The 60,948-nt window shown below is 34.8% G+C and overlaps 3 protein-coding genes across 18 annotated transcripts; all 3 read right to left on the bottom strand.

The window, feature by feature from the left end:
* Nucleotides 1-8,685: 8,685 nt before the first annotated feature.
* LOC18428999 (putative indole-3-pyruvate monooxygenase YUCCA11) lies at nt 8,686-18,332 on the bottom strand. Of its 3 annotated transcripts, XM_088852314.1 has the most exons (5): nt 17,523-18,211; nt 15,726-15,789; nt 9,730-9,963; nt 9,309-9,431; nt 8,686-9,013 (listed from the first exon to the last, which is right to left on the bottom strand). In XM_088852314.1, exons 1-5 carry the CDS (start codon nt 17,597-17,599, stop codon nt 8,819-8,821), a joined length of 693 nt encoding a protein of 230 aa, XP_088708440.1. In that variant the 5' UTR covers nt 17,600-18,211; the 3' UTR covers nt 8,686-8,818. The 3 variants fall into 3 exon arrangements, with proteins under 3 accessions (XP_088708440.1, XP_088708441.1, XP_006838355.2); XM_088852315.1 differs by lacking the exon at nt 15,726-15,789 and having other exon boundaries at nt 17,523-18,332; XM_006838292.2 differs by lacking the exons at nt 15,726-15,789; nt 17,523-18,211 and adding an exon at nt 12,626-13,413.
* A 5,793-nt stretch (nt 18,333-24,125) lies between these two features.
* LOC18432219 (putative indole-3-pyruvate monooxygenase YUCCA10) lies at nt 24,126-26,346 on the bottom strand. The gene is made up of 4 exons (XM_006842333.2): nt 25,646-26,346; nt 25,043-25,276; nt 24,622-24,744; nt 24,126-24,422 (listed from the first exon to the last, which is right to left on the bottom strand). Exons 1-4 carry the CDS (start codon nt 26,267-26,269, stop codon nt 24,228-24,230), a joined length of 1,176 nt encoding a protein of 391 aa, XP_006842396.1. The 5' UTR covers nt 26,270-26,346; the 3' UTR covers nt 24,126-24,227.
* Nucleotides 26,347-38,190: 11,844 nt separating this feature from the next.
* LOC18432221 (S-adenosyl-L-methionine-dependent methyltransferases superfamily protein) lies at nt 38,191-55,017 on the bottom strand. Of its 14 annotated transcripts, none has more exons than XR_016044793.1 (10): nt 54,578-55,017; nt 51,191-51,258; nt 50,489-50,636; nt 50,324-50,404; nt 41,494-41,580; nt 40,432-40,517; nt 39,769-39,889; nt 38,748-38,826; nt 38,549-38,666; nt 38,191-38,428 (listed from the first exon to the last, which is right to left on the bottom strand). XR_016044793.1 is itself a non-coding variant. In XM_011624328.3 (9 exons), exons 1-8 carry the CDS (start codon nt 54,839-54,841, stop codon nt 38,752-38,754), a joined length of 930 nt encoding a protein of 309 aa, XP_011622630.1. In that variant the 5' UTR covers nt 54,842-55,017; the 3' UTR covers nt 38,191-38,428; nt 38,748-38,751. The 14 variants fall into 14 exon arrangements, 9 of the variants coding, with proteins under 9 accessions (XP_011622630.1, XP_011622629.1, XP_020521655.1 ...); XR_016044796.1 differs by having other exon boundaries at nt 41,481-41,580; XR_016044797.1 differs by lacking the exon at nt 38,549-38,666 and having other exon boundaries at nt 41,481-41,580.
* Between the last annotated feature and the right edge of the window lie 5,931 nt (nt 55,018-60,948).

Genomic DNA, 60,948 nt, shown 5'->3' on the forward strand with positions numbered 1-60,948 from the left:
TATCCATACTAAGAAAATCCTTTTTAGGCTGTAAAGGTCTAATATAATTCTCAGTCTCACCATAGGATTCCCATATAGACTGCCCTGATAACCAGGGATCTACAAAAAAACTTACGAGTTGGCCATCCCAAATAACCCATTGAACATTATCCTTTAGATGAGATAAACCCAATAGAATACCCTTCCAAGCATAAGAATACCATTGTTTCTCATTGACCTCCTATATAGAATTGTTCTTGAAATACCTATGCTTGAAGAACAGAACTAAGGGTTATAAGGAATCTGCCAAGATTCTCCACGCCACCTTCATCATCCCGGCAATATTAAAATCTGCAATAATACGTATCCCTAGCGCCCCCTCCTCCTAAGGCATGCAAACTGTCTTCTATTAACAAGGTGAACCCCCTTTTTTTCTGCCACACCTGCCCATAGAAAATTGCTTTGCAATCTCTCCATCATATTGCAAGTTCATTTTGGTAGAATAAAAGATAAAATCCATAAGATAGAAGATGCACCCAGTACTGATTTTAGCAACTATAATTGACCTGCATAGGATAAAGTAAGAGCTTTCCATAAGAGCTTTCCATGTACCAATCTTGCCAATAACCTTGGCAACCAAACTATGGCAATGTATGTGCTTTAGATGATCATGGAATAAAGGCAAACCCAAGTATCTTACTGGCAAAAAACCTTCGCCAAAGTCCAACTCCTTCAAAATTATGGATCGAGTACTCAGTGTTGCCCCAAAGAAAAACACTTTACTTTTTATAGTATTAAGCTTCTAATCAGTAGCAAGTTCAAAGATAGATAGAATATGTTTCATACCAATGGTAGAGGAGATGCATGATTTGTAAAATATTAAGGTGTCATCAGCATAAAATAAATGTGAGACCCCATAGTCACACCCTGACCGAAAAGCCCTATGAATCATCCCTTGCCCTATAGCATAATCAATATGTCTACTTTGAAAATCCATAACTAATAAGAACAAATACAGAGATAGGGGTTCCCCTTGCCTTAATCCTCTTTTTCCTCTAAAAAAGCCCTTTGGAGAACCATTTCTTAGCACAGAAAAAGAAGTAGCAGAAACACAAAGTCGATAATAAAAGTTTCAGGGGCCTGCATTCTAGCTAGAATAAAACTCCAAGAAACCCTATCATACGCACTGTTCAAATCAAACTGGAAACACATCTTAGGCCTAACTGTATTTTTATAGCAAAGAGAAATGAGCTCATCTGCCATAAAAATATTATCTGTAATAAGACGACCTTTCAAAAAGGCACTCTGTCTAAGATCAACTAGATCTCCCTGCACCACCCATAAACGATTAGAAATAAGTTTATTAATGACTTCATGAAGAACATTACATAGGCCAATGGGGCATAAATCCTTCATAACTTTCGGTGAATCCACTTTAGCAATTAAACATATAAAAGTAGGATTGATTTGTTTAAGAAATTTACCTTTCCTGAAGAAGCCCCTTAAAGCCAGAAAAATATCCTTCTTGATAATCTCCCATCCATATTTATAGAACTCCATAGGAAAACCATCAAGGCCCGGAGCACTGTCACACTTCATGCCCCAAATACAATCCTTTATCTCCTCCAGAGTGATATCTGCAACTAATTTCTCCTTCTGATTAGAACTGAGTAAAGAAGATGGTAAAAACTGGTTAGAGAATTCCCATTTTGATCCTTAAGAGAAATAATATGATCGCCCCTTCTCCTTGTCACAGTAGATAAATGAAAGAACTTAGTATTAGAATCCCCTTCCTTTAGCCACTTCTGCCTTGACATTTGCCTCCACATACTCGCTTCATGTCTGTTGTTTGAAAAACTGCCCCATCTAACCGGTAACCGCCTGGTTAGATCGGAACCGAGCGCTTGCCAGTTCCAGTTTCAGATGGTCTTGGTGATCAGCCGGTATCTTAAAAATAAAAATTCAAAAAAATGTTTATAAAATCCCAAAAATAATGAATTTGATTTGTTAAAAATATTAAAAAAAAATTTGATCATTAATATTCACTTTTAAATCCATTTTCATTAATTTTCAATATTATTTGAATGTGTTTGTTTTAATCATTCTTTATATGCTTTTCATATTTAAGTACATTTTTTTTTGCATCTTTGTTATTTCTTTCAACAATTTTTTGGCTACCTGGGACTTGTCCGGTTAGAACGATTGAATTGATCGGTTACCGATTAGGCTGGTTAAACTATTTCTGGCCCCATGGCTGATTAACCGTTCCGATTTGATTTTGCGAACACTATTCATGTCCCAAGAGAGTCTATAATTTCTTAATACAAACCTTCTCTTCTATCATCAAGGTATCATTAGAAGGATCATGAAAAAGACTATCATGTATAGAAGACAATTGTTGCCAAACCATTATAATAGCTTCACCCTCATGACCAAACACCTCCTTGTTCCATGTGCGTAGGTCCCCCCTCAATGTTTTTAACTTTGTAACAAGACAAAACATAGGAGTCCCCCCAACTCGGCCTTGCCAAGAAGCTGAAATTATATCAAGAAAGCCCAGAACACTTTCCCAGGTTGAAAAGTACTTAAAAGGTTTTGGCTCGATGAGCCCCAAATTTGACATTGATACTAACAAAAGACAATGATCAGAATTCCCCTGGGAAGAAGCTCAACCTTGGATTCCGGATAATCCAGTACCCAATCTATAGTTACCATGGCACGATCCAATCTCCTTCTTGTACACCTCCTACTAAGCTGGCTATTAGACCAAGAAAACCATCCTCTCGCAACCCCAAGGTCAATTAGTGTGCAATCAAACATAACATGTGCAAAATCACTTAAGTCCGGGGGTAATGAGCCACTGCCTCTCATACTCTCTGAACTAACCAAAATAGAATTAAATTCCCCCCGTACCAACTAAAGTGTTGTTGTGCCAGCCCCTATACATCTCATATGATCCCAAAGTAAAGCTCTCTGAGACGCATAATTGAAAGCACATGCCCCAGATATTTTACCAGTACATAACCGGATGGCCTCAATAGTAATCATCTGATCACTAACATGAATCACATTAATTAAATATATTGACGAATTCCAAAGGAGTATTATTCTAGATCTACCATTGACATCATTAGCAACAAAATTATTGTAAACCTCAATTTCTGTGACCAAGCACTAGTTAAGTCCACTGATAATTTTGTCTTTAAAAGAAATATTATCCCTACATTATTCTGGTTTTTTAGAACACTAATATCTGCTACCCTATCAAGGCCCTATAGGCCACAGACATTCCATGCAAGTACTGACATTAATAACAAACTAAGAATTGAAAGGCTTGCCTGAAGTAGGCTTACCTTTGGTAATCGATAGGGTACCTAGGGCGGTTTATGAGACTTGCGAGGGCCCATTTTCTTTCCCACAGTAGAAACCAAAGATACTGTCATTTTTAACGTAACTTAGACTTATACTTATCAACAACATTGTCCTGCACCGTACCACCATCAACTTCCTCACTTTCTTAGATAGATCGACCCATAATGTAACTTCACCATAAGGCTCGGCCTAATCTTTGGTATGAATATGAGGATCAACTAATGCTGAATGTTCAACCTTAGTATGGCCGATAGGATCAACTTGCTGCTCTCAAACAATAGCTGCATGGATATCTAAATTACCACAGGTGTCGGCATGAACATCATCACCATCAAACTCCTTAGTCTCATCCAATTGCTCATGACCAGCATTCTCAATATTATCACCATGTACTAACTATTTTTTAATATTACCAACAGCAACTGCAATAAGATTTAGACCTTCGTCATGATCAATAAGATCACGAAACTACTCTTGTGCATTAATCAAAACATCCTCCAACTATTTTTGAACAGTACTGGCCTCACAAGCCGAGTTGTGCTCTGAATCAGTATCAGAGAGTACATCAATAAGGTCTCTCCCTAACTGCTGGCCTGCACCAGTTATCTCCGCAGAAGTAACTGTAACGTCTAATTGTTTGCTACCATTAACAATAGCATCAACAATTGTATCACCCTTGTAGGTATCAAGGCTGACCTCATCAACTGTTTGAAGATCCGGTATGCCATGGGACGACTTGCTAGTGAGACGGTTACCATCCTCATTAATGTTCGCTAAAGAACTGAAAGCATTAGAGGTTTCCTTTTTCTTGTACACCAACTATTGCCTTCCTTTTACCACCTTCCACCCCTCTTCTCCGGATAGAATGAACCACTCTTCTGAACTGCTACATTATTGGATTTAATTAGGGTTTTTGACACTGCATTTGTTTGGCATAATTCGGCCTTATGCCCCACCTGTCGACAGTGAGAGCAGGTCAATGGAATGAACTCATATAGATTTTCTTGTTTGTATTCCTGCCCTTTGATATCAAATCATACCTTTGTTGGACACGTATTATCTAAATCCATAGCCACACATATTTTAGGTTCTGTCCTTGATCTCATTTTGGTAGGTTTGTCCATGAAATTGGATTGCCCACACTAGATGAGATCCCAAATAGAATTTATGGTTCCCAAAATACCACTACCAAACCAGGGAGTTTAATCCATACTGGCACGGTTTGGCGAGTATGTTTCGAAGGCTGGACAGATGGATCCCATTCTTGAATGATTAAACATTTTTTGTTAGCTAACCATGGCCCCTCAGTGTGAGCAATTACCATCTCTTGCTTAGACTGGAACCTAAATAGTTGGAAACACCCATTGATAGAGAGGACCTCGAACTCATGTTTCAACTTCTACATTTTTTGCAACATACCCGTCATATAAGTCCGTTCAAGTCTACACCCCAAGAAATAGCCTAGGAGACAATTGTCCCATCTACTCAAACAAAAGTCCACCATCTCTTTCCCCAGCCTAACATAATATCTACACTCAATGGTTTCATTTGGTGAAGCCTGATACTCATCAAAATAAAAGACACCATTCTGGATACCCTTAGCACCAAAAAGAAGATCTAAACATTTACCCGAACCCCAAACACTTCTAGTAACAACAGGATTCATCCTATTTGATTTTGAGCCTGATATCAAAGGGGCAAACTCCTCCCTTTTGTTTTTTGAAGCGTGGGAACCAAAACTAGATACAAGGACAGTATTTTTTCCAATATGAGTCTCATTGAACAAGACTCCAGCCACCATCATTCTAGCACGATTAACAGAGTTATCAACTTCATTGACGGCACTTTGAGGCTCATTATTAGCACCATTAACTGTAAAATCAGCAATTTTCTTTTTTAAAATAAAACCAATACCGTCATTGATACCTTGTTGAGAACCATCAATTAAATTATCCTTTTTATGAGAGGGGTTATTAATATCAGCACTTTGGGGACTCTTACTAACAACAATTTATTCATCCATACTAACCGAATTGTAAGCAGCATTTGCATTGATCAATACATCTGCAGAACCAGCCACATCCATGAGAGAAAGAACACCATGATCATGAATATGACCATTATGTTCACCTGAAGCACCCATACCACAATGACAGATAGATCCGCCAGAACTATTGCGAGAGGCCTCGATCAAACTTATTAGCACCACGAATATGCTCAGCCTTCTTGTTCATGCCATCAATGTTAGAACCAGCAGTAACACCATCACAAGCATCATCAGTAATACAATCACAAGAATCCTCAATCTCCACATATCTGATGCGAGAGGCAGCCCTCAAAGATCCCATGACAGGATCATGCTGAAGGCCATATTTCTCCGCATCCTTACCAACATCACTTTCACCACCATGAGCACCCCTTGCAAATTGAGGAACCTGCAAAACTTCATCGGATAGTATAGAGTGATCAAGAAAAGTAGCAACCATACTTTCAATGATGGCACGGACAAGATTTCCAGTATAAGTCGTTGAAGAGCTATGAAGTCCATAGCTAGAATCAGCAATCACACAATAACTAGATCTGGCCTCATCCATCACAAGATATGATCCTTTATCAGAGCCAATCTTTTTGCGAGACACAGATCCATCAGCAACTAGAATTGTATTTGAATTTGTAGCAGGTTAAAGATCCACCTACCAGGATCTCCCATGGTACCTTTAGGATCCCTACCCAGCCCCAAAGATGATCCCCTACCATATCCAATAGGATTCCGACCAAATCCCTCACCAGAAACACCACCACCAATCTGCAGAGACAAACTACTTAGTTCTAGGGGCTCGTCGTCCATGGGAAGTGGCCCACCATGGTTTGGGTTACCTTGAGAATTCGTTGGAAGATTACTATCCCACACAGCCATCGCTCAGCACTTAGACAATGGTCAAGGAAGAAGACCAAGTCACCATAAAGATTACTATCGCATGCAGCCATAGCTCAGCATTTTTGAAAAAGTGGTAAGTCAGTGGGGATTTGGGCCCCTACACTTTGATGAGGATGGAGTCAGAGACCTCACCATGGGGCTCCGCAATACTAAAACAAATGGTATGTAAGTAGGTATTTGGGCCCCTACCGACCTCACCATGGGGCTCAACAATACAACCGCCAAGCCCCAGGCTATTCTAAAAAAGTGGTAAGTCAGTGGGGATTTGGGCCCCGACCTTTTTGGTGAGAACGGAGTCAGAGACCTCACAATGGGACTTGGCAATACTGCCGCCAAGGCACCAAGCCATTCTCAAAAAGTGGTAAAGTTAGTGGGGATTTGGGCCCCTATCCGAGACCTCATCATGGGGCTCAACAATACTACCGCCAAGGCCCCAAGCCATAGATACGACAATTATATTATAGTTTAATATAATTTTAATTAAAGAATTTTAATCGATTGTTCTAAGTTTTTCATATCAATTGATTTTAATAACATATGAATAATTCTATAATACAAATTTATTTTTATAGGTAGAAAATATTACTATAATTAAATTAAAAATCATAATAATATCCTTTCTATGTTACTTAATTTGATATTAAAATTTTATGTGTTATTTAGTATAACATGTAACTAACTTATTCATTTAACTAAATTTATGTCGATTCAATTAAATAGTATTTCAATCATTGTTGTTTGTTCATGAAAAATATTTCATCTCTATGAAAAGTATTTCATTTCTCTTTTGCTTTCTCCATATATGTGCGAGAAACTATTGTTTTTATTTTATTTCATTTTATGTTTTCATTTTAGATTTTGTAAATTTATTTTACGTATAAAAATAACATTACATGCATAACATTTTAATACACCTGGCACACCTTAGTTTTACTACTAATATATTGTTATGCAAATGGCACACCTTAGTTTTACATATCATTTTAGTGCCAGTGTCGTACCCCTTGGTAAATTTTGGGTTTCCAATTGACATGGGTGAAGCATCTCTTACGAAAATCAACTACCAAATGGAGTGTTTGTCTTTAGAGAAATAGAGAGAATACAAGCGGGATTGAAGAGATATTTTGGAAATCATTGAGGAATTAAATCATATCGAAAATGTTAAATATTTATCAAATTAAGAGACATTGTGTACAAGCAATCTATCAAATTAAATAGGATATGTATTGGATGGTAAAATTTAAGAGGAAAAGAATAAGTTTTAGATTTTAGTCTTTTAAGAACCAAAATTTCTTTCATTCAATTATTAATGTTCAGGGGGAGAGGCAGAGAGAAAAATTGAGGACAAACCAAGGATCAAGGATAATAAATCTTTAGTGAACATAATGCGATTGGGGAAGTTTTTCCATCTATGCGTGAGCTAAATAAAAATACCCCAAAAATAGAAATCCTTTTTGTCTATGTGTGAAAGAAATTAAAATATTATAAAATAGATTAGTTAACAACAAAACTGTGTACTAATTGTATGAAAGTGATTTGATTTATATGCAAAAATAGAATTCCTTTTTGTCTATGACCATGATAGCTTGTCTTCTTAAGAAGTATGAAAGTGAATTGATTTATATTGCATGTGCTTCTAAACCAACAAAACTGTATCCTAATTGAAATCAGTTAATAAAATTAAATAGAAAGAAACTAATCCTAGAAAGAAACTTGAATATTAACCAAAATGGCCCAAAGGTAAATATATAAAATCTGAAGCTCTGAAGCACTTAGATTCTCTATGTGATGAAAATAATTTCATTTTTTACTGTTAAAAATAGTCCCGTATATCTTATATTTAAATAATTTTATTTTTTACTGTTAAAAATAGTCCCGTATATTTCATATTTCACAATCAAATCCCCTTTTGGAGAAGACAAAGTGTATTTTAATTTTGTCTCTTTTTCTACCTATTAGATTAAGATCAAATTTTGTATTTCTATAATTCTAATCATCATAACTTATAAAACATTTAAAGCTAGTCTTATACTCTGCATGTCTAATATGCAATGTCATTTATTTTAAATTATTATTTAAATATTTTTTATAGGTATATAACAGTGAGAACTATGGACAAATCAAATTTGAGCTTAATCCAATATATTGAAAAATAGATAGAATTAAAATATATTTTACATTCTCAAAAAAGGATTTGATTAGTAAATATGAAATATATAAAACTATTTTTAAATATTAAAAAAAAAATGAGATTTATATTTAAATTTTGCTAGTTTAATATATTGCGCTTGGCTTCATTGAGCTTCCTTTTTCCATATTAATGGCACCAACATAGGGACGTAAAAACATGGAGGGAGGAGGGAGGGGGTGCGAGAAGTCTGGGATAGAGAGAGAGAGAGAGAGAAGTTGGAGATGAACTCCTTGTAGTATTTAATCATACATATGTAATACAAACAAAAAAAATCAGAAAAGAAAACCACACCCATAATACAAAAAAGAATCAAGCCAACATTGTGCTTAATCTCAATGTCAAAGCCCTCTTTCACTATTGAGTCCATCTCTAAAGAGGGAGTATATGTCATTTGCTATGTTCATAGCATCTTCAGATACTCCAAACAGCCCCCTTCTTGAGAGTCCAGCACAGTAGAGACCATTAGGTCCTCTCCAGTGGTTGGGATATTTAGCTCTAGGCATTCCATCTTCATTAAAAATTTCCTCCTCATCCTTGCAAAATAAACAAATTTTCAGTTTAAGTCTGCAAAATAAACAAATTTTCAGTTTTAAGTCTTCAAATACAATTCCAAGCAAGTATTCTAGAAATATAATATTGCAAAACAACTAGTGATTTTCCCAAAACTTGATTAGGATATAAAGTCATGCATTGATCTTTAATCAATTGTTGGAAACTTGATTAGGATCTAAACTCATGCACTAATTTTTCATTGTAACAAAAGGACCTCATCTAGAACAAACATGAGCACAGAAACTATTTGTTGGAGTAGGGTTGAATGAGATTAACCTTGAGCCATGCCTTTATTGCACTCTTGTAGCCAGTTGCCAATATTATAGCATCGAAGACTTTCTTCTCACCATTAGAAAAATCCACTTCCTTACCTCTTATGTGTGCAATGGCAGGAAGGACCTGTTCGTTACAGAGAGAGAGAGAGAGCGAGAAGTTAAAAGGTGTACACTAATACCATATGCCAAATTCGAGAGGAAGATGAAAACAAGACACCAATTCATGTTAAGTTTAATAGAGAGAGAGACTGCACATATCTAATAAGTTAGAAAAAGTCGGAGATTTGAGCCCCTACCCTTTAATAAGAATTAAGTATAAGACTTCATCACGAAGTTCAGCAGTACTACCACCAAGACCCTAGACTATTCTCACCAATTCCTATGCTAACTTTAAGCTACATGAGAGAGAGAGAGAGAGAAACCTTTATGTCCCCAGATTTTATTTTGTTAAATGTTCCTTGATCAAGGATGGGGCTCCTGCCAGTCTTCCTCTTTAGTAGAAATGGGCCCTCCTCTGGTCTTCGAATGCCAAACTGACTTGTATTTCCATACAACCACTGGCTACAAGCAACCATGAGCCTATCCACTAACCCCAGTGGAAAGTACCTTAACAGACGCATTCCCATGTGAATCAATTCTTTGTTCATCACATGGATCTGCACCACCATAACATACATGGAACATTTATCAAATAAGTATCCACATTGATCTAAATACCACGAAATGTGCTCATGGGGCATAATTTTATGCAAATAAAACATATGAAAAAGGCATGATAACAGATTTAAGGCCATGCACATTCTATTTGAGATTGGCTATTTGCATAACTTTTATTAATGGAGTCTTTGATCAAGAATTCATATCTTTTTCCCTGTGGAGTTTTTTACCATCTTAAAAATGTATTTTTTATCTAAACTTTAAGGGATTCATGATCTATGTTAAGATGATCATGAACATGAAAAATAAAACAAAATTCTTTATATTTTAAATATGACTATTTTGAAAAAAAAAAAAACTCTACACAGTATAAGCTTTATTTGTTTTTTACAACGTCTATTGATGGTGAGTCAGCGGGCTAATAGGGCCCCAAAAGGCTAAACCCCAAGACATGAGACCAAAAACATTTTCAAAATTACACATGATTTCCCCATCTTTTCAAAACTTTCCAAGAGAACATTCTTGTCTCATTGTTCGGAACTGACCTTGCATTTGGTAAATGTCTAAAATACTTCAAAATTTCTATGACATTTGGAAAGGGCGAATTATAGGTGGTCCTGTCGTACTAAATTGTGCATCTAGTCCTCCTACGCAAGCACCTAATAGTGCCAATTTACCTCAAAATTTTGAATTTCGTATTTGAAATAAATGTGATCATTCTGGGAAAAAAAAAAAGATCTCTAAATTTCCTTTGCCAGGCTTCTCTCAAACTGGATCCACTAGATCTCAATCTATACCACTAGATCGCAATCTATAAAAGGTTTTGATTTGAGTCATTTATCTATCTCCAATTTGTTTCGAGGTTTTTGTCTCTAATTGATTATTTGAGTAAGGCAAATGTAATTAGAGAGTTTCGCTGTCAAAGAGATCCCCCTTACATGGTGTTGGGGCCAAAGACCAAATGATTTGGTACTGAAAGAACGCCAAATATTCTTCCTTGAAATAAAAACATTAAGAGGGGGTGATGCTCCACTCATGTCAATAAAAGATGGGAAACTACTTTACAGACGGGTTTGATAGCAAGAAGTGTCTTCTTGGAAGTTTAGAACTTCTTAATATCGTTCAAGTTTCATGCTTGATAAAAAAAAATTGAACTTCAAACAAAACTTAAAGGAACTGTTCAAGTACCAATTTTGCTTTAAAAAAAAACGTTCCAACCCAAGGGTTGGAACTTAAACTTGGTACTTTTTTTTTTATGAATCACCGCCATATATAAAATGTATATATTTTATTGTATAATATACAATATAATTTATTGCATATTATATTTTATTTATATAACACATATTTATAATATTATATAATAAAAATGTATACAATGTAAATATATATATATATACATATATATATATATATATATATATATATATTATTTTATGTACATTATATAATAAAAATAAAGATTAATCAAAAAATTCACTATATAATATATCTTATATAATACAAATACATATCAATAAAAGATAGGAAACTACTTTACATGCAAGCAGAAACAAATATCCTTTGTACTTTGCTGCATGTTCAATATATATCAAGCATCACAACTATTCCTAATTTAAGCTTAAGGATGCTATGAGGGCTAAAATGCAGCTGCATACGAATACTTTTTCTGCATCTCTACTTAATATTTTCTGAGCTTTGTGTCTTTGTTTTATTTCTTTCCGAATAATACTTCCTTGATATATGGATGTGTTCTATATTTAGCAAGTGTCAAATATATGTCTAATTCATCGATGCATTGACCCCTAAAAATCATTTTCAGCTTTTGTAGACCTTTTCATTAAGGAAATCTATAGAAGCAAAATTTAGACCAATTTAGAGAATATAATATAAATGATTTCTTGGTACGCATACCATGTTGTGTACGAAGCATGTCGGTCCAAAATTCTATTTAGGGAAATTCGTCAAATTACTCGTAAGAGATGAATACTTAAAGATTCCACCCATTTGTAACTATTCCAACTCAAGATCATGAGTTTTTTTTATGGATATTTTAAAATTAAATCAAAATATATGAGTAAGTTATTAAATTGTTTGTTTCTCATGGGTAATTCTATAAATTCTCTTTTAATTTATGCTATGCCATTCAAAAAAAGAAAATTAAGTTTTTGTTATATCATTTGTATACCCTGCTACATACGTGTAGATCACCACTACCCTTCATTTTTGAGATGGAGCACTTATGTAGGCCCGTGGGTGAGCAACACATATGCTATTACATAATACATATGGCAAAATAAACCCCTGTGTCAAGAGATGTCAAACTGGCCAACAACCCCCGACAACCCTGAATAACGTGATCTGTACTATGTATGGTATGCACACCATGCATTCCACGTGAATCGTAACATACATAACATGAACATGCAATTGCATTTTGCATGGTCATCTCTTCTTATGATATGCATGGCCACATTAGAAATCTATACATGAAAACAAAGGAAAATGCTACAAAGTCTACAACATGCATGCAAGACGGGGTTTCTCATCAAAACAAAAACGGGTTTCTCATCAAAGTTAAAACTAGGACCCTGCATCTAGGGACATGTTGATGCACAATGCACGATTGGTAAGTAGATTGAAATCAATGGTACAACATACCGGGTTTCTCACGACAATCGAAGCATCGGCACCGTGAATTGAGAGATCCAAAGCAATCTCCATGCCCGAGTTCCCGCAGCCAACCACAAGCACATTTTGGCCACTGTGAGTCCTTCCTGACTTGAATTGGGAAGAGTGCAATACCTCCCCCTCAAAGTCAGGAAGTCCAGGAATTTCAGGTATTATGCCCACACTATTCTCCCCGGTAGCAACAACCAAGAATCTCCCACTGTAACACTCAACATTTTTTGTGCATGTGTTAGTCACATGCAAGATCCACCTCTGTAACTCCCTATCATAGGTTGCATCAATCACCTCCCTCGAAAACAAAGGTTCTACCCCGAAACGGGTAGAATAATCATCTATATATTTAATAAAATCTATTTTTGATATGAAAGTGGGTGCGTCGGGCGGGAAAGGAAAATGAGGAAGCTCGCAAAATTCTTTGCCGAGGTGGAGATTAAGGCGATCATAGCAACGTTTCTTCCATAGAGAAGCAGAGCAGTCATCCCTCTCGATGACTACATTTGGTATACAGAGGTTTTTCAAACATGCAGAAGTCGCCAGACCCGAAGGCCCGGCCCCTACGATGATAACGACCTGCTCTCTCATTGCCATTCCCATGTTTATCTAGCAATGCAAGTAACAAAGCAATGGCAAACAACAAGACCTATGAAGACTTCTTCTAGCGATGGCAAACAACTACAGTTATATGAAGACTTTATATAGCAATGGACTGTGAACTAGTTATTAGTAAAATGACTAATTTTCCCATCTTGCTAGATTTAACCTTTTTTTAGTTTTCCTTAATCTTTTTCTTTTATATTGAAAACATAATTCAAGATTGAAACTTAATCTTAAAATAATTTCCTTTTAAGATTAGTTTTCCTTAATCTTTTTCCAAAAAGATTAAAAACAAAATTATTCCAAAAAGATAAAAAAATATTGAAACAAAATTCATTTGTATATAGATTGAAACATAATTGGATTGTGGCCATCCAATTATTCCAAAAATATAAAAAAAGATTGAAACAAAATTCATTTTGTACATAGAATCATTGAAAGTAATTTCATAATTCACCCTCTTATCTCCAAAGCCGTTGCACCTATGCTTTCAAGATTTTGCCTGCCCTCCTAACCATATTACTGGATCCAAACAATAAACTTACTTGATGATACTACATATTGGCTACTAGGTCATTTTAGTGCTCAGACACAAATGATTTCATGGGCATTTTGGTTAAATTGCTGTTAAATTTTGAACATTTAGGTTAGTTTATATTATTGAAATAATGTTGAAATTTAAGTGCACACTAAATGCAAGGATAAGGCCAAACAAAGGCATTAAACCGTTGCTGCCCTGTACCAGCTAGATTCCCTCGTCCTTTAATCCTCAAAATTCAATTTTTCATGGTTTTATTTTTTTGCTATGTATTGTTAAGGCTCAAACAATTGTTGATAAGATGCTTTAATGGCGCATGGATAAAGTTTCTCTTAGTATGAGCCGCTTGCCCTTCACTTACCAAACATCCGGCTTCCCCATTCATGAACCACTTGTCTAAGTCTCTTGGTTACTCTCTCTCTCTCTCTGAAAAGAATGAATTGAGTCTCTAAGTTTCTCTCTCTATCTCTATGAAAATGAAGTGAATATCTTGGTTTCTCTCTCTCTATCCCTAGAAATAATGGGGAGTAATTGTGAAATCATTTGGCGTCTAAAACAATGTTAGCATGCCAAGAATACTTTTTATCCTTTGCATGTGTCGTCCTCTCTTTCCCATTTTGGAGACAAGTGATAAGGATAACTTTTTCTTGAGAAGTCTATTGCCAAATGGACTATTAATTGTGACTAAGTGGACAGAGAGAGTGAGTGTGGGTGTCAGATTTTTCAAATTTATAGAAAGAGTTTAATCATGAAAATTAGATATATTTAGAAACCCACATGAAGAGATAGACATAAATTTTTAATTATCTATAATTAACTATATACATATGGAAAACGTTTATACAAGGTTGCAACCTTAAAAATGTAGAGGTGCACCTTAATTGTATTGTTTAAGAATGCAACCTTTTATATATATATATATATATATATATATATATATATATATATATATATATATATATATATATATATATATATATATATGGGTGCGGTTTCTATAAGGTTGCAATCTTAAACAATACAATTAAGGCGCACCTTAAAATTTTATCATAACATGTAATTTTATTGTAAAAAAAACTTAGTATTATTTGAAAATCTATTTTCATACCTAATTAGAAAATTTTAAAATCCAAAAATGGTTAAAATCAAGTAGATCTATAAATTTATGAAAATCTTGAAAAATGGACGGTCTAGAAAATTCTTGAGCTTTGAAAGAAATCAGTTTAAGACTTATATTATCGCCAAACTCACATATTTAATTAAGTATATTTTAGGAATAAGCTATGCCTAATGCCTCTCAAAACTCATGTTAATATAACAGTAAATGGTTATACAATCTCATATAAAAAAACAATCAAGAAAATACTATGCTTAATCTCAATGTCCAAGTCTTTTTTCACTTTTGACTCCAGCTTCGACTCTCAGAGTCCAGCGTTATAGAGACCATTTGTCCCTCTCCAATGGTTTATTTTGCTCTAGGCATGCCATCTCCACTGAGATGCCCATCCTCGTACTTGTACAAAAAACAAATTTCCTCTTTGTTAAGTCCTCAATTATAGTTCCAAGCAAGCATTCTAGAAATATAATACGGAGAAGTACACAATGAGACCGTCTACCTTCTAATGTGATTGAAATTGGGTAGCTGTACTTATGCCATTCACCTAACTCGAAATTCAAGAGATTTTTTTCGAACTTTGTGATACGTTCAAGCTATCAAATTTTATATGGTTGTAAGAAATTGTGTCTTCCTTGTAACAAAGAAGGTCTCATTTTCTATAATCTCATACAATATTCCAAAAAAAGCTAGTCATTTTTTCCAAACTTGATTAAGATCTAAATTCATGCATTAAATTTTAAATCAAATCAAAGGGGCACAGGTAGAACAAACACTAGTCAAGAAACTAGTTGTTGAAGTAGGGCTACTTAAATGAGATTAACCTTGAGCCATGCTTTTATTGTACTCTTGTAGCCGGCCGGTTGCCAGTATTGTGGCATCGAAGACCTGCATCTCATAATTAGAGTACTCCACTTCGTTACCTCTTACGCATGCAATGGTGGGCAGGTGTTGTTCAAGAGCGAGAGATAGAGAGAGACAGAGAAGTTAAACGGCATACACCAAAACCATATACCAAATTCGAGCGGAAGGCAAAAAAAAGACAGTAACTCATATGTTAACTTTATGAGTGAGAGAGAGTGTGTGTACATATCTAATAAGTTTTAAAAAGAGGCACATTGAAATAAATTTCTAAATAATAAGGAAACAAACATAGACACCAATCCGCATGATTAAAAAAAAAAAAAGGAAAGTTAGTGGGGATTTGGGCTCCTACCCTTTATTAAGAATGAAGTATGAGACTTCATCATGGAGCTTAAGGGTACTACCACCAAGGCCCCAAACAATTCTCACCAATTCGTATTCTAATTTTAAACTAAGAGAGCGAGAGACACCTTTATGTCCCCAGATTTTATTTTCTTAATTGTTCCTAGATCAAGGATGGGCCCCTGCTAGTTTTGCTCTTTAGTAGAAATGGGCCCTCCTATGGTCTTTGAATTTCTAACTGACTTGTATCTCCATACAACCACTTGCTACAAGAAATAAGGTCTGTATTGCTAGTGGCAGTTTTCACATACCTAGGAAATAGGGTCTCAAGCTAAAAATGAATGGAATAGTCATTTATATATTTTTTAAAGTCCATCTCAAATATGAAGTTGATTGTGCTGTGTGTGCGTGAGTAATGTAGTACTTCACAGAAAAATTCTTTTGCATTGTGGAGACAGAGACGTTCATAGCACCTTCCCTTCCACAGATCTACAGGGCAGCCTTCTCTCTCGACAATTATGTTCAGAAAGGAGATTTGGTCAAGACAAATGAAAGTAGAAAAACCAGAGGGCTCTGCCTCGAGAATGATCACTACTGCCTCTTTCATGGTTGTGTTATCAAGAAATGGAAAATGAGACTTTCTCCAACAATGGAAAAATAGTAAGATTCTTTGTAAAAGTAGAGAAGCTCGGCTTGAGCTAGTTTAACACAATACAAAAACTCTATATTATATCATGGTATGCAAATCTTAAAGAGGAAACTCATTTTGAGCTATTATATTAAATACTCACGCCTTGGAAATTAAATTGGTTAAGGCATTGATGATTACAACATAACCTTCCAAATTAAAGCTTGACTCAGGACCATGAAATCGTATGATAAAAATTCATATTATCACGACAACTTGCTTGTTATGATGTGATCTGCTGGTTACTTTTGCCGATACATACTGGTTTAAGCACTCATTTGAAAGCCCAGTTTTTTAGAATTTAGAAATAAAATCCCTTACAATTGGGTATCATTAGCTGGTATATCAATTTTAAGAATGGCATGCCACTATTCATGGCTGAAAGTTTGCAAATGGAACCCTGATCATCAGTAAGATGCCATTACTAATGATACTTTTTTTTATAGCCACGTGTTTACGATGCAAATCGGAGAGATCTTCAGAGGAAGATCCTTAGGATTCGAGTACCACAAACTAATTTTAAAAATAAGTGATAGAGATAGTGGGGACAATCGAATTCTGATTTGAGGCCAAATCTACTCAGAAATGAGCACATCTGCTCTCAGATCAGTGGCAGAGCCAGCAATGATCTGAAATATGAAATACAAAATAAATGTAGCAAAATTAATCTAATTCTAATTGAAATGAATAAAACAGAAAAGAAAAGCAGAAAGAGTAAAAAGAGTACCAAATCGGGCCAGATGGCCTGGGACTCCCACGGCTTCGAGGCCACGCCCGTATCAGGACCGGTTGGATTTTTTCCATGTGTCCTCTTTATCTCTCTCCAAGTTCTGACCAAGCCTTGGCTTGGTTGAATGACTTTCTTGATATAAGAGTGGCTTAAAAATAGGGTTTTCCTAGGTCTAGGTCAAGTCTCAGGTCTAGGTCAAGCCTTCGGTCTAGGGTTTCTCAAGAGTCTAGATATCTACAGGTCTCAAATTATCAGCCTTTAATTCTCCACCTGTGTCTGAAACTCAAAAAACAAAAGCTCTCCAAATCTCCCCGGAATCATGCTTTTATAGGCTGAAAATCATCTACGATTGGAAACATGTCATAACCAGCAGATCTCCTAACCTGGACTGCCGTTTTGGTGGTTCGAGGCTTGGGCGACACAAGGAGCGTCGCCCAAGCCAAAATGGTCCAAGTTCAATGAACCTGGCCAAAATTGTCTTGGGAAGGCTTGGCATGCGGAAACTGCCATTTTGGAGCAGTCAGAGCTGGGTGACACTAAGAGATCGCCCAAGCCAAATTTGCTAAAAACTGGCAGATTCCAATTCAGGTTGATTTTGGGGCTGTCAAGAAGCTCCCTGCCAAAAATCGACGGATATGGGTCAGTCTTGGACTGCGCAACACTAGGAGCGTCGCCCAAACCAAATCTGCTCAAAACGGTAGATTCCAATTCAGGGTAGATCTTAAGGCTGTCGAGACGCTACATACCAAAAATCAGTGGATTTGGGTCTGTTTGGGCTGGGCGACACCTGGAGCGTCGCCCAGCCTTGGGTGACACCAGAAGCGTCGCCCAGACCAAATCTACCCAAAATCATAAATTTCCAATTCATGGCTGATCTACGAGCTCTTTTGATACTGCCTGCCAAATTTGGGTCAAAACAAGGTATTTTACTATTTTTAATGATTTTTTTACTATAATAAGGTGTTCTACAGAATTTTGGATCACAAGGCAGGCAGTATGGACTATAGTGGTCTATGATCTGGGGGTTTCCTTGGATAGTGTGATCCTAGGGGTTCAATAAAACCACAGAATTTGCTAGTTTTAAAATGGGGTGTCTACACCACGTATTAAAACTTTAAAATTGATTAAAAATTAGAAAACCTATTTTGTTGCTATTAGAAATATCTTGAATATTACTATAATTCGTTGTTGTCACTTAGAGTGCCTATTTCACAGCTACCCATAACGGCAGTAAAGGTTAAGGTTTGGATTGAACTATGGAATGTGAAAAATGGCATATAAGTAAATAATTCAATGTAAACCAGGCTCAAGCCAATTCTCGGTCTATTCAAGCTCAAGCTGGTTGCTTCAAACTGCTAGTCCACCAGCAGTTGAAAGCCATACTTTAGCAAGCCTAAGCTCGGCGTGCTCGGCTAATTTTCATTTTTAAGGGATACACATTGTCCTCAAAATATTTCATAATTTAGTAAAGTATGATAGTTAGTTAGGAAATGTCTTTATGTTAATAGACATTAAGCTAATAAGGTGTGTTGGTCTTTTTTGAATTGTTCATTGTTACTCCTTGCTAACACGAGCGGATTTTGGGAATATATTTTAAAACATTTAGAATTGGGCCTTTCTTTTCTCATATTCATGAACCACGCGTCTAAGTCTCTTGGTTACTTTTCTCTCTCTCTCTTAGTTTCATTCTCTATCTCTAGAAACTGAAATGAATCTCTTGGTTTTCTCTCTCTAGAAATAATGGGGAGTAATTGTGAGATCATTTGGCGTCTAAAACAATGTTAGCATGCCAAGAGTTTATCTATTCATTGCATGTGTCGTCCTCTCTTTCCCATTTTGGAGACAAGTGTTAAGGACAAGTTTCTCTTTAGAAATCTACTGCCAAATGGAATATTAATAGTGACTAAGTGGATAGAGAGAGTGAGTGTGGGTGACAGATTTTTCAAATTTGTAGAGAAAGAATCCTGAAAATCAGTTAGCTTAGGTTAAGAGTTGACGTTAAAATTCATACATACGATTAAGGCATTTGTTTCAATGTTGTCAGATTCGTTTCGGAGTCTTTTTCTGTTTGGTGAAAACATTGAAGCAATTCGGTGCTCAATTCGATTCAAGGAAGACTTCTGACATCCAATTGGCCCTGCAAAGAGCAGACAATTCAACATGGTTTGCAATTGCACATCCAATTGACCCTGCAAAGGAAAAAAGTGTGTTGCCACAAGAATCCCTTACCACTCCACCAACTCCAGCCCTTCCATGATTTCTAAGGCGACTACCATCAAAATGAAGTTTTAAAGTACCCAATGGGGGGGCAACCCAACTTCATTTTGGTCAGCTGCTACAGGTACCAAGAAGAAAGAGATTGCCCAGATTAGCCAAAACATCGATTCTGGATATTCACCAACCTTCTTTAGAAACGGATAGCCAAGACCAAATAGACAACTTGATTGAATGGATCAAACAATCTAAAAAAAGGGAAATACTTTCAAAAGTCCACCTATTTCTTTCTTTCCATATCTCCCATAGGATTACCCATTTTGCCATACACCACAAAGCCTTACCATCCTTCGGCAAATGTGGTAAAGACAACTGTGGAACAAAGGCAATAGGAAATAAATCTGGAAAGAGAGACTTGAGTGTATAATCACCCTCCAACGTATGGTGCCAAAAAGAAACATCATTCCCATTCCCAATCGACCATCTAAAATAGCCTGCAACAATGGGCCAAACATACACGATATGCCTCCATATCTGAGAAATCTCCCTTCCAGTACCTCGGCCAATCCAAAGGTCCGATCTACCCATACCATACTTAGCAAGGTGGACTTGATACCAAAGCTAGTCTTTAAAGTGGGAGCTCCTCCACCACCATTTACAAAGCAGACCTTGGTTAACCAATCTTATATTTCTGATACCTAAACCACCTTTCTTATTTGAGGTGCACAACCTATCCCACCGCAATAAATGGAATATGCGACAAGGGCCATCAGAGCCCCAAAGGAAATCTCTCATCATATTTTCAATACTTCTAGTAACCAAAGCTGGCATATTGATCAAGGACATCTGATAAATTGGAAGGTTGGCCGGGCACGAGCTCAGAAACATGACCCTACCACCAAGGGAAAGGTACTTTGGTTTCTAAAGATCAAGCTTATATTGTACTCTCTCCATAACCCTATCCCATTCTGATATAGGAAGGCGTGAATCTGAAATGGGCAAGCCAAGATAGAGAAGGGGAAAAGAACCCACATTACAACCCATAGTTTTTGTTTTTGTAGCAACATACTTGATTCATTTCTCATGAAGCTCCAATGACGGTTTGGAATCAATTTATTTCATTAAGTGTATTTTAGGAATAAAATAAGCATCATGCCTTCGAAATTCATTAGGTGTATTTTAGGAATAAAATAAGCCTCATGCCTTCGAAACTCATAATAAAAAGGCTAGTACGATGCACGTGCTTCATAGGTTCCTCAATCTATATAAATTGAAAAATAATAGGAAAAGGTTTTTAAACTTCCCTTACAGTATAGAAGAACTATCCTCCTCCTACCATCTAGCCGTCCAATTTTGATCAAGAGAGCCACTCACCGTTTGATTTTAGATCTGAAGTCTCAAAGTATTTTATTTTTAATTTTTTTTATACGAATTGTATGAATATGAAATTTGGTACATGCCATCTTCTCCTTGGGGCGCACCTATAAAAAAATATTAAAAATAAATTTTTGATAAAATATAATGACCAAAATACCCATTGAATCTTTCAAGGGTATTTTAGTCATTTTATTTATTGAAAATATTTTTTTTATATTTTATGCTAGTGCGAGTTTAATAGAGGGTTGGACGTCCAAAATTTAATGTCAAAATAGTTTATAGAAAAAAATTAAAAATAAAATAGTGTAGAGACGTGACATTGTGATTGGGGCAATCTTAGCTGGATAAGGGGAAGTATATAAGTTTTATGTTGTAGGGGAAGCATAGAAAGCTTGCCTGAAATAATATATGAGTGAGAAATATATTATGTTTCTCAATCTAGGCTATATAGTTGAATATTAGAAATTTATTTAATAAATGAATAAATTATATATATGATATTTGAATATAACCAATAAAATTGGATCTAGTATATTATCATAATTATATACGAATCTGTATAATTTTCATTACATTATCATAATGAATAAATAGTATTTAATTTAATAATTACTTATTTTACTCCCCAAAAAAAGTACATTTCATTTTATATTTATTTTAGCGTATCTGATATTACTTCTGTGATAATTTTACTATGGGATGAATTTTATGTTAGAACATGCATTCACCACATTTAAAATACCATAATTATTATATTATTAGAGATCTATCATTATTCTATTATTCATATATGTAGCTATAATATTATAAACACATTATAATTTAGATAAATTAATTATAATATGCAATACATGTATAGTTATATATATATATATATATATATATATATATATATATATATATATATATATATATATATATATATCAAATTAACTAGGGATAATTTATATAATGTCTTAATATTTAAGAGATATTGGTATCATAAGCGACAGAGACCTCAAGAGATAAGTCAACATACAAATGACTTTTAAATAATTAACTTTGATAGAAACATTAAAAATAAACATAGCCTCTAATGTCTTATTTTAATAGAACCAATTTCAATATTTTTACTTTCTCAGTTGTATATACTCATGGTGATTGAATCTAACAGCTTCTTACTCTCCAAGGATGTGAAGGTGGTGGTTTGATGGTAACGATATAGAATAAAGCGTGTAGATGATGATGGTGTGTATTGCTAATGCGATGATGCATACTAACTCTATGCACTATGTTTCCCACATAGAGTGTAATTCAATTTATTTTATTGGAAAATTCAAATCTTTTTAATAATCAATATTATAAGGTGACAACCTTTATACAATACAAGTAAGGCCGACCTTTAAATTTTGCCATAACATGCAATTCCAATGTTTGGAAACCTACCATGGCTTGAAAATCAATGTTCTTACTCTATTTATAAAATTTAGATTTGCAAATATGGTACAAATCGAGAAGATTTATAAATACTTGAAAATCTTGAAAATAGACGGTCCAGATAACTTGTTATAAGATGCACAAATTTTAGGACTTGAAATTCTTTTCTTTTTTTGTATATATAAATCTCGAAATCGAGATGATCAATTGAAAGGTTCCAACATCATAACACTCTTTTTTTATTTATTTATTTTATTAGATTTTGAAGTGCACCTTAGTTCAATATTATAATGTTGCAACCTTATATAGAATTTATCCTTATATAAATTATATGTTTAGTAATTTTGTAAACATAGGATATTTATTATAATAATATTATATAACAGTTATATTTATATAACAGTTTTGTATATATAAATCTCGAAATCGAGATGATCAATTGAAAGGTTCCAACATCATAACACTCTTTTTTTATTTATTTATTTTATTAGATTTTGAAGTGCACCTTAGTTCAATATTATAATGTTGCAACCTTATATAGAATTTATCCTTATATAAATTATATGTTTAGTAATTTTGTAAACATAGGATATTTATTATAATAATATTATATAACAGTTATGTTTATAGCCTTTTATGATATATAATAAGCTCTAAACAATTCGTTTGGATAATATAAATCCTTCTCATGTTTGCAATTATGTATTATTTTATATATTATATGTTGAGCATCTGATTTTGTATATGTTTAGTAATTTTGTGAAATATAATATTTATCAATATGATCATTTCATTAACAGTACTAGGATGCACTCTCCAATCATCGTTACAGTTTTTACGCAAGAGCCATGTGTGACCCTAATTTAACATTGAAGACCTATTAATTGATAATATTAATTCATTAATGTAATAAGTCTGATGTACAAACTCAAATTCCATTGAATCATACCAAAAAATTTATTATTAATTACTAATATTTATTAATGATTATTTTTTCCTTATTACATAGTGAATGATACTATAAAATTAATATTTGTATATTAGGCACAAAGTTCAACAAAAAGTTTGTGATAAATCCATTTTATTTTTTATAGATAAAAATAGTCCCCTATATCTCATATTCACAATAAATTCCCTTGTTTTTAGAACACAAAACATATTTTAATTTTTTTCATTTTTTTTTTTTACGATCAAATTTATATCAAAATGGTATTTCTATAATTCTAATCATCATAACTTATCAATGAATATTTTAATATAAATTTAAAAAAATAACATTTCAAACCTACTCCTATACTATTCGTGGGTAGTTCCCATTTTATTTACTTTAAATTATTTTGATGACGGAGGGGGTGGGCAAAGTATGGCGTACCTCGTTAGGTTGCCTCCCCTCTATCTCTCTCTTTCTAAATAAAACCCCCCCTTACAACAGGAGATTTTATCGAAATTCCATCAAAAGCTTCTTCAAATATTAGAGAAATGAAATAATAATCTCCCATCTAAATTATCACTTCTAATAAATATGTAGCCACATTGGACATCAACATTGAAAGAAAGAAATAAAACAATAGAGAGAAGTTGGAGATAAATTCGTGGTAGAACTTAATCATATATTTATATTATCCAAACAAAACCACAGACAACCATACCCATAATGCAAAAAGAATCAAGCCAATATTGCCCTTAATTTTAATGTCAAAGCAGTATTTTATCCTTGAGTCCATCTTTGAAGAGGGAATATATGTCAGTTGCTATGTTCATAGCATCTTCAGACACTCCAAACAGACCCCTTTTTGAGAGTCCAGCACAGTAGAGACCATTGGGCCCACTCCAATGGTTTGGATATTTGGCTCTAGGCATGCCATCTTCAATGAAAAATCCATCCTCATCCTTGCAAAATAAAAGAATTTCCAGCTTAAGTACTCAAATACAATTCCTAGCAAGTAATGCATTGATCTTTAATCAATTGTTGGAAACTTGATTAGGATCTAAATTCATGCTCTGAGTTTTTAATGAATTAAGAGGAGTACAGTTAGAACAAACATTAGTTAAGAAACTATTTGTTGAGGTAGGTTTGAATGAGATTAACCTTGAGCCATGCCTTTATCGTACTCTTGTAGCCGGTTGCCAGTATTATCGCATCGAAAACCTGCTTCTCATTATTAGAGAACCGCACTTCGTTCCCTCTTATGTATGCAATGGCGTTCATGACCTATTTAAGAGAGAAAGAGAGAGAGATAAGTTATAAGGCATACACTAAAACCATATATCAAATTCGTGCGGAAGACGAAAACCCGGCACCAATTCATATGTTAACTTTATGAGAGAGACATATTCCTAATTAATAAAGAAGATAAAACGAAGACACCAATTCGTATGCTAAAAAACTGATAAGTTAGAGAGGATTTGGGCCACTATATTTCATCATGGAGCACACCGGTACTACCACCAAAGCCCCATATCATTCTCACCAATTCATATGCTAACTTTAAATTACATGAGAGAGTGACCTTTATATCCCCAGTTTTTATTTTCTTAATTGTTCCTAGATCAAGGATGGGGCTCCTGCCGGTCTTGCATTTTAGAAGAAATGGGCCTTCCTCTGGTCTTCTTATGCCAAACTTGCTTGTATCTCCATACAACCATATGCTGCAAGAAACCATGAGCCTATCCACCAACGCCATTGGAAAGTACCTCAACAAACGCATCCCCATGTGAATCAATTCCTTGTTCATCACATGGATCTGCACCACCATAACATACATGAATCATTTATACAATAAGTGCCCACATTTCTCTAAATACCATGAGATAACATAAGGAAAAGGCACGACAATACATAATTAAGGCCATGCACATTATATATATGAGATTGAGTATTTGGATAAATTCGAGTAATGGAGTCTTTGATCAAGAATGAATATATTTTTCCCTGTGGAGCTTTTGACCATCTTAAAAATAGATTTTAGGGATCTATGATCTAAGTTAAGATGATCATGAGCATAAAAAGACCAAAGTAAAATGTTTTACCACTGTAATCCTTCCCTGATAAATAAAAAAAACAAAGAAATTTAGGATATATAAGTTGATTGAAATCAATGGAATACAGATACCGAGTTTCTCACGACGATCGAAGTCTCGGCACCATGATTAGAGAGATCCAAAGCAATCTCCATGCCTGAGTTACCGCACCCAACCACAAGCACATTTTTACCACTGTAATCCTTCCCTGACTTGAATAGTGATGAGTGCAATACCTCCCCCTCAAACTCAGGTAGTCCAGGAATTTCAGGTACAATGCCCTCACTATTCTCCCCAGTAGCAACTACTAAGAATCTCCCACTATAACACTCAACATTGTTTGTGCATGTGTTGTTCACATGCACGATCCACCTTTGTACCTCCCTATCGTAGGTTGCATCAGTCACCTCCCTCGAAAACAATGGCTTTACCTCGAAGCGGGCAGAGTAATCATCTATATATTTAATAAAATCTATTTTTGATATGAAAGTGGGTGCGTCGGGCGGGAAAGGAAAATGAGGAAGCTCGCAAAATTCTTTGCCGAGGTGGAGATTAAGGCGATCATAGCAACGTTTCTTCCATAGAGAAGCAGAGCAGTCATCCCTCTCGATGACTACATTTGGGATACAGAGGTTTTTCAAACATGCAGAAGTTGCCAGACCCGAAGGCCCGGCCCCTACGATGATAACGACCTGCTCTCTCATTGCCATTCCCATGTTTATCTAGCAATGCAAGTAACAGAGCAATGGCAAACAACAAGACTTTCGCAAACAAAAACATGAGTGTGAAGAAAATGGGCATGGTATGAGGTTTTTTATAGGGCAATAGTTATTAATAAAATAACTAATTTGCCCATCATCCTACGGCTACATTTAATTTTTATTTTTAGAAAGATTTCCTTTCTCTTTTCCTTTTATATCTTTCACATATGAATAAGTCATACATATTTATTAAATTCCCCTTATGCCCATCCATTTATTCTGAAAAAAAAAAAAGATTGAAAAATCTTTACAAGGCCAACTTTTCTCCATTGCTCAAAATTCATTTTGTATATATAGAATCATTGAAAGTAATTTCATTATTCACCCTCTTGTCTCCAAAGTTGTGGCACGTATGCTTTCAAGATTATGCCTGCCCTCCTTACCATATTAGTTGATCCAAACTATAATTAGTAGAAACTTTACTCTGTGATATTACATATTGGCCAGTAGGGTCGGTAAGTTTGTCATTTTAGTCTCAGGACACAAATGATTTCATGGGCATTTTGGCAAAATTGCTGTTAAAATTTGAACATCTTGGTTAGTTCATAATATGAAATAATGTTGAAATTTAAGTGCACATCAAATGTATCAGCTAGATCCCTTCTCGGTTTAATCCTCAAAATCCAAATTTTCATGGCTTTAATTGTGCATGGATAAAGTTTTCATTGCTTTAACGGTGCATGGATAAAGTTTCTCTTAATAGGAGCCGCATGCCTTTCAGTTACGAAACATCCCGCTTCAGCATTCGTGAACCACGGGTCTCTCTCTCTTTCTAAAAACAATGAATCTAGTCTCTTAGTTTCTCTCTCTATCTCTAAAAACTGAAATGAATAATTTGGTTTCTCTCTTTCTAAAAGAAAATGAATCCAGTCTCTTACTTTCTCTCTATCTCTAGAAAAATGCAGAGAATCTCGTGGTTTCTCTCTCTTTCTCTAAAAATTATGGGGAATAATTATGAAATCAATTGATGTCTAAAACAACGTTAGCATGCCAAGAGTCCATCTCTTTCCCAAATTGGAGACAAGTGATGGTCAGTATTAATAGAAAAGAAAAACTAAGTGTGCAGAGAGAGTGAATGTAGGTGTCAGGCTTTTCAAATTTGTAAAAAGATTTCAATTATGGAAATTAGAGATATTTAGAAGCCCACATATATAGATAGATAGACAAATTTATAATTATCTATAATTACATTCCTGAAAATCAGTTTATTAACTATAGAGAGAGAGAGAGATTCCTGAAAATCAGTTTATTAACTATAGAGAGAGAGAGAGATTCCTGAAAATTAGTTAGGTTAGGTTAAGAGTGGGTGTTAAAATTCATACATACGACTAAGTCAGTTGTCTTTTTTGTCTCCCAGCTTATTAACAAAAGAAAACGTTTATGCAAGGGGTGAACCTTATACTATAGAGATAAGGCACACCTTCAAAACTCACTACAAAAAGGTTGTTTGGTGTCCAAAAGCTCTCTAATCAATCATCTTAATTTCAAGATCGTTTACCGTCAAAATTATTAATAGGGACTGTATATAAGTTTTATGCAGTAAGGAAAGCATAGCAAGCTTGCCCTTTATTATATTATTAGAAATCTATTATCATTGATACATTAGCTACAATGTTATATACACATTACAATTTAGATAATCTAATTATTATACACAATACATGTATAGTTAGTATATATTGTTTATAATTTATATAGGAAGATACTACAAAATGCCTATAGACGAAAATGAACAATGATTTCGCCTACCCTCATCACCATCCAAACTTCATCACACTTGTCTGGTAGTGTTTCAATTTTCATTTTGTTTTTACTAATCAGAATGATCTGAAATTTGGAGCGTGTGTACATCTTAATGAGATGTACCTAATAAAAATATGAAAAAAAAATAATTCGTAAAATATAAAATGACAAAACTACCCTAATAAATTTTCAGGGGTATTTTGGTTAATTTATATTCTACAAATTATATTTTTCATATTTTTATTAAGTACGCTTCACTGAGATATACACACACTCCAAATTTCAAATAATTTGGATTTGTAGAAAAAAAAAAAATTAAAACACTACTGGACAACTGTGACCGTACGCTGAAGTTTGGATGGTGATGAGGTAAAATCATTGCTCATTTTCGCCTAGAGGCATTGAGAAGAGTTTTTCATTTATGAAGGGAAGATACTACAAAATACCTATGGGAAAAAAATGAACAGTGATTTCACCTACCCTCTTCACCATCCAAACTTCTTCACACAGTCACAATTGTCCAGTAGTATTTCAATTTTCATTTTTTTTTTTACTAATCAGAATGAGCTGAAATTTGGAGCGTGTGTACATCTTAATAAAGCGCGACTAATAAAAATATTTAAAAAATAATTCGTAAAATATAAGTTGATCAAAATATACTTGTAAATTTTTGGGGTTATTTTGCTCAATTTATAGTTTGCGAATTATTTTTTTCAAAATTTTATTAGATGCATCTCACTAAGATGTACACAAGCTCCAAATTTCAAGTAATTTTAATTTATAAATAACAAATGAAAATTGAAACACTGCCAGACAACTATGACTATGGGATGAAGTTTAGATGGTGATGAGGGTTGGCAAAATCACTGTTTATTTTTTCCTATAGGCATTGGGAAGAGTTTTTCATTTAGAAAGGGAAGATACTATAAAAAGACTATAGGTGAAAGTGAACAGTTATTTTGCCTACCCTTATCAACATCCAAATTTCATCGTACGGTCACAATTGTCCGTTAGTATTTCAATTTTCATTTTGTTTTTACTAATCGGAATTATCTAAAATTTAGAGCGTGCATACATCTTAGTGAGACGCACCTAATAAAAAATATGAAAAAAATAATTCATAAAATATAAATTGACCAAAATACCCCCATAAATTTTTGGGGCTATTTTGATCAATTTATATTTTACAAATTATTTTTTTCATATTTTTATTAGGTGTACCTCACTAAGATGTACACATGCTTTAAATTTCAAGAAATTTAGATTTGTAAACAAAAAAAATTAAAATTAAAATACTACCAGACGACTGTGACCCTATGATAAAGTTCAAATAGTGATGAGGGTAGGCGAAATCACTGTTCATTTTCACCTATAGGCATTAGGAAGAGTTTTCTATTTAGGAAAAAAAGATACTACAAAACGCGAACAGTGATTTCGCCTACCCTCATCCCCATCCAAACTTCATCTCACGGTCACAGTTGTTCTATAGTGTTTCAATTTTCGTTTTGTTGTTACTAATCAGAATGATCTAAAATTTGGAGTGTGTATACATTTTAGTGAGAAACACCTAATAAATATATGGAAAAAATAATTTGAAAAATATAAATTGACTAAAATACCCTTATAAATTTATAGGGGTATTTTAGTCTATTTATATTTTTCGAATTATGTTTTTCAGATTTTTATTAGGTGCGCCTCATTAATATGTACAAACGTTCCAAATTTTAAGTAATTTAAATTTATAAAATAAAAATAAAAATTGAAACACTCGTGCGATGAAATTTGGATGGTGATAAGGGTAGGCGAAATCACTGTTCATTTTCGCCTATAGGCGTTGGGAAGAGTTTTCCATTTAGGAAGGAAAGATATTACAAAACACCTATAGGCAAAAATGAACAGTGATTTCTCTTACCATCATCACCATCCAAACTTCATCGCACGATCACAGTTGTCCGATAGTGTTTCAATTTTCATTTAGTTTTTATTAAACGAAATGATCTGAAATTTGGAGCATGTGTAGATCTTAGTGGTACAAAACACCTATAGGTATTAGAGATATTGGTACAAAATGCCTATAATTTTCCATTTAGGAAGATACTATAAAACGCCGATATATTTTCGAATTAATAAAGGATATAACTTAATGTTTAGGAGATATTGCTATCATAAGCCAAAGCGACATCAAGAGATAAATCAACATACTTAAACAGCTAAATTTGTTGAAAACGTGAAAATAAACATAACCTAGAATCCACGAATGTCCTGTCTTAGCCATTTTCAATATTTCGGGAGTAATTTATATGATGTCATACACTATTTTTGGCGAAATTACACTAAAAGTTGGTCAACCCACGTTGGCTTCTTTTTCTTTTTCTTTTTCTTTATTTTTTTTTCAGTTGTATATACTTGAGGTTATTGAATTTAAGAGCAGCTCTCTCTAAGGATGTGAGGCTGGTTGTTAGATATTTTGACGTATCGATGAAGAATAAAGCGTGTACGTGATGATGGTTTGCATTGTTAATCGGATGATGCATACAGACTATCTTCTTTGTTTCCCACGTAGAGTGTATTTCAATTTATTTACTTGGAAAATTCAATTATTTCTAATAATCATTAATCTATTTTATTTTTAGTTTTTTTTTTATATAAATTGTATGAATATAAAATTTGGTACGTATCATATTCTTAAGGGCGCGCCTATAAAAAATATTAAAAATAAATTTTTGATAAAATATAATGACCAAAATACCTCTTAAACCTTTCAAGGGTATTTTGGTCATTTTATTTTATTATAAATATTTTTTAATATTTTTCGCTAGTGCGAATTTAATAGAGGATTGGACATCCAAAATTTGGTGTCAAAATAGTTTATAGAAAAAATAAAAATAAAATAGTATGAAGACATAACATTGTGATTGGAGCAATCTTATCCCTCCATTCAGAATGGATGGTTGGATAAGGGGAAGTATATAAGTTTTATGTTGTAGAAGCATAGAAAGCTTGCCCATATATCATATCCAATTTTGGGTGTTGTTAGAAATGACATTGCAAACTCCACAATTTTGAAATGCCGTATTACTTGGACAAACACTAGAAAAAATAATTCAATAATCACAATATTAGAAATGGTAAATTTTTTGAAATAATAATAATTCATAATTTCTGGGAAAACCACATTCCAAGCAATCCAAACAGTGAATTTGCATGTTTCTAGTCTCTACCGGATGCTATCCACACAACATACACCCATATTCCAAGAAATGCCAATTTCAGGATACACATTTCTACATAATTGAAAAATCCAAGGAACCAAACGGGCCCTTGTTCTTCTCTCATTTCCAGCAGAACATGTGATACATCACAAGACCGAACATGGATAGAAGTGGTGTTATCATTTAAAAGAGACTTGATTTTGTCATCCTCTTTCACTACCTCGATTTTGATTAGATTTGCCTTTCTTGTGGCCTTGAATGCAAATTCTTTGAATTATTTGCAGTTTCTGTTAAAATTATCTTATGAAAACTTTGTTGCTTCATTTTACTACTTCCAGTGATTTCTTAGCTACTTCTTCAGCCAAATTCCTTTCCTTTTGACATCAGAGATCCACGTATAAAACTTATACTCATTGCTTGATTTGCAATAGAAAAATATAGACAGCTAGAAAAAATGAAGAAATTTTGATGATAGTTCAGGGAAGACTTGCTAAAAATGTGGAAATATTGTGTTTAAGAAAAAGGTTGGAGGGAGAAAATGGGACAAAAAGAATGGTTAGAGAGAGAAAAAGAATAAGGTTAGAGAGAAAGAAGTTTAACAGAGTATTAACCACAACTTTCTATGCCCTGATTTTGTGGGAGATCTATGGTGCATATCATTATAACCCCACCTATTGTGGTAAGGATGCTAATCAGATCCAATAGTTAATCACACAACTTGTTCAGGAGACACACAAAATACTAACACTCATTTCCTAACTTAAACTAGAAGAATGCATGACCTCGAACTCAACAGGCGCGCGCCTTCACTATTTCATCACTGGCCACAACCAAATGTTTTCCATTGCACAACCCACCTTTATATGACTCCTTGTTGATACAATGCCTACAGAAAACTATTTCTCTTGTGCCCGCGACCAAACATTTCCCAGTGTTGGTCTACATTGTTTATGCATGTGTTAAAAACTGCACCAACTTTTTGGCTCCATATTAGATAGCATGTTTAATATAACATAATATATATATATATATTTATGTTTGCGTTTGATGTGTTTGATTTGTTTACTATTGCCTAACTTAGGCTTGTTTAGGGCTAGTTTGAACATCCAATTTTTTAGCTACTAGATTTTAAATAGTTAATAAAAATCCTAAAAATACGCAACGGATAAAGGAATGCTGCTCTCCATGAATATCAAAATAAAAATTAAAATGTATCGATTCAAGTTTAAATGATAAAATCATATAATTTTTTCTTCAATGTTTAATGTTAGATATATAGTTACAAATGTTTTATACTCGAGCAGTGTTGGACAGAGAGACAGCAACGGTATTGCTATAAGTAATTGGAAAAAGCTTGAAACAAAGTTTTTATAGAAACAATATTTGAGCTTGAAACAATGTGTTTTATAGAAGCAATATTTGTTAATTATTCGAGGCCTTTTTCAATTACGAATATATAAGCGTAAATCTTAAAACTTACAATTAAATTAATAAATTTATGTTGTGTTTCTTTCCAATAACCAACACATTAGCATATTTAACTACTGGTTGTATACAACACATGCTCTATTATTTTCCCCCAAATAATTTATTTTGCCTAGTAAAATAGTATTTATCCCCTTATTATGTTTCTATAATTTGAATTAGACAAGACCTGTTACTTCATCACCACTTTCTTCCTTACGGTCAAGGTTCCAAATACAACACCCCCATAGCTGGTTTTCTTCCACATCCAAGATATAAATAATTTTATGCTTGAACTTCTTCCTTATAGGTACTCTCATTAAGAATTATCACCTACAAATACATTATTTATTGGTTTTTCATTCTGTCAAGGGACTAATCAACAACATAAATAAATTTCTTTATTAATTACTTATGTGGCTTAGTTTGTAGGTTGAGTTAAGTCCTAGTTTGTCTTAGAAGTTACCTCCATCACTGGGCTCTATTAGAGTTGTTTTATCTTTGGTTGCTAACTTTAGTTTGGAGCTAGAATAACTTGATATTAAAACTACCTTCTTACATGAAAATCTTGATGAAGAAATTTAAATGTGTCAACATGAAGGTTTTGAGAACAAAACCAATTCTAACTTGGTTTGCAAGTTGAAAAATGGATTGCATGGTTTGAAACAAACATCTAAGCAATGGTATAAGAAATTTGACAGTTTTATATTTGCGTGAAGGTTATTCTAAATGCGATTTTGATCATTGTGTGTACTTCAAGGGTTCAATATGTGATTCTTTTACTAATTTGTTGCTTTATGTTGATGATATGCTTGTTGCTAGCAATGATTTGAGTGAAATCAAGTGTTTAAAGCTTGATATGTCCAAGCATTTTGCCACAAAGGATCTTGGACCAGCCAAGAAGATTTTGGGCATGCACATCCATAGAGACAGAAAGCAAAGTAAGCGTTGGTTAAGTCAATCTAAATATATTTCTAAATTTCTTGAGCTCTTTAATATGATTGATTGTAAACATGTTCTATGCCATTAGCTGCACATTTCAATTTGTCTAAAAGGGACTCTCCAATGAACAAGGCAGATAGAAATAAGATGAATAATGTTCATATACTTCTATAGTGGATAGTTTGATGTATGCAATGGCTTGTACTAGACCTGACATTGCTTATGCAATGGGAGTTGTTTCCAGATTTATGTCTAATCTATGTTAGGAACATTGGCAAGCAGTTAAGTGGATTCTTCAATATGAAGGAGACACGAAATGTATGCTTGTGTTTTGGAAATTCATCATTGGAAGTTGTTGGTTATGTAAATGTAGATTATGCAGGATGCCGTGATACTAAAAGGTCTACCACTGAATATATTTTCAATGTTGATGGTGGTGCAATCAACTGGATGTCAAGATTGCAGGATATTGTCACATTACCATCAAATGAAGCAGAGTATGTGGCATTGACTGAGGCAGCGAAGGACATGATTTGGTTGAGAAGGTTACCTAGCTCTTTTGGGGTGAAACAGAATAAATATGTCGTGCATTGTGATAATCAGAGTGTTGTTCCTCTGGCTAAAAATACAGCTTATCACTCCAAGACAAAGCATATAGAGGTTAGATATCATTTTATTCGGTTGGTTTATTCGGTTGGCCCCCGAGCGTAGAGATTTGCAAGTGGACAAGATTCATACTGAGAAGAACATTGCTGATATGTTGACAAAAGTTGTCTCAACTGAAAAGAATATGATGTGTAGAAGACTTTCGGGGTTGAAGGAGACGTAACCTTGGGTGGAAGGAGAGTGATGCGTTGGTGATTATTCTAGAGACTTTGTGATTTGTCTTCAAATAGGAGATTGTCACATGTGTGAAAACAAATCACACATATGGGAGTTTTATTTGACTTTACTCTCTTTTATTTTGGGTCATTGGGTTGCATCTAATCCAACGGTTGTGGTGTTGTAGGAACTTTACTCTTTTAAAGGGATTAAAACCCTTTTGTTTAGAGAAAAAGAGTGAGAAAAAGATAGAGAGATTGAGTTGGTTTTTCTCTTGAGAGTTTGGTATGCTCTATTTTAGAGAGAGAAAGTGAGCGAAAGGCTTGAACTCCATTGTGGGTTTGCTATGAGAAAAAGGCTTGAACTCCATTGTGGGTTTGTTGTGTGTCTTGCTTTAATGAGAAAAAGTGTGCTCAATTTGACTTTGTAATCTTCTCAAATTAGTAAGTAAAGTAACGCACCATTCTCCTATGGATATAGGTCACGATTTGTGACCGAATCACATTAAATCTTTATGCTATGTGAATTGAATGTTGCTGGATTTTTCATTCCACGTTCTTACTTTGATATTGTGTAATTTTCATTGCTTGTTTATATTGATATGAATGCCCAATAGCTGCGAATGTTATAAACCCTTGCTGATTTTTCGCCTATAGATCCCAACAGCTCTCTCTCTCTCTCCCCCTCCCTCCCTCCCTCCCTCCCTCTCCATGCCACTAATTATAAACAATATCTGAAATCCTAAACATCTCTTAATACAATTTACAAAAGTTAGAAATATGAGATTTATATCATTGAACCTATTTCCCCTTTTTGTATTTTTTTTTTGGTATTAATAGTTATTTTTCTATCTTTTATTTTCCTTTCACTTTTGTTTTGCATCATAATTTAGACTTTTTATTATTGTCTAATTTGGAACAATTTGGACATTCTTTTCCTGATTGGATAAAATCTAACTAGTAATTCTCTCAAACTTTTTTTAGCTTGGATATGTACTTTTCAAAGTTAAAATCACATAGATATGAGTAATTATCTTTTTTATCTATTTACCCAAAAATTCTCATTATGATTTATCTCTTCTCAACTCACTTCAATCCTCAACCTTATTTTTTTTCCCTCTATTTTTCCCTATATCTTTGACCAATTTATGTCTCTCTAATCATTATCCCTAGCTTTCTTAACCCATGCGTCACAAGGATTACATTTAATTTTCTTCAAATCATGGAAATGATGAATTTCTAATAATGTAAGCATTGAATTTATATCTGAAATATCTATTTGACCCCAATCTTTCTCTAGTCCTATGTCTTTGACACATTCATTATGTCTATAATCTTAGTTGTTTTCAATAGGATCAAGTAATTCCATTATTGTGAAAGAAAACTATACAAGTTCTTAGAATCTTTTTTTGTATCTTTTGAAAGTAATTATTATATGAGTAATGATAGTATGAGACCCTCCTACACCAATGTCATTAGGACTCCAAAGGATCACCATTAAATTTTGACACAGATATCTAGAAAACCCATTCACCCAAGTCCCACATCCATATCTTTACTTTTCTAAAGAACTGTGTCAAAATTTAATAGTGATCATTTGAGGTCTTACTCACATGGGTGTGGAAGGGTGTCATTTTTTTTATTTATTATATATGTGTCAGTATGTGGTTAAATTCTAACTATATTATTTTATTGGATTTTTCAATATTTTAGAATGACAAAATAATTCTATATTGCAGCGCTACATTATTTTGTTTCTCTTTATTTTGATTACTACTTCATTGTGACTCTTTTTTTCACGGCATAGGATAGTTGTGGTTCGCATGTAAAATGTCGTGGTAGGATGCCTTATAAATACAAGAATTAGAAACTCATCAAGGAATTTTGGATACCAACGCGAACCTCACATATTTTGTTCCATATAAGTCTTCCCAACGCCTATATGCATAAATGAATCATGATTTCACCTATGCTCATCTCCGTCCAAAGTTCATCGCACAGTTACGATTGTCTGGCAGTATTTCAATTTTTATTTTTTTCTATAAATCGAAATAATTTGAAATTTGAAGCGTATATACATCTTAGTGAGACACACCTAATAAAAATATGAAAAAAGTATTTCACAAAATATAAATTGACCAAAACACCCAGGTAAATTTTCAAAGGTATTTTGGTCAATTTATATTATGAATTATTTCTTTTATATTTTTATTAGATTCTCCTATTTTTTAAGAATATGAGTTCCAAATTTCATATCATTTTGATTTATAAAAATAAAATAAAAATTAAAATACTATCAGACAACTTTGATCATGCGATGAACTATGGACGGTGATAAGCATAAGCGAAATCACTGTTCATTTTCACCTATAGGAGTTGCATAGTATTTTTCACACACACAGACACACACATATATAAATATTTTTGGATCCAACCGGGTCCAGATCCAAATCTGGGTCCCATGTATACTTTTCGGATCCATACTTAGATCTGCATATTTTGGATCCAATTGGGTCCCGATCTAGATTCCATGTATATTTTTTGAATCTAGATCTAGATGCCGGTGGATCCAAACCCTATCCAAACCATTCTCAACCCTACATTCAATAACTTCAATTGAGCCAGGTGAGCCAAACTACCCAAGAGCTAGGTTGGACTTGCGCAAGGGTTGTTTTAGCATGGTTCTAACGGGACCTAGCCATTTGGGGCCCAAGCGAGTCAACCCTAGCCTGGCTAGGCCCAGCCCATTGCTAGTGATAAAACTCGTTTATAAACATGAAATTCTCTATTATATAGGCCTCCTTTATCTTAGGTTTTCGACCTTAGTTTTTATAATTTCTTGAAATCCATTCTAACGTGTTCGACCGATGTTGAATGGGTTTTGCTTGAGTAGACCCTTCACAATGTTAGTTTCTTACAACACAACTTTATTTTCCAGACTTTTGCTAAGTTAAAAACAGAGGAACATAAATTCAATTCTATATTAGTGTAGACAATGGATTTCAATGTCACATAATATGGTAATATGCGAAGAAACGAGTCAAAAGGGCAAATGCAAAGGCTTGGAGTTGATATTTCCATTTGAAGGTCATCTCACAGTGTACCAAAACTACGTTAAAGCAGCTAGCAAGGGTCATGGCTCCCAACTCCGTAGAGCACGGTATGTCTCTCTTCATTGTACCTAGTCGAATCCAAAAAAGATGCCTATTTGAGTAAAATTAGGTATTAAAATCACTAAAAACTAGGTTGTTAGAGGTTTTCTCTCTCTAAAATATTCCAATAAGTTTTAAGTTTCAAATGAATTTAAAATCATCCTTCTAACCTTTAATATTTTAAAAAAAAAAAATCAATACGAAAAAAAATTTCCCCCTCTTGGCGGCATGCCCGCCTAGGCGGGCTTCGTACCGCCTAGACTGCCGCCCAGATTGGCCGCCTAGGCCTAGACGATGCGCCCAAGATTTCTGGACCGCCTACGCGGCCAATCTGCCGCCTAGGCCTAGACGATGCGTCAAGATTTCTAGACCACCTAGACGGCCGGCTAGGCTCTAGGCGAAGTCCGCTTTTTGAATCACTGCCTACATCAAATAGGTTTGCCTACATCAGAAAGGTTTGATGAGCCCATTTGCTATAAATCACATATCTATCAAACACCGATAGGTTTGTGACCCTATACCTAAGTCCTTCCAAGAGACTATTTTCTATTGTCAAAATAACTAAATAAATATGCAATTCTTCTTTACACTGTTTATCATATTTTTAATGAACATTTCACCTCACCTCATATGTATGAGGTGGAAACTTCAGCTCCAAGTGTCGTTACACATGTTAGGTTTTAGGACTCACTATAACCTACATTGCTTGGGTATGTGTAGAGTTCTTCCATTGAATAAGTCCAATAGCCTTCTCTGTGTACCTTCCGCCACCTGGTTTGTCTGTCACAGAATCCTTTTTGAGCTTTTTCTACTGGAAAAGTTACAATTTTTTTGAAACAAAAGATAACAAAGAATCTGCTACACTTAAAGGTATAAACTTTTTTCAAAAGTCCAAATTACCAACTATTAATGAATTTCCCCAACAAGTGAAGAAGAAAGTTCAGTGTCGATCTACATTTCACCACAAAAGTGATGAGTAGCACCCCTCTTGAGGATTATCTCCCTTTTCCTTCTCTTCCTATTTACAAATAATAGAATAAATAAATGCGAAGGCATCCAAGTTGGCTTATGATATGAGGTAGCAGAGTTTGATGCATACATGCTCAAGCAGCCAATTTTCGTGCATACACAACGTACATTGGATCTGAGCGCCCAGGGTTAGGAGAAATATCTAGTGCCTGCAGATAGAATAATAATGCAGATAGAATTATAATGAAACTGACAGTGGATACATTTTGTAGACATATGGATCAATTACAATGTTGAAATCATAACCAAACTTACACATGGAACTTAGCATATCTGATAATTACTTGGAAAATCGAATAACTAAATGAGTTGAGCATCACATACAAATACCTCAAGTACGACAAAGATTAGTAGTTTATTTGAGGAACATAATGATCGAAAGATGCTTAAAGAATATTCTAGAAACATAAGTTTCCTAGTCATTATAACTAACCATCATTTGACGAGGAATGCTAGTATAACTCGATGTTCCCCAACCTCAAGAATAACCACTTTTGAGGTGTTTGAGGGGCACAAAAAGGTTCAAAATCATCCTACACCGTTTATCTAAACAAAAAACAACAGAGATATAAAATGCTCCAAATCCACCCCTAAATCAAGTATGGAGCGAAACTTAGGGGATTTGGAGATTTGAGTTCCAAATCTAATCAAATTTTGAAGACACCGACACAGACAGGATTTGGAGCACCTTTGGGTTCCTCGCACACCTCAAGGGATGGTTTCTGAGGAGTGGGTACACCAAGTCTGGTGCTCCCAAGGAAAAATGCTATCATTCCCTTATCTGACAAGGACATTCGATTGGAATATCAACTCAAACTCTAGCATAATTCATAGCAAAATGAATATGACACCCAGTCCTACATGAAAAGGGTAAGACCATGATCTCCACCCTTCTTGGACTGCCAGTGGCTTACCACATAAGTGATGTTTGTGATCTGTCAAAATATGCCATTGTTCGAGCAAGATTCAGATCATCTCCATTGTCAATGAAAGAGTCTCAACGGTCGAGATATTAAGGTACTACACATATCAAGGACTACATCGCATAGAATTAAACAATATAATCCCATCACCTTGAGTAGTAACCATACCTCAGGAGGATCAAAACCACCAGCATAATGGAAATAAGCACCAACAATCCAAACATGATCGACATCACCCGTGGAGGTCCATATGGAGATAGCCTTTGTCCAGAAGCAACGATTTGAGAAACTGAATAGAATTCATAAAATTAAATGTCGAAACAACAGCCCCGTACGCAGACAATACAAGCAAATTAGACCAAAAGCATGTCAACTTTGATTTCCTCATTGTCAGAAAAAGGAGATCTATGTAACATAAGATATGGTAAAGCTTCATAACAAACAAATTGTTCGAGATCAACAACTAAAATGTTAAACAAGATTTACCACAATGTTATGAAGCTGTAAGCATTTTATGGAATAGCATTAGATAGAGATAAAACAAAAAAAAAACAGGCATGCCGAGCATGAAATTTGAGATACAAAAACAAATACCATTGTGGGGGTTTTGGGCGTGAGCAAATTAACTGTACAGGACTCATTAATGGATATCTAGTTTCATTGCATTGAATTTTAACAACTGCAAATAAAACTATTCTCTAGTTATCTAACATAAGAATAGCAGCAAGAAAGCAAAATGGTTCCTACAAAATTTTGGCAGTTCTCAAGAACAACCCTTTCCAAGTTGCACTTTGACCACTTAAAGTATAGAATCTGGAATGTGAGAATCACCTCATTATTGCAAGACCACCTGGCTTAAGAACCCTTTGCATCTCCTTGAACACGTCAATTGGCTTGTTTAGGTAATCGACACTAACCTGAATCAAATACATGAGTTAAAAAGACCATTGACAGTCTTATCATTCACTACAACATTATTCAGGAGTATTTGTGGAAGCAATACCCATATAAAAGTCAGCACACTGAAAAGCAGAATAATAATATGCATGTTACACATTGTTCTACATGGCATAGAACAATACATGGTTTTCAGCAGGTTTAGGATATCAAACGAAAGTATCCATCCTTTAGTTTGATATATGTGCAGGTCTTTTTTTTCTAATATCGCTTCCCCTTTTATTTCCTCCACATGGTATCAGAGAAGAGACCAGATTACTTCCATTTGTTGTCTTCAGTTTTCAACAAACACACATTTGAACCGTGTTCAGTACATCGTGGCATACCAAGAATTGGAAATCCCAGCATCCTACTCAAATATATTAATTACCAATTTGCTAATTCGTTTCTTCTTCATTTGGTCTATCACTTTGCCTCATTTTCAGGATTTCTTGGGTTAGAATTTAGTGCTTAAGCGGAGATTTCATCCTTAGGGGAAAAAAAAAAAAAAAAAGAGAAAAGAATCACATGAAGGATTACTCAAAAAATTAGAATGCACCATAGCCACAATAAGATATACTCCCTGAACAATAAATTTGGGCTCCTTGAACATGACCTGCAGCTCAATGTAGCCCTTTCATATACACAAATCTAGTTATGACCATGACCAACTGTGTACCAAAGGAAAAACTGACCAGAGTATATATCCACAGTGCATGAGCTCCTCCATGGAGGAAATGACCAATATCATTAAGGATCATCACTTATCATATCCCTACTGAGATGGCCATGCTCTTATTGCACAATGACATGGCATTATTTGAAATAACTCAGAGGAGCCCACAAATCATCATGTAACTTTTATCAACTATAAAAGAACCTATCATCTGTGACATAGGAATATGCAAGATGTGCGAAAACTTTCATGTCATAGGCAGTATTACCGAGCTTGCCTACCGCGTTAGTAATTGCATCAAACGAATTGTCTCCAAAAGGAAGCTTTGGGTTGACATTCAAATCTTGCACAACATAATCAGTTAAAACCTGAAAGAAGCGAGAGATAATCAATAGTTTCTAAGATCAAAGCATCCTCTGTGAAGTAAAGAAAAGAAAATCAAGAAATTCAGGAAATAAATGTTCAGAACTACGAAATGATTCAAAATAAGCTCATTCAACAGATCAATAACTAGACATATAATGCCAATAATCATAAGATGCACATGAACCATTCAACATGTCCACAGGAATAATTTTTTCTTTCATGTATATAATACCAACTTGAGACCTGCATAATGCCATCTGTGACAGTTTAGACTTATCCTCAATTTGGAAGCAACTTCACACCACATACCATACTCAGTCACACAAATTGTGAATATGTTTCACCTTGCGTTTCAAGGTAAACATGGTCAATTTCCTCAAAAAAGAAAAAGGTAAACATGGTCAACGATAATGACCTTGCCACCAAGTCAACACAGTCTAACACCAGAAACAATTCAATTACAATATAGGCCTTACTGACTACTTTAGAAAATAGAAACTTTGTGCCATAGCCACCACCATATGCAACCTAAGTAGGGCATCGTAGAACATTAAAAAACACAGAAAATGATTTGACACTAGACTAAATTCCACAATGAAGATTTGAATAATCCTCAGTTCTCATTAATCCAACTAGACTACTTTTGCATGCATTCAAGAAGTATCAACATATCCATACACATCAGGCTAAAATGCCATCAAACTATTGCTAAGATGTATTTTGGTATTGTTTTAGTAAATGTAAATTGTTAATTAAATTGATGATAGGTTTGTCATATTATTGTACAGGGGCATTTAGATGCTCAGTATAACCCAGCCATTTGTCTATATGGCATTAATCCCTAATTCTAATGTGATGAGAATTCTGTCCAATTTCTCTAATTCTAACATCGTGTCAGATTGAGGCCTGAATCATAAACCCCAATCTGTTTGATTGTGTAACAAAAATAAGTCCAAACATACAAGTATTAGTTCATACTCCGTGGAGAATCAATCTTTGAGCATAGATAGAAGAAATCGAGATCTTTTCACGGCTCAAAACCCTATGTTTGAGATCATTTGTAACTAATGCAGCAAGCACTTTAGTGCTACTCTAATAGAACTGTAACAGTATTGTCGTGATCACTGGAGCAGTGCTGTAGACATCAATAACGCAGTATATGGAAATTGTGGAAATCACTGGGAGTATTCTGCACAAGTTTCTCGTACATATTTATATAACCATTCAAAATACTAAATTTATTTACATATCTTCTCTAATTCCTCCAATTCCATCAATATGCATGTCAGAGGTTTTTGAAGTAGAATCAAACAAAGTTTCAAATGCATCTAGGATTTAAAGAGGTTTCTCCCATTACTCTCAGATCTACAATTATGTATTGATTTTTAATCAGTTTTGGGATATCATTCAAGATCATTCCAGTGCCATGAGTTTTTTAACAGCAAAATCAATTCAGACCTAGGTCATAGTAGCTTAATGTCCCATGGATTTCTTTCTGAGGAGGCACCTAAACAAGTTTCCTCAAGCACTTTCAGGCCCTTCCTTGTCAAGAATACCTCATGCATTATCAATTTCTTTCACAGTCTATCTGGGTTCTTCACTCTGCTGCAACTAGTCATATGACAGGAAATATAGAATTGCTGTCCTTTTCAGTTTCTTTTGAACGAAGAATCTCTCTGTCTGCTAATGATTCTAACGTCAGTAGTAGCATAGTAGGCTCAGTTGACACTCATCCTTTTCAGAAGTCAAATGCAATGTTTGTTCCTCAGTGAAATATCAATGTGCTAGTTGTTTGTTAGTTAACAGATCAAATTTGTGATGTTTTCCTGATATAGGAAATCTCAACAAGGAAACTGATTAGTAATTGTTTTAATAAATTACTTTCTGGAGCATGTTAGTAGCAGTTCATCAGTTGCAGTATACCACTTCAGTCTCTCCACATTGGCAACTTTGGCATAAGCATCTAGGTCATCTTGGTTCTAATAGGCTCAAGAAGTAAAGTCGGCGATAATTCTTCTTCACATGCTTTCCCAAGAATTTCAATAATGAATTAGAATGCCATAAGTTTTAGTTAGCAAGTTGAAAGTAGAAGAATCTATTTGATCTCGTTCATTCTGATTCATGGGACTTCACCTGTTTTTATCCAAAATTGGCTTCCGATATTATGTTTATCTTTTCGGAGACTTCTTTAGTCATACTTCCTGAGAAACAAATCTGATGCCTTTGATGTGTGGGCCCTTTTCTTGTTTTATCCTCAGTTATACTTCCTGAGAAACAAATCTGATGTCTTTGATGTGTTTGTTACCTTCCACCAGATGATTCGAGCTGACTTAGGAGAGAACATTAAACTCATGACCAACTCCTAAGAAGTTCTAAGTTCTTTTAAGTCATAATGGTATCATCCACCAGCACGTATGTCCACATAACCTGAGATAAAATGAGTTTGCTGAATGTAAGAATCGACATATTATAGAGACCACTCATGCAGTACTTTAAAATCCAATGTTCCTAATATTTTACGGGCAAGTGTTGTTTTTGACTGCTGTTTATCTTATCAATAGAATTCAAAATTCTTGGTAATACTCTTCTATTGAGTGCCTGATCGGTTAGAAACCACATTATGTTTCTGGAAGTGCTTGCATTCAAATTTTAAGTAGTTTACAAAAATGAACTTAGTCTCGATTTCTTAAATATGTGCTTTTGAATATAGCACCACTCAAAAAGTTATCATTCTATGATCTGCAATTTGATAAATTATATAGTTCCAGACATGTGATCGACGTTCACCAATGAAATTGAAGGGGAAGTTCTATAGGACGACAATAAGACCAGCCGTACGTATGGGGTGGAATGTTGGGCGGTCAAGAAATAACATATCCATAGAACATGTAGCTGAGATGAGGAGATTGAGATGGATGAGTGACAAGACAAAAAAGGATGCAATTTTAAAAGAATATATTTGAGGGGACTTAGGGTTGGCTCTAATAGGCGGTAAGATGAGGGATAGTACACTCAAGTGGGCTAGCCATATGCGGCGTCGACCTATAACAATATCGGGTAGGAGGCAAAGTTCAAATAGAAGGCTCTAAAAGAGCAACGGAAGGCCCAAAAGAATATAGATGGAAATAGTGAGAAGAGATATGCTGACTTATGGTCTGACTGAGGGTATGGCCCTTGATAGAACACAATGACATAATAGGATTCATGTAGCCGACCCCAATTAGTTGGGATAAGGCTATGATGATGATCATGATGATGTATTTCCAAACATGTTTCTTTCTCTGAAGTAGCCTTTCACTTCAACAATTCAAAGGTTACAAACCTTAGTGATTCACTTATTTACCTCGGTTTCCCAAGTCGCTTCCACCTCATGTATCTACTTCTTATTCTAACCCTTCATAACCTATGCTAAACGTAATAACGCTAGCTTCCGGTGGCTCTCTCTCCAGATACTATATCGACTAGGTGAGAGATATGTACATAGGAGTGCTAACTAGTATGCGAACAACTAGTGGAAAGACAAGTGAGTTTTCAGTGATAATAGGTCTACACTAAGGGGCCAATGTTGAGCCCATACATCTTTATCTTAGTTATGGACTAGTTAACTAGACACCTACAAGATGACATATTGTGGTGTATGTTGATCTTCGATGACATAGTTCTAATCGACGAGACTGAAGCGGTGTCAACGCAAAGTTAGAACTTTGGAGGGATACTCTAGAATCTAAAGGTTTTAAAATTAACCGGACTAAGACAGAGCATATGAAATGCAAGTTTTATAATAATAGGAGTAGAGGTGAGGAAGTAAATAAAATTGACGACTAAGAAATATCAAAAATAACGCACTTTTGATATCATGGATCGATAATTCAGAAAAATAGAGACATTGAGGAAGATGTCGCACATAGAATTAGATATGGGTGGAGGAAGTGGAGATGTGCAATGTGATCGCTACATACAAATGAAGCTAAAGGGAAGTTCTAAAGGACTACTATGCAGCTGTGAGACCAGCTTTGCTTTATGGCGTAGTTAAGATGAGGATGTTGAAATGGATGAGTATGAATAGAATTTAAAATGAATACATTCGGAAAAACTTTGGGGGTAGCTTTAATAGGAGATAAGATGAGAGAAAGTAGACTTAGAGGAGTTGGCCAAGTGCATTGCAGACCCAATACAGCACCTGCTAAGAGGTGCGAGTTGGTTCAAGTGGAAAATCCAAAAAGAGCAAGGGGTAGACCCAAAAAGACGTGGTTTGAAGTAGTGAGAAAAGATATGGGGACTAATGGCCTCACTGAGGGTAGGTATGGCCCTTAATAGAGCAAAATAGCAGACCAAGATTCGTGTAGCCCCAAATAGTTGGAAAAAGGTTCAGATGATAATGTTCATTTTGGTTTTGAGTGTACACAGTGTTCCAAAAAACACCAGGTGACGCCTAGGAGGCAGACAAATAAGAAAATAATTGGAGAAGTCATAAGTGAATGAGAACTTAGATGGTCCATAATCCATTTTTCCATACAATGTTAGAACCATACAAGCATACACACAAGAGTTAGATAGTAAAAACTAGAACCTAGAAAATAAAAAAAAAAGTTAATATACAGTCTAAGACTCAACAGTCAACGCCAAGAGTCAAGTGTCTTCATTCTTAAGTCATCATCATCATCATCATCAAAAGGAGTAGGGTAAGCTTCATCATATGCATCAGATCTGAGGCCATCATCATCAGAGTCATCTCCCTCTTCAATATAATGCTCGTCCTCTTTTGTTTCTTCTGAATCTGCCTCTTCCTCCTCTTTTTCTACTCCCCTCTTACTCTATGCAGATAAGGCCCTAGGAGTCTTGGCTGCTCTACTTTGTGCCTCTTCACCTTTTTCTTTTTTTTTTGTACTTCCCTAAACTCAAATATTGTATAATTTCCTCCCTGGTAGTCTCAGGAACATTTTTACACGGGACAACATCCCTCTTAATACCGACAAGGTGTTTTTTAAACCGGTAAATGCCTCCATTAGTATCCTTTCCACAATAATTACATTTAATACGATTTTTGTCATTCGGATTCAGGTTATAACCATACTTTCAACTCGGATCATCACTTCTAGAAGAACCTGAAGAAGATATTTCCACATAACAACATTTTCACCATTTTTTTGTTCTTTTAAATTCAGAAGTTGTCAAATCTCATCTCGAATAGCTTCAGGAACCTTTACAAGAAGCAACATTCTCTTTAATACTAGCAAGATGTATCTTGAATCAGTTAATACCTCCACTGATATCTTTTTCACAAAAATTACACCGTATACATTTTTTATCATTTGGTTTTGAGTTATAACCATACTTCCAACCTGGATCACTTCTTCTAGAAGTAGCAGAAATAGACATATTCAAATGATAAGGATTTTGTTCCTATTTTTGTTTTACAGAACTCATATATTGCTTAATCTCTTCTCTGATAACTTCAAGAACATTTTTATGAAGGGCAACATTCCCCTTAATACCACCAAGATGTTTCTTAAAAGTTTATGCCCCATTTCGTATCTTTTTCACAAAAATTGCATCTAATGCCATTTTTGTCATTTGGATTCGGGTTATATCCATATTTCCAACCCGGATCTCCACTTCGACTAGATCCTGAAGAAGACATCTCAAAATAAAACAAGCAATCTAAAAAATCACACTTACTTTGATTGCTTCAACTCCAAACTCCCACCTATGAGATGTTTCTGGTGTTAAAATAATAAAAAACACCCTCTAATAGGATTATAAAACTCCAAAACTAAATCAAATCTACCCGGTTGATGTTTGGATTTGTTTTTCGTAACTTTGAGAAACACTTCGATCCAATGAAAGCCACAAAATTTAGCTTTCTTGAGGTTTCTTTGTCTCTAAAATGGATTCTTGTGGGTTTAGGTTTGAAATGAACCTAAAACCCATCCTTCAAACCCTTTATATTTAAAAAAAAAATCAATACAATGAAAATAACTAAAAAACTTTCCGCCCCTAGGAGGGGGACAGGCCCTGGGCGGCATCCCAAGGCTGGGCGCTGGGCACTCGCCTAGGTGGGTTCCGTACCGCCTAGGCGGCAGCTCAGGGACTACTGCCTAGTTTGGTCGCCTAGGCCTGAGTGCTGCGCCCAGGCCTTCTGGACCGCCTAGGCGTTGGGCAGACTGCTTTTTTGAACACTCGTTGTGTATTGTATTCTTATACTTTTTAAACTTTTTTTGCCGCATCAAAAGTGACACCCACGTTGGCACCATATCGAGCCGCATAGCATATCAAGTCTGCATCCTGCATTTGATAACCGTGGATTGTAGATACCCCAGCAAAAATTTAATGTTCAATTATCTACATCTCATGGGAACCAGTTATCAATCCAGTTCCATACCTACAGATAGTTGGTGGACTATAATAGCACACTACTACCAGACCAGATATCAATTATGCAATACCTTCTATTAACCAAATTTTCAAGCGCCTCACTCAAATATGGTTGTTATTCATCACATCATTCAACATATACGGTCAACACTTAATCATGGTATCTTCTTTTCTGCATCCTCTAATCTTTGGCCTCTTGCATTTGCTAACTCAGACTGAGCCAGCAGTCCATACTCCATACACACGGAGATGAAATACAGGGTGTTGTATTTTTCATGGTCATTCATTTGTCTCTCGACACTGTAAGAAACAACATGTGGCTCCAAATCAATCGCAAAACAGGGTATTGTACTAATGTAGATCAAATTCATTGGATTAGCATGCTTCCCATTAATATAGGTGACCCTCCTTTATCGCCTTTGCCTCTCCACGGGGATAATAGCAGCTGCAATTAAGAAGGCCACCAAACTTCTATTTCATTATCATACCAAGCATATTGAGGTTGATTTTCATTTCATTCAGAAAGATTTGCCCATGGCCTTCTTTCTTTCCCTTATATTTCTTCTAGGAATCAACTTGCTGACCTATTCACCAAACCTCACGTTTGAAAAAACTGTCGGTTATTTCTTGTAATGCACAATTTCTCTTTGGGTGGTGGTGGGGAGAATGAATTTATGGATATTAATCTTGTATTGGACTCTATGCAATTTGTTACTTAGCTTAGCATAATTTTGTTGTATTATTGCACAACGGTATACATATGCTATGCACAACCCAGCCATCTGTATATATGACACTAAACCCAAAGTTTAACTAACAAAAGTTCCATCCAAGTTTCTATAATTCTAACAACTACAATTACAGTATGTGCATCTGCAGTAAGTTTTGTCCTTATATCAAGGCATATAACAGCTCGCTAATGTTAATAGATCATTTACCAAATAGATTCTTTGGTGCCAGGAGCTTCATCTTTCCTTACTTTAATATTGTTATTGTAATTTAAGAGTTTCAATCTTGCACACCAAAAAGTAAAATTTCTTAAATTGATAATAAAAACACAAAAAAGAAGAGAGCTTTTGGGCGATGATTACGTGTAATAGTAAGACAACCCAGTTTGCTCACGAAAGAACAAGGATTCAAACCCTTGAAATTTGCCCCAAAAACAAACAATCTAACTTACCCTTTTTTGTCAATGGGGCTTTGACCCAATGATAGACGCAACTTTTTCTGTAAGGAATGTAAACGGTTTGAACCCTTGAATTTGATCCCACAAACCAAACTTGCAAAGTATATGGACTGTAACTTTATTAACAATAAGAGTACAGACGAGGAAGTAGTTAAGATTAATGGCCAAGAAATACCAAAAAGAACGTATTTTCGATATCTCGGGTAGATAATCCGAGAAAATAGAGAGATTGAGGAAGATGTCGCACATAGAGTTAGAGCTGGGTGGATGAAATAGAGATGTCCAACTGGAGTTTTATGTGATCGCCACATACCAATGAAGCTAAAGGGGAAGTTCTATAGGACAGCTATGAGACCAGCTTTGCTTTATAGGGCGAAACGTTGGGTAGTCAATAAAGAACATACCCATAGGATGAGTGTAATTGATATAAGGAAGTTGAGATGGATGAGTGGCAAGAAAAGAAGGGATAGAATTTGAAATGACTACATTTAGGAGAACTTAAGTGTAATTCCAATAGGTGATAAGATGAGATAAAATAGATTTAAGTGGATTGGCCATGTGCAGTGCAAACCCAATATAGCAACTGTTAAGCAATGTGAGTTCCTTCAGGTGGAAAGCTCAAAAAGGGCAAAGGTAGGTCCAAAAGGACATGGTTGGAAGTGGCGATAAAAGATATGGGAACATATGGCCTCACTAAGGGAATGGCCCTTGATAGAGCAAAATGGCAGACCAAAATTCGTGCAGCCGACTCAAATAGTTGGGGAAAGGCTTTGATGATGATAATGAAACCAAACTACACTAAGCTACCCCTTTAAGGGTTCGAATCCTTTAATTTGTCACAAAAGCAAACCAAGCTAACCATCCTTTTACAGATTTGGGCACCTCACTTGATGGTAAAGGAATTGATAATTGCAACACCACATACCAGTTTCAAATCACAAGCCGACCTACCCAGAAAAATAATAATAAATAAAAAACTAAAAAAATCAAAGTAGAAATGATGTATTACGAAGAATTCTATTCTTTCCTACTACAGCATCAAGTTGCATTTATGAGAAATACATGCATATATAATAGAATATTGTTGAAATGATGCAAAGTAATTCTATAATGTTAATTTTGTGAATCATAGTACAAACTTCCTTGACTACTAACTCTAAACAAACTTAACGAGAGGCCAATACCGGATTGCGCTGAAGCTCTTCTTCATTCATACCTAAACCAACAATTTTATCTTGCTTATATCCTTTTGGGTAATGGCTAACCTGAAAATTCAAAGCAAGATAAGTTAAACAAAGCAAGGCAATCCCAATAAAGAATATGGAGGAGAACCTATGCAAGCACTTTACCCAGCTACTGCATAAATCCAACAGGCATACTCCTGGAGAGTTACTTGGGGGGAAAACAGCTGAGTAAAACTTAGTCAGTGCGGCAATGGCAGGATCATCGATATGTGTAACGAAGCGAGGAGTTGAATAGAACAATGAATCTGAAGATCTACAAGAAGACTTTCCATCACATTTTAAAACTACTGATTCATTATGATTACAGTAGACTTCAAAAAAACAGAGTATTTACTTGATTAAAATCCTTTTTCAGAACTACTAATCTGGTGATAAAAGGAAGATTTCCAGTTACATTTTTTAAAAAAAATAACATTCTAGTTATTTTACAATGACAGCGACTTTTCAGAAGTAGAAGATTTACATGACTCAAATCCGCTTTCAAAGTACCAAAATAGTATGTCGTGTAAAGCAATCAAGTAGATGGGGATAGCTTCAGGGTAGCGCATGAGGAGAAACTTAGTAATTCATTTTCTCTATATGCATCACAGAATCTCCATCCTATCTGAACATAAACAAGGAGTATCATAGTAAACATGAAGAAATAATACCAAATGCCTTTAAAGACCACAAATGTTCGTCATGAGGCTGCACTACACATTAACTCCAACAAGACATACATAAGAATAAACAGAAAATTTAAGAACTCCAAATGTTAAGGGAACTTTGAAAGTTAACATCGCTGGCCATGTAGTGTAAAGCACATACTCATCAAACCGCTGAAAATCCTCCTCTTTGAAGGGAAACTTTTCTGGCCACTCCACATTCTTCAATACCTTTTGACAGTGATGGCATAAAATATTATGAACAAGAAAGTACAACACCTTTCATCAAAATAGAAAGCAAAGACACTTAGCTATCCAATACCCCCAAAATGCAGTAACCAAGTTGGCATTCATGCATAAAAGAGAGAACAATATAGAAAACAAATTTTTGATATATCAGTGTTCAAAGACTCGCCTAGCGCCAGGTACTCGGCCTTGGCCGAGTCCACCCACCGACCAACCCACCCACACACACACACACATCGAAGCCTTTTTCCAACTAATTGGATCAGCTATACAAGTCCCGGTTCGCCATCTGCTCTATTAAGGGCCATATCCTCAGTGAGGTCATAAGTCACACACACACATATATATATCATCCAAGCCTTTTTCCAACTAATTGGGTCAGGCACACAAATCCCGGTTCGCCATCTGCTCTATTAAGAGCCATACCCTCAGTGAGGTCATAAGTCCCCGTATCTTTTCTCACTACTTTCAACCATATCCTTTTGGGCCTACCTCTTGCCCTTTTTGAGCCTTCCACTTGAAATAACTCGCACCTCCTAATAGGTATTGTACTATGTCTATACCACACATGGCCATCCCACCTAAGTCTATTATCTCTCATCTTATCGTCAATTAGTGCCACACCCAAATTCTCCTGAATTTAATCATTTTGAATTCTATTCCTTCTTGTCTTCCCACTCATCCATCTCAACATCTTCATCTCAGCTACATTCATTCTATGGGTAAGTTGCTTCTTGATCACCCAACATTCTACCCCGTAAAATAAAGTTGGTCTCACAGCTGTCCTATAGAACTTGCCCTTCAGCTTCATTGGTGTGCAATGAACATATAAAATTCCAACTGCACATCTCCACTTCGCCCACCCAGCTCTAATTCTATGTGAGATATCTACCGCAATCTCTCCATTTTCTTGAATTATCGACCCAAGATATCAAAAGTGTGCTCTTTTTGATATGTTTTAGTCGTCAATCTTAACTACCTTCTCGTCTATACTCTTATTATTATTAAACTTGCATTCTATATACTTTGCCTTAGTCCAGTTAATTTTAAAACATTTAGATTCTAGAGCAAACCTCCAAAGTTCTAACTTTGAGTTGATGTCATTTCGAGTCTTATCGATCAAAACTATGTCATCCACAAACAACATACACCATGGTACCTCATCTTGTAGGTACCAAGTTAAGTCATCCATAACTAAGACAACGAGGGTATGGGCTCAATGCTAACCCCTGATATAGACCTGTTGTCACTAAAAACTCACACGTCTCGCCACTAGTTGTTTATACACTAGTTAGCGCGCCCTCGTATATATATCTCACCAAGTCGATGTAATGTCTTAAGACTTCGTTCTTCTCAAACACCCACCAAACCAAATCTCTAGGTATTCTATCATAACCATCTCTAGATCAATAATGACCATGTAGAGATCTTTTTCCTTTGCCCTAAACTTCTCAATCAATTACCTAAGAAGGGAACTAGCCTCGGTTGTTGACCTCTCTGAAATAAAACCAATTTGGTTTGTTAATACACTCGTTTCATGCCTTAATCATTGCTCAATCACTCTCTACCACAACTTCATAGTGTTGCTCATAAGCTTGAACTTTCGATAGTTCGCACAATTTTGTATGTCTCCTATGTTCTTGCAAATAGGCACCACAATACTTTTCCTCCATTTGTCTGCCATTTTCTTTACTCTCAACACCTGGTTGAACAACTTGGTCAGTCGTCAATGCCAATCTCCCCCATGCATTTTTAAACCTCTATCGAAATATCATCCGGTCCTAAAGCCTTTCCTATCTTCATCCTCTTCGAAGCTTCTTTCACTTCCAATATTCTAATCCAGCGAATGTATCTATAATCTCTACCCACCCTCACTTATGCTAACGGTTCCTTCAACACCAAGGGAAGGAAATCCTTGACCACGTTTCTCCCTCTCTCTAAAAGTAATGTCTCACTCTCTGTCCCTAACACATGCCTCTTTCTCTCTCTCTCCCCCTCACCCACCCACCGCATTTCACTCTCCCCCCCACCCACTACACCTCTCTATCTCTTCCTCGCTCTCTCTCACCGCATTTCTTTCTCTCCTACATTTCTCTCCCTCTATACTTCCATTTCTCCTTATGAGAGAGAAGTGGAAATAGGAGGTGGATCACCACCTCCTTTTAGACAAAGAAATGATAAATTAGGTAGATTTTTGCCTCTTTTAAAGAGAAAAAGAAGGGGGAGAGAGAGAGGGAGAGAAGAAGGGCGAGAGAGAAAGAGAGGAAGAGAAAGGGAGAAAGAGAGAGGGGGAGAAAGAGAGAGGGGGAGAGAGGAGAATGAAAAGGGGGGATATCACCACCCTTTGTGAGAGAGAGAGAAAGAGAGTATGTGTGTAGAGAGAGAGCCCCTGTCCAGTAGAGAGAGATGACGGGGGGTGGTCCCCCCATTTTAGAGAGAGGGACAGATATGAAATAAAGGGGGCAATCCCCCTTTTATGAAGTAGAAAAGTGGTACCGAGGTACTCGGTACAACTCAACTGGGCATAAGGTGGAGGTCCAAGTGGACTTGGCCGAGTGCAAAGGAATAAATAGAGTTCAGGATCAATGCTGCTTCCAACTCACCTGGGCATAAGGTGGAGGTCAAGTGACTTGACCGAGTCCAAGTGGACTTGGCCGAGTGCAAAGGAATAAATAGAGTTCAGGATCAATGCTGCTTCCAACATGCACTCCATGCAAGTTTCAAATGTACCAAATCCAGGTATACATTTCATACAAATATGAACATCTTTAGATGCATCTATACTTAACTGCCCGATGCCTGTCGATGTAAATTACATGAACGATGTTTTCTAGCGAATGATGCATCTCTATCCTTTGGCGTTGCTTGCAATGTGAAAATTTATGTGTTCAAACTTAAAGAAAAATCTCAAATACTCAAAATACTAAAGTTTTAACAGATGAAAACACTAAAAGAAACCAAGTAACTAAATATACAGAGTCAGAAATATGAAATACTAAAAATAGAGAGTGGAAGCAATATTACCCCGAAGCCTATGCCCTATTAAAGAGCAACAAAGCTAATAATCATATTTCATCACAGGATTTAGAAACTATTTAACGGCAGTATTTGCAGGGTAAGTTCAGTAACAAAAATTCACATTGGGACTCATTCAATTCAGTATAACAAGCCAAAACACCCACAAAAACAATCCATCCACTTGAACAAAAAGAGTCCCAAAGCCCTGAATTCATACAACACTATCCAAAATGTGATCAATTCAAACAAAGAGGAGGAGTAAAACGCAAAGAGATACATTGACTACCTCATTGATGGGAGACTTGGGCCTAGCAAAAGCTGAGAAAAGGTTGCCCTGAGCTGCCATGGCGAGAGCCTGCCAGAATGAACCTCTCACGATAAATCCACGAGAAATTCGAAAGGTTTTAGAGAGAGAAGGGGAACCACACCGAAAGCTGCTTCTGCAACAACTCTCTAGCCAATGTCTTCCACCATTAAGAGAAAGAAGACGGTGGTTATTGTTGAACGTGGTGAGAAGCTTCGTGTTGCAGGCATTTGAATGCAGCAGCATGGCGGGCAGGGCAACAAAGGACAGAGAGAGAAAGAGTGCTTGTAGCGCGTAGAGGTGGGTGGATCATCAGTTCCTTGGAACCACACATTTTAATGGAGGGAACCCAAGAGAGAGGAAGTGCCACGCTTTCCTGTTTTATGTGACGGGGACAGAGAGAACCTGCTTACTTCCTGGTCAGAGAAAAACCATGAAAAAAATTCGATTGATTAGGAGGGAGAGAGAGAGTCATGTGAGAACCAACGAGCCTCATGGCTCCATTCTCACAAACTGGGTAGCTTCGACCCGGATCGAAAAAATTATTATTCTAGACCGGATCAAAAATCAAAATCTCAATATATATTTCATCTAATGGGACCGTTCCCCTCATTAAATATATACATGTATTATTTAAAGAAAAAAGTTATATAAGGATGCAACCTTGTAATGTAGAACTACGGATGCACCTCAAAAATCTATCGAAAAAGGTAGTTTTAATGTTGAAAAACCCTTTGATTGATCATCTCAACATCCAGATGTATGACCAAGAAAAATAAAAAGATTTTACGTCTCAAAAATAGTGCATTTTACAACATATTATCTACACCGTCCATTTTCAAGAATTTCATATGATTATAGATCTACTCGATTTTAACCATTTTTTGGGTTTAAAATTTATAATTAGATATGAAAATAAATTTTGAGATAATTCTAAGAACATTTTACATCAAAATTATATACCATGACAAATTTTGAAGGTGTACCTTACCTCTACAGCTAGGGATGCATTTGTATGCCAACTGCACCCTTATTTAAAGGGTGTAGTTTGTATAGAGCCGAGGCTCTAAACAATTAAAGTAGAGCGCACCTTTAAATAGTATCGAGAAAATGGTTTCAATACTGGAAATCTTTGTGATAGCCTTAAAATACATTTTTATCTCTAAAAATAAAATTCCAAGCTTAAAAAATAGTGTAGATCGAGCAGATTTATGAAAATCTTGAAAACAATCAAAGTAGAGAGCATCCTTAAATAGTGTCAAAAAAAGTGGTTTCAATTCTGCAAATCTTTGTAATAGCCTTAAAATACATTTTTATCTCTAATTATAAAATTTCAAGCTTAAAAAATAGTGTAGATCGAGCAGATCTATGAAAATCTTGAACATTGACGGTTCAAAAATATCTTACAAACTGCAATATTTCCAAAACTTGAAATCTATGTTTTTCTCATGTCCATGCATCTTGATGTCGAGATGATCAATTTGAGGATATTTGGGCAACAAAACAACCTCTTCTAATGACATTTTTCAGGTGGGCTTTAATTTGATTTGTTAGAGCCTCTGCTCTATATGTTTTCCATTATTTAAAAGGTGTGGTTTGTATAGAGCCGAGGCTCTAAACAATCCAAGTAGAGCACACCTTCAAATAATATTGAGAAATGTAGTTTCAATATTGGAAATCTTTGTGATAGCCTTAAAATATATTTTCATCTCAAATTATAAAATTTAAAGCTTCAAAAATAGAGTAGATCGAGTAGATCTTTGAAAACTTGAAAATTGATGGTCCAAAAATGCATTACTAGATGCACTATTTCCAAAACTGAAAATCTATTTTTTTTCTCATGTCCATGCATCTTGATATTGAGGTGATCAATTTGACAATATTTGAGCATCAAAACAACCTATTCTAGTGAAATTTATGAGCCGTGCTCTAATTTGATTGTTTAGGGGCTCGGCTCTATATAAACTTTTCTTTATTTAAATTTTATAACAAAAATATATAGTTATATTTATTTAAAGGAAAATGGTTTGATAGGGTGGCAGCTCTATCAAAATAAGTAAAACCTCACCTCATAACTCATCGAAAATTACAATTCAAGCATTGGAAAACCTTTGCGTTGATCATCTCGGCTTGAACATTATGGTTGAGAAAGAAAATTAGGATTTCAAGCTCTAATAATAATGTATATTGTAAAAAATTATCTAGACCGTTTATTTTGCTTGAAAAGTAAATATTCAAAGATCTGCAAGATCTATACCATTTTTTGAGTTTCAAAAATTATTGCCAGCGTTGTAAATTGATTTTAGAGCCATCATAGAGATTTCTATTGCCGAAAATGCTTTTTGAACGAGGATTTGAGGTAAGGCTTTATTTTGTTTTTATAAAGCTTGGGCCTTATAGAAATTCTCTCCTTATTTAAATATTATTTGAATATTAAATACTATTTAAACATTAACATTATTCGGGTCGTGTTAGGGTTGGGTCTACATGGATTAGGACCTGAATAGTGTTTAGATCCAACATTTGGAGATCCAATTTTTTTGGAACCATACCCAGGTCTACCCATTAGATCCCAGGTTAGATCCGGCTCCAGGTTCATTGCCGCCCCTAAGTCAGGAAGGAGTCTATTACTCTGAGGACAAAGTTATGGTGAGTTTACTTACTTATCTATTATTATGAGTCCTCCCTCCAAAATATATGCTAGAGATGGAATTTGAATCCAAAAATTTCAAGGTCCATAATTTCAACAGTAGGTACTATGAATATGAAAGATTAGATAGGAAAAAAATTATTATTTTTGGATAGGTTTACATAAGGTATACACTTTAAATAATCAATTTGAGACACACTTTCAAACTCCGTTGCACTTTTGGTGCCGGAAACCTGGATACGACCAAAATCTATTTCCACATCTAATTATAAGAAGTTAAAGTTCCTAATATTATCCAAAATTAGATCAAGCAAATACATAAACAATTGAAAGTCTTAAAAATGGAGTATTCAAAGAATATGTTACAAAATGAACTACTTTTTATGTCTTGAAATCCTTTTTTTTCTTATATCAATACAAAATTGATTATGGGTTTTTCAGTATCAGAACGACCTTTTCCATCAAATTTTCTAAGTGCACCTTACTTCTAAAGTATAAGCTTAGACACCTTATATAAAATATTTTCATGTTTAATACCATCTCATTTGTTTTTTTGATGGGGCCGCAATTTTATGCCATCCATCTTTAAGATGGACGTGTGATGCATTGGGGTGACGCAACTGTGGAACAATGCCCCTCGATACATGAAACACCTTTCGTTCTATTAATGTGCCAAACGTCGTCGAAATCTATTCCTCCTAGGAAATTCATATATATATTTTTGGAAATTAATGTAGTTTCAAAATAGCTCAAATGAAAATAACAGGCTGGACCGCATTTCTACCATATGCGGCCCCAAGTTATAAACATCCATCTTTTGGTGGTCCATCTAAAAAACAATTGAAATTAATTGTTCAAATGTTTTCTTAATAGTATTCTTATTTTTAATTTTTAAAATTTATTTATTCTCTTTCATATTCCTGATCTTCATGTTAGAGATTACAAGTCCTTAAAAATTAAGTTAAAAAATCCACCTCAAAAATAGATTTTCAAGAGGTGGCTCATTTCTATATGGACCCATAGAAACTGTGCCTTTTTATTTTTATTTTGGTATTATTTACAAAGAGACCATTTATCTTTTGTATATGGAGGTCACAATCATTCTTACTCATTAGATGTCAAATTGGATGGCTTGGGGTGAGTCACAAAGTCCAATAATTTTTATCTGGAGCTTTGTATCTATTCAATAACACTCTTACAATCACCCATTTTAAAATTTAAGGGACATGAATGATTATGATCTCTATGTACAAAAGATAAACAATTATTTTTTTAGACATTCCCTATCATTTTGATAATGGGCTAGGGCCTTGACGGTAGTACCAACGAGCCTTATGATGAAGTCTCTGACTCCATTCTCACCAAAGGGTAAGGGCTCAAATCCTTTTCTCTTTTCTTTTTTCTTTTTTATCCTTATTATTTTTATGGAGATTGTATACTTTTTTCCTCTTTTTTTTTTTATCCTTATTATTTTTATGGAGATTGTATATTATAAAAATATTCACGTTTGATACAAGGAGGCGATGATTATTCTTAGCCATTGGATGTGATATCCGATAGATTAAAGCGTGTCACAACATTCAAAATAATCTTTTCTTTTTTCCTTTTTTTTTTTTATCCTTACTATTTTTATGGAATTGTATACTTTTTTCCTTTTTTTTTATCCTTATTATTTTTATGGAGATTGTATATTATAAGACTATTCACCCTTGATACAAGGAGGCCATGATTATTCTTAGCCATTGAATGTGATATCTGATGGATTAAAGTGCATCACAACATTAAAAAAAAATTGTTTTAGTCTTTGTGCCCAATCATTGATATAACCCCAGTAGTGATTATTTCTTTCTTGTACGAAAAATAAATGACCTTGTTATAAACCTTTATATTTTTATATGCTCCTTTTTTCTTCTTTTTTTATCCTTATTATTTTTATGGAGATTTTATATTATAAGACCATTCACCCTTGATACAAGGAGGCCATGATTATTTTTAGCCATTGGATGTTATATCCGATAGATTAAAGTGTGTCACAATATTTTAAAAAATTATTTTAGACTTTGTGCCCAATCATTGATGTAACCCCAATAGTGATTATTTCTTTCTTGTATAAAAAATAAATGGCCTTATTATATACCTTTCTATTTTTATATGCCCCTTGAACTACCTTGACTTTATCAATTCCATGGTTTGGCTCTAAAGATGTAATCTTCTCTTCTTTGTTTCTTCCTTATATGTGGCTTATGATTGGGCGAGCTGATTCTCGTTCTTCATAAGGTCTCAATTCAACTTTAGCTTGGAATGCAGTAACTTGAGGTTTCACCTGTTCTTCATGTTGGTACCAATTTAAAAATGGTAATAATACCCCAAAAATAATACAATAAAATGATATCAATGATCAACTTACTTGAATTTGTCCTTAAATCACATGAAAGACTTAAAGTTTCATATCAAATCCTATAAACTGAGCCATCTGGTAATAAGCAAACTTGAGAGTTCCCTTTTTGGTGAATCTCATTTACTATGCATATCTTTTCCATCTTTCTCTACCTCTTTTATGAGGGGTTATTTTCATTTTTTTAGAGAGCATATCACTTTGTAACTCTCACATTCATGGTCTATAGGAGATGAGATCCAAGTGTGACTCATTTCTTTAACTCGCTTAAGTACAACTACCTAGGATTATCAAGTAGTCACCAAACTGTTAATCCTATGTAAATTTGTCATTAGTCCACTAACGACCCATATAATAGGATATCATCTAAACATTCCTACAAATTGATAAAAAATATTCAGGAATTAAATAATTTTTGTATATATATAACAATGGAAAAATAATTTTCACAAAGAATCCAAATATACCATTGGGTTTTCCTAATGGTGACACTGGGTTTTCCCTCTATTGCCATATCATATTAAAGCTCAAAAATAGATTTAAATATATAGCATTAATGCATGTTATCCACATGTACTATAATATGGCTTTTATACTAGTATTAAAAATTTATCCAAAGAAAGGGCCTGATAGGCCACATTTTTCAACCGTTCATCCTTGCCCTAAAAGAGATGAAGGGGCTTGCCCTGTTCATGAATTTTTATAGGGCAACAAAGGCCAGGGAATGGTAGAACTGCAAGATTTGAACGAGGGGGTGGGGATATATTGTTTACAAATGCGAATTCAGAGGATTCTAAACAAAAAATCAGTACTAAAATTTCAGGTAATTGAAAAGGTAAGGTAGAGATTCATGGGGCCGGTAGAATTGCAATCTTGAGGCCAATCAACCCTGATAGACTGATTTTCATTTAGATTATATATAGAGTGAATTACAAAAGCCCATAACAATTTGAAAAAAAAAAAAAAAATGTAGAATAGATCTTGAAAGCCCATAAAGATTCGAAGTTTGAGCAATTGAAAGAATACAAATTTACAATGGGCTGAAATTTGTTTATATTTAGGAAAATATCTTCATATATTAATGTATTTAAGTTTTATATCTAAATAAACCTATGATTTCAAAATATATCCAAAAAGCATAAAGCCGCTTATTATATCTTTTAACTTATTGGACTAACTTTATCCACTTTAAACCATTTTTTTTAATCAAAACAAATTTTTAAAAGACATCTTTCTAAAAAATTTAAAAGATATGTTTTGAAATATTGAGTCTATTGAGATATGAAACCTAAAAAGAATAGGGTGTAT

This window comes from Amborella trichopoda, chromosome 11, assembly GCF_054954075.1.
Source record: "Amborella trichopoda isolate Santa Cruz 75 chromosome 11, AtrichopodaSantaCruz75HAP2 v2.0, whole genome shotgun sequence".
Classification (NCBI taxonomy): domain Eukaryota; kingdom Viridiplantae; phylum Streptophyta; class Magnoliopsida; order Amborellales; family Amborellaceae; genus Amborella; species Amborella trichopoda.

What these genes read in the sequence shown, in the direction of transcription:
- LOC18428999 (XM_006838292.2), bottom strand. Translation starts at nt 13,249, where the DNA reads ATGGGAATGGCAATGAGAGAGCAGGTCGTTATCATCGTAGGGGCCGGG. An exon ending in CGATTGTCGTGAGAAACCCG is followed by an intron (nt 9,964 to 12,625) that starts GTATGTTGTACC and finishes ATGGTGGTGCAG; the next exon opens with ATCCATGTGATGAACAAAGA. An exon ending in TAAAATCTGGGGACATAAAG is followed by an intron (nt 9,432 to 9,729) that starts GTTTCTCTCTCT and finishes TGTAACGAACAG; the next exon opens with GTCCTTCCTGCCATTGCACA.
- LOC18432219 (XM_006842333.2), bottom strand. Translation starts at nt 26,269, where the DNA reads ATGGGAATGGCAATGAGAGAGCAGGTCGTTATCATCGTAGGGGCCGGG. An exon ending in CGATCGTCGTGAGAAACTCG is followed by an intron (nt 25,277 to 25,645) that starts GTATCTGTATTC and finishes ATGGTGGTGCAG; the next exon opens with ATCCATGTGATGAACAAGGA. An exon ending in TAAAAACTGGGGATATAAAG is followed by an intron (nt 24,745 to 25,042) that starts GTCACTCTCTCA and finishes TCTCTTAAATAG; the next exon opens with GTCATGAACGCCATTGCATA.
- LOC18432221 (XM_011624328.3), bottom strand. Translation starts at nt 54,841, where the DNA reads ATGCTGCTGCATTCAAATGCCTGCAACACGAAGCTTCTCACCACGTTC. An exon ending in CCAAGTCTCCCATCAATGAG is followed by an intron (nt 51,259 to 54,577) that starts GTAGTCAATGTA and finishes CACTGTCAAAAG; the next exon opens with GTATTGAAGAATGTGGAGTG. An exon ending in TTGATGCAATTACTAACGCG is followed by an intron (nt 40,518 to 41,493) that starts GTAGGCAAGCTC and finishes TATTTGATTCAG; the next exon opens with GTTAGTGTCGATTACCTAAA.